Genomic DNA, 72,089 nt, shown 5'->3' on the forward strand with positions numbered 1-72,089 from the left:
GTTTTGGCATTAGTTGTTTCCCCAATCTTGGTTGTTTTCCCACCATTGATCATGTTGAGGTTGATCATAACTCCATTGGTTTGGCCAGTAGTAGCTTCCCAATTCTTGCACTTCTTCCCATTCTCCATGTAGATATGGACACATATCGGAATGATGTCCATTTTGAGTGCAAAAATCGCAAGGAATAGGTGTGGGTTGCGTACTTTGGTCATTTCTAATCATCATAACTAACTGAGCTAGCTCAGAAAGTTGGTCTTCAATGTAAGGAGTATTCATTTCTGAGCGACACTTTTTGTTTTTTTTTCTATTTTTTTTTGTTTTTTTTATAGAGATGTACTTGCTCACAAAAATCTAGGCATAAACAATTAGTAACACCGTGTTCCCGGCAACGGCGCCAATTTGTTAGGCGTGTCAGACCCAACAAATAAAGGGGTATGATATACTCCAAAATAATCCCACTATATTGCACTAGAAAGGTAGTACAAGGCAAGTAGGGTCGATCCACAGAGACACGGGACAATCAGTCTATACCTGTTTTGCGTAAGGTATTTGTTCACAAAAGATTAAGGGGGGGTTTGAATGCAATGATTAAACAAACAAATTTAAAACACGAGTAAACAACTAAACGAATGAATTAAGTTCAAATTTTTGTAAGGACTCCAACTTCATGTATGACAATCCAGCAATGTGAATCAAAGATGACAAGACATTTGTTTCATTCTATCTAAGTTGGTACTTGAAAGTGTTAACAAGCTCTAACACTTTCCATTCACCACATTAATCAATCAAAACAAGCTCTTTGATTAATCCTAACCTTGCTAACCTAATCTAAACAAGCTCTTAGAATTAGATTAAAAGATTGCATTAAGCTTATTGTGAATGTTCCCAACAACACCCAATACTCCTCACAAGCTCGGGAGCGTAAGAATGTGTGAAAAGATTTACACTAAATTCATTCATAAGAAATCAATTTAATGCTTGTTACTTAGTTCAATTCACAAAACAATTACGGAATTTTCAAAATGAATAACTTGAATGACCTAACCCTAATTCAAATGGCCAATAAGAATCATTATTAGAATCAAACATTCGATTGAAATAAAATCAGTTTCACTAGATAGAAATTAAACATAAACATCAGGTCATATGATTTGATTCACAACCAAAAAGTCAAAACATGAAATTGGAGAAGTTAAGGTTCTAGCCACACATGGCTAGAACAAGATTAACAAGTTTAAAAGATGAAATTAAGTGCTAAAGTGCTTACAAAGAAGAAATTAAAATGTTTCGCAATGATTAACGGACAAACCCTTGCTAAAACCCTTGAATTATCCTCTCCAAAAGTGCTCTGGTGTGTTCTGTGTGTGTAAAAATGACCCAATTCCCGTGATATGAAAAATAGGAAAAACTGCCAAAATACAGTTTTTGGGTCGAACACGACCCGTGTCAAAATAGGCTAAACTGACACGGGTCGTGTTCAGCAGTCAACACGGCCCGTGTTGATTTGCATTAAACTGACACGGCCCGTGTTCAGCATGGTCAACAGCTTCTTCTTGGTCAAACACGCCCCGTGCTCACTTTTCAGTGTAAATTCAACACGACCCATGTACCCCTCTGACTCCGAATCCAAACTTGATTTTTCCAACTTTTCCGTTCTTCGTCCGATCATCCCGAAATCTTCACCAATGCTTCCTGGCACCTCCCAAAGCGCATTCCAAGCTCCGGTTTACCTGAAAAAGACATGAAAGTGTGCAAATAAGGTTGTTCTAGAGACTAACATGAATATGATGAAATGCAAGAAAAAGGAAGAACAATTATGCTAAATAGATGCATGAAATGGGACTACTGTTGGGTTTTGAGCATTCTAACACTCCTAAGTGTACATGCAACCCTAAATACCTTGGATCTATGTTTTCTCTATTATACATACAATTATGAACATCCAAGGTATTATCCTAATCTAGCATACAAAATAATAAATATAACAAGATAGAATACATACCTCTTTGATGTAGAATGTCTTCATGAAGCTTGAGTGCCTAGTGCCCCAAGTGTGACACCTCAAATGGTTCACACAACACCAAATACACTTGGAATAACTTGAGAGAAACTTGAACACTCCTTGAAGTCGTCTAGCCCTCACACTCACACATTAGTGCACGATTTCTTGAGCCATGGGATTCTTTTATATGGTGGCTATTAGGGTTACACCATGTAACTCATAACTTTACCCATTCCTTATGCTCCATGGATTTTAACCTCCATGGAGTATCCATGGGTCACCCCATGGACTTAGTCCAACATAAGGAATCTTGGATCACAAGCCCACATATATAGGAATGAATGATTTACACAATCAACCCATATATTTAATTAGTCTCCTTTTGATCACTTAATTAATTCCAAATTAATTCTTGATCAATACTAATTAGATAACCTTATTAATATATTAGAACTTATAATATATTAACCAACCTTAAGTGTTATTTCTCTCATTATAGTCTATCCAAATGCATGATGCCATGCAACCCAAATGGACCATGCCGGGTCGGGTCAAGTCTTATCAATTATAGTTATGGACTTAGACATTAATCCAACAGTCTCCCACTTGGATAAGTCTAAAACTATTATTGCGTATGACTTCAGGAACCGATCAGCAATCGTAGCTCTCAAAAGCTTCTGTCGAACTCTGACCTTGTCGATGAACTCTGACCTTTGTCAATGACTTGTCCATTAGATAAGGGATCATATATTCCTCCATTCTAGATATCATATGGACTGAGACATGGATTATCAATCATTCTCTCTGTCTATTTGTTGTTTCCCGATTTCCGATTCATGATGACTGACTGATTGAACAAATCAAATCAGTCCTGGCTTGGCCAAGCACTCACATGTATCATCTTTAAATCATCTAGGGGCCCACAGATATCGCTTTTATCCCGAAGGTAAAAGGAATGGATAAACTTCAACTCATATGGCTTGTTCTACTACTTGTTGAATCATACACAAAGGCACATTTTATAACATCGAGTTACCAATGCGTTTTCGTGCAATCAATATATAACCAAATCATAGTAACAACTCATATCTCTAGGTTTGAAGAATATAAGATATTATCGTCTCATGATCACTCGTGATAAAATCCATGAAGTGATTCAAAGGAGTGTGGGTTGAATCCAATACTCAGAACTTATGAGCACTCATGAGTGTTGTAGCACCACTTTGTCCACCAACTTGGACCTCTACAAACCAACCCATGACAGTCATGATTCATATCTACTTCCAACATATGACCGACTGTGGATGGTTTGAATAACTTAATCATTCAGGAAGAGCGACTTAGTTATTCTGGAAGTCAAAACATGCAAAGTGAAACACAAGAATAAATGAATCAGATATGGTATCAAAACCTATGAATATAAATAAAACACTTTCTATTTATCACCATACTGATTACTCATTATTCATTGTTTCGGTTTTATCAACTTTATACTTGAATTAAAACACTAGGTGTCCCATGCTCCAAGCATGTACACTATGTTTTCTAAACAATAGCTTTGCCATACACCAAGTATGCACTCTATGTTTGTCTATGATCCTTACTTTTGTGAAATAAACCAATTGACCAAACTTTCAATGATTCTAATTTCACACTCCCAAATCGAAATTTGTTAGATTTTAAACTTAAATGCACTACCCTCTTGCAATGAATGTGTACAAAGTCACAAAGGCTTGTCAACAACCATTACATGGTATTCCAATGAAGACCTACTCCATGGACACAAAGCCTTATGTTCAAAGTATGCATTGCTTTGAACATGCTTCTTGCACTAAGTTTTTTCTAATCTTACACAGGTTGCTTCCATCTATGGAGACAACTCTATATTCCCATTTTGACTACCACTTCTGAACAAGAGTTGCCTCTTTTCAGACTATGTCAATATGGTCCTTCCAATATTAACAGTGTACTTCCAACTGTCCTTGAGCAACCAATCTTTGGTAAACCTTAGATTGTCCTCGACAATTGCTTAATCACTTTAGTCATATCCAATTCTAGACATTGTTCCCCTTAATGCCCCAAGGCATTTGGAAAATTCAGAAAGGGTAAATATTATAGCACATGTAATCGATCTTGTACCCAAAGTAAATGAGACATGATTCATGATGTTTCACATAAAGACATGGTTCTAGACCAGTCTTTTGCCATAATAATTTTTTGTTTGCCATATTCTCAAAATTTGACTATGAAAAGGGATGCCGTAATCATAATCAAATTTTGAGAATGCAATATATAGAATTTTCTTAAGTTGAACCAATCCAACATGAAATTCATATATATATTCTTGACTAAAGGTGATTAAAATCTCAATATAAGCCTTTAGAACTGAAATGAAGTATATCCTCTCCCTTAATTATAGCAAAAGAACTTTTTCAACCCCTGCAACTTCACGAATTGAAACTTTTGTTTTCTATAATTAACATTGCTAACTTGCAACACTAACAATAATTATCATGCTCCCACTAACATGATGATTATTAGCATAACACTTATGCTCCCACTAGCTTTGACACATAGTCAAAAATCAGCTGGACTTCTAGAAGTCAATACTTTACTGACTTTTTTACCAAAGTTCAGATTTCTGATACGAGATGTTTTGATAAAACTTTATCAAAATCATACACCTTTCCTTAGATAGCATGCATGTGTGTCTAAACAATTTCAGAACTATGAAAAGGGATGCCGTAATCATAGTCTCAATTGTTTAGACCTTTTGCCATCTGCTTCAAATCTACTTGGTGGAAGTGTTTCCTCACCATCATTTTCATGAATCGGAGAGAAACCTTATGACCCTTAGATTTTATGGTGTATGTGTTCTTATCCATGTGAATCGTCAAAACCATAGTCACAAGACAAGGATAATGACAAATCCAAACTCATATGGACTGAACTTATGCAATCTTAACTTCTTGCCACCTGGCAGTACAGGGCCTGCCATTGCTTCCAAGTTGTTATGCAACCAATTGAGAACTTTCAGAACTCCTATGCAAAGCCAACTTTAACTGGAATGGGCACAGAATTTCAACACAATAGGTTATAAACCTCAAGTCGTGTGCTAGTGAAGGACTTTAGGTTTTATTCTTGATTAAGTCTTGAAACTTTCAAGAGCTTTAAGACTCCCACTGTCCTCTTGACATATAAGACTCCCTTGTCAAATATTCAAGAGATAGTGCGGATTCTTTATCAAGACTAACACTTTACACAATTGGCCTAAGTTGGTCTCTGTTTTATCCAAAACATCGCAACTTACCAATTTCAAATGTACAAGAGTAGATAACCTTTTACTCTTACATTTGACTAGTGTTAACAAACCCTCTTTAAGATATGTCACTCAAGTTACAATCTTGGAGTATGACTCTAAGAATTGTTTTGGAACGAAGTATGACTCATCTTTTTGATTTAACCATTTCAACAATTCATGACTCCTCTTCTTAGTCATAAGAATGCACTAAGATGACTTTATAGGACCAATTGTGATATGGTATCTTAATCATTAAGATGATCATAAACATGATACTAAAGTAATCTCCCATCTTTTCAGATTTGAGAAACTTTTATCTTTCTGCCATACTTTGATTCTTCTTATTCGTTCTGTCTCACATTGAAACTTCTCCAATGCTACAGACTTATACTTAAACTTATAAGTATAACCATATTTACTGAACTTTAGTAAATCATGACGAATAGTCTTAACGAGCTTTATGGTGCACTTGACCAGTGCACAAGAATGTGTACTCGATCCCTTTAGTCCTTAACTTGACTCACACATCCATGTGAACAAGTCTTAATTTTCCAATGCTTGAAAGTTCTCATTCATCATACTATTCAACTTGCATGATTCCAAGTTTCTATCCAACTGAAGCCTTGGGAATGAGAATCTTTCCTTATTTGGTAAATTATGACACCACCACAAACGAAAGAATCAAGTCCATTTTTTTTCCAAATATTGCTATCAATGGAATCATATAAACAACCATTTTCCACAAATGCCACTTGTAAGGATATCTAAAATAAATATAAAATTAAAAACTTTTATTTTATTTCAAAACTTTGCGGAAAAAACTTATCCTTATAGTGCAAATGCATACGGAAAAACTTGTTGTTATCTATTCCTAAGCAATATATCATAACTCCTAAGTAACAGCTTCAAAATTCTGATGCGATCGAAATCCACCTATGCGATCAGAATCAGCATATACTTCCTTTAAGCTTTCTCTCTATTCTTTGATTCTTAAAACATCAACATGTGACCCAGTCACATCATGTAATGAGGATCTTAGAATAGAAACTTAACAGAGTTAGATAATGGGCTCTACCTGAAGTAGAGCCAGACTTATTTACTTTAACATCCTTAGGTAAACTTGACAGCTTTGCAATCAACGCCCCTTCCTTTGGCAAAATAAACATATGGACCCTTTGGTAATGGGATTATCTCAGACTTAGCCTTTCTCTTTACCATTTGGTCAACCGGGTTGACTATGGCCAATCCTTTTCCATTGGGAAGAGAATGCTTTTTCTGGATTTCCAGTGTCATCATTGTCACTGTCCATAAAGTTTTTGGGAAGTTGATCTTCTAATCAAATTTGCTTTACTATCGTTCCAAATCATTGTTGATTCAGCAGCCCCAAGCAAATAGATATGATCATTAAGGTTCATGTCATAGTCTGTTTCATAGTAGTCCCAAAGGAACTCACTATGTGACTTAGAAAGTGATTGAACATCCAACTTTCTCAAGACTTTGACACCCAACTCTCCCAGCTTGTCAATATGTGACTTCATCTCTAAGATGTGATCACACATAGACCTTGCTTGCCATTAGGGCTTGAGTGACCTTGAACTTGTGGGTTAGGGAGAATAATTGGAGGAGGTGGAGGAAGTAAAGTGTGACAACCATCAAATTTCGGTCAAGTCAAAGTCAAACAAAGTCAACAAGTTAAACCGGTCAACTCCATTAACCCTTGTATGTTAGGGTTTACGTTATGTAATCACTGTACAATTCGCTATTTTAATGAGAAAACATCATTTGGAAAGTTCATGTGTTTGATATTCCTTAGCCTTAACAGTGCTAAACAACGAACCAAAGCGATAAAACACTATTGCACAATCATCGGGATTGTGTAGGACACTAAATCATGGCTTAACGGGGTCTATGGACCTTGCGTTGCGAAGCCGGACACTCAAAAAGATCACAAACGAAACCTCTCGCAATCTCATTCAAACCCTACTCAAGATTACTTGACGCTAATAGGATCAAAACTCATACACTACGATATAAATTGACGTTAATAGCAACATAGTATAGTACAACGTTATAACTATAATCAAATTAAATTATGATACCATATTAAAATCAAATCAAAGTATAATGCTCTAATTAAATTTAAAAGAATCAAACTTGAATGCTATAATTAAACTTCAAATCAAAGTAGATTGTTATAATCAAATAATAACTCATCTTTTATAAAACTCTATTTTTATAAACTTTACATTAAATTTTATAAAACTCTATTTTTATAAACTTTACATTAAATTTTATAAAACTCTTATATTAATTATGTAAAAGATGCTTGTATTAGTGGGAAATTATGAAGACCACCAAAAGCAAAAAGATTATTCCCATGGTCTCCCACTCACACCTCCCATCCACTTTCCTTTCTTTTTTCTCCCAACACATTATTCTCTTCACCACTTAAACCTTCTCTATTCTTTCTCTCACTCTCAATCTTGAAATTCATCCAAGAAATACTCATATTCCAGCCAAGAACAATCTATTATACTCAAATCTTCATCCCTCTTGAAGCATTCATCAAGGTATGTTGTTAAAAGTTTCAAATTCATACAAGAAACAAATTAAATCCACCAAAATATCTAAAACTCATTTTATGAATAAACCTGATTTTTCTCAGAATCTCATCAATAAAATAAGAAGTTCTGGAAATTTTCAGAAAATAACTTATTTTTATTGAATTATTATAATTATTGCAATAAAGTAGGGCAATAATTCACATAAAATACTTGTTGCATTCAATAAATTCTGAGAAAATTCTGGGATGACCTATATATTGATTAAACATTATATATGAAGTTTCATGCATTTATATTACTGTTTACTATTATTTATGATTTTATTGATTAATTAATAATGAAATATATAAAAAATACTTCTCATAGTCACAAACATCTGAAACTTATACACTGGGCTCTATATCATGTTATAAAACTATGGTTAATTTTACTGAATTTTTGGGAATCATTTATTATTTTTCCCGAATTTTGTTGTTGTTTAATCATTAAAGTATTAAATAAATACTAAAACAGTTCAGAAAAATATAAAAATTTTACAGTAATTAATATTGTATGAAATAATGATTTCCTAATAATTTCATAATTTTTCAATACTGTGTACTATTTAAAACCATTTTCCTAAGTATTTAAGCATGTAAAAATGCATTTTAATGATTATTTCATATAAATAATTGTTAAAATCTGTAAATAATTATAATTGGGCAAGTTATTATTTTAATAAGAAATTATTAAAATCGGGCTTAAACTGAAAATATAAATTAATTATGCAAAGTAATTAATTCAATTTAAAATTCATTTAACAAATGAATACCTTAATATTATAATCAAAATGAATTATTGTTAATTCATCTAATATAAGAATATGTGTCTAATTATTTGTATTAGTACTCTATTCTCGTTTAGTAGTTCCTAAACCAAAACTATTAATTATATTAGGTTCTACGCCATTTTGACCCGAACCGTCTATCGTACGACACACGCATTTCGTTTTGGGACTAAAGTGAGTAATCTACCCCATACTTTATAATTTTCAATACTTTTGGGGTGTATCATGTGGTTCTAATATATTCCAACTTCATTTTATTGTTTTATCACAATTGAGACATTGTTGGGACATTTATACGTGAGTCATTAATTGTATAACTATTGTTTGTTTACGCTACATGTACTTGTAGTGCATTACCATTTTTAGTCTAATCTCCATGACTATGCCCGTATTCTTGAGGTACGTTATGGACAATAATAGCGCTATTGGGTTGACCACCCCGCCTTGGGACGCTAAGGTGATTGATCGCACGTGGTTGAGTGTGTATGATGATTAAATGCTCCATCCTATATATATATATATATATATATATATATATATATATATATATACATATGTATATATAGGGTGAGGACTTATTGTTCTTGTTATCATTTGTTAATCAATTTTTGATTTATAAACCGTTATCTCAAATACAATTGTTTGCCGACTTCAAAAGAAAACAAATTTCAAATTATAAATGTTTCAACTTCACAATTTTCTCTACTAAAATTAGATTACTCACCAACTCTCGTAGTTGACCTGTTTTTACCCATGATGCAGATTTGAAGAATGAAGTTGATGAAAAATAGGTTGTGCCTTAGAAATCCACAAGACTATTTAAATTTGATGTAATAAATGTTGTTCGTATTTGGATTTGTATTTATATGTTGTGGATCTTGTTTGCATACTTAGTACTTAATTGAATCTAATCATATTATAACATAGTTGTCATGAGACTTTGAACAATATATCACGCCTTGATCGATTCCGACAAGGATCGGGGTGTGACATAAAGTTCCAAGAGATTTGGGAAGATCATAGATGTCTGAACTAGACATCTTTTGGGAGATATTCAAGATAGTTGATCTAAAGTCCTTAATATAACACCCAATATGAAATATTAAGGCTAGGATCCAACAACCTATTTATAACTGGAAGAGGGATGCCGTAATCCGAGTTATAAAATAGTTGAAGGTAGGTAAATGACGATTTACCAATTTCCACCATGAAAAACGAAATAATGTAATTAGGTTTTTAATTGGATTTGAAACTCCTAGATCTTTTGAGATTCATTGAACTTTTCAATGACATGTTTCAATCTCGAGTGTGCCCTTCAGGTTTTGTGACTGGGATGCCGAGGATCACAAAACAAGGTGTGAAGTAACCATGCAAATATACTTGGTACCCTTAATATTTACCCCTCAATCGATGTGCCGGTTAACCACACGAGCTCCACCGATACTATGATAAATATTAAGTTACCCTTTGCCTACTTTGTTAAATCCAGGTTAGTGTGCCGGTTAACCACACACGCTCCACTAACGGTTTAAACAAAGTGCAAAGTGTAATTTCATGGATTAGCACCTTATTCACATTTTCCTAAGTAACTAAGATTGGGAATTTATAAGTGTTTAGTTACTTAGTATTTATCATTAATACTTTTAATGAAGGGAGAATTATAGTCCTTGTCCTACCCGTTCGGCTAACGACCCTCCACCAGTCAAGGAAGCGGTGGGTGAGAGTGGACACCCATTAAACTGTCATTTTATAGGCAGTAACCTTATACCCCCCTTATAGACCGGCTTCGTGAATGAGGCCTACTAACGGTAAGACTGACTTGCTCTTATACATATATTTATTATTAACTTATAATACTATAAAGTATAAGGGTTGAATTTTAACTTTTAAAATTCTAAGGGCTAACTTGGAATTAAAGTATTCATGGGGAAAACTTTACAAATTCCAAACCTTGAGGGCAAGTTTTGAAAATATTCAAAACTAATTAATTTCATAACTTATGTGTTTAAAGTAGTTTTAATTAAAAAAAAAAAAAACTCTTCAAGTTCCATAACTTGAGGACAAGTTATGGAAGACTTTAAACTAATAAAGAATGTAACTTTTCTTTATTTTTGTAACTTATGGAACTAATTAAGGTTACACATTTTATCATTTAATGAAGTGACTCTTAAACCTCCATAACTTGAGGACAAGTTATGGAGTCATAAAACCATTTAATGAGGACAAGACTCTTCATTTTTGTAACCATTGCCAACTTTTTATGAGTTTTATAAAACTTAAATGTGACTTTTCATATAACTTGAGGACAAGTTACAAAAACACACTTTAGAATCAACTCTTAGATTAAAATGGATTGAAAACAACTATTTCACACAACTTTTCTATTAATCTAAGAACCTCATAAGAACAAGATAATTCAAATCATCAATCTTCAAGAAATTAGCATGAACATACAAACTGATACAAATCTTGAAATTATGACAATTATCTTAGAAATTGGATTAGCATGAACATTACCACATCAAAAACAAGTTTATAAGTCCAAAAACATCTTAGAGTAATGTTCCTAGTCCAATTCCAGCCAAAACAATCGAATATATGCATCCAACTCGATTTTTCAGCTACTTTTGCAAGTATAACAAGAAAACAAACCTATGCTCTGATACCACTGTTGGATTTTGAGCATTCTAACACTCCTAAGTGTACATGCAACCCTAAATACCTTGGATCTATGTTTTCTCTATTATACATACAATTATGAACATCCAAGATATTATCCTAATCTAGCATACAAAATAATAAATATAACAAGATAGAATACATACCTCTTTGATGTAGAATGTCTTCATGAAGCTTGAGTGCCTAGTGCCCCAAGTGTGACACCTCAAATGGTTCACACAACACCAAATACACTTGGAATAACTTGAGAGAAACTTGAACACTCCTTGAAATCGTCTAGCCCTCACACTCACACATTAGTGCACGATTTCTTGAGCCATGGGATTCTTTTATATGGTGGCTATTAGGGTTACACCATGTAACTCATAACTTTACCCATTCCTTATGCTCCATGGATTTTAACCACCATGGAGTATCCATGGGTCACCCCATGGACTTAGTCCAACATAAGGAATCTTGGATCACAAGCCCACATATATAAGAATGAATGATTTACACAATCAACCCATATATTTAATTAGTCTCCTTTTGATCACTTAATTAATTCTTGATCAATACTAATTAAATAACCTTATTAATATATTAGAACTTATAATATATTAACCAACCTTAAGTGTTATTTCTCTCATTATAGTCTATCCAAATGCATGATGCCATGCAACCCAAATGGACCATGACGGGTCAGGTCAAGTCTTACCAATTATAGTTATGGACTTAGACATTAATCCAACAACTACAAGGTGTGCAAAAAGGTGCACAAATTGCACCTAACATTAACTCGACGAGTCATGTGAGGCCTTAGATGGATTCAGAGGATACGCTTGAACTCGCCGAGTCACACGAGTGCACTCGGCGAGTCTGGTCAATATTGGACTGTTGATTGGAGTTGACTTCAGTTGACCTTAGGGTTTGGTCAAACTGATTAAGAGAGGTCAGGAAAGGGTGGAATGGTCTTCTACCCATTTTCTAGGAATGAGAATGTAAGGAGTGTATTAATTAGAAATTTTATCCTTGTAATAGTCGGAGGCTAGATCGAGGAGTTCGGGCACCAGATTTTTACTAGCTATCTTACCAGGCGAGTCTTCTCACTATACCTACCTTGAGTGGTAACTTATGTGTGACCAGTGGGTCTTATGTGTATGTGCTGTGTATTGAGAGTTGTTGTTATATGTTTGTGATATGCTTGCTATGTATTATATTGAGATGCTGAGTTGAGGGACCAGAGGGTCCATTAGAGTCGTGGGGCCGGAGGGTCCCACTGAGACACATTGACCAGAGGGTCTTTTGAGCATAGCCTCGAGTGGCTGTTATGTGTGTGTGGTATTTTGGGGAACTCACTAAGCTTTATGCTTACCGTGTTATGTGTTATGTGTTTCAGGTAGTTCCGAAGATCGCGGCAAGGCACCGGCATGATTGTACACACTGGCGGGAGATTGTTTTTATGATTCTGGGATTGTGTTTTACTTGTTGACATTTGAGACATATGCGATTTGGTGAATTATGAAATGAGTTTTTAATTGTGTTAAAAATGAAAATTTTGTTTGGAAAATTACGTTGTTACAAGTTGGTATTAGAGCCTTGGTTTGAGGGATTCGGATGCACCCTCGGTTGTGTTTGGACTCAAACTGAGGACTTGAGAAGGAGTTTCAAAGGAGATAAATTTTTTCTAAATTGAGAAAGAATTCAAGAAAAGACGAACCGAAGCAGTGTGTACAATCAGCCAGAGCCCGAGCGGTGATTTCCCAAAATACCCTCATTTTGTGTCATGAGATATTTTATGCATGCTAGAGAATAGGCTAGGAGATTCATATATTAGGACTAGTGTGGCCTGATTTCTGATGCCTTGGCCTAGGGATTCCTGCTTTTAGTGTTTCGTTTGAGTATGAGTACCCAGCAGGAGCGAGCCAATGAGAGGATTCTTTGAGAGTAGCTTGTGAGACATAGAGTACTTGTCATTGGAATCCGAGGAGGATGACTTCGGGTGAACACTGATGCGGTGTGGAAGGTAGTATTGGGCCCGTACTACTGAAAGCACAGGATCAGTGAGCGGTCCAAGTAAGAATCCTTAGGATGCCAAGGAACAAGTAGGGGCGGGTGATCGAGTGTGAGTATGCTCGAGCGAGTCTCTGATGATTTTTGTGTTGTGTTTCAGAGACATCATGGTGGGTACGCGCCACAACCCTAGGAATAGTGGGAGTAGTGATGAGGAGATACGTAGGATGATCCACGAGGAGGTGGCTGCAGCTATCCGAGCAGAGATTCCTGAGATGTTTGGGTCTATCAAGACCACCTTGATATAGAAATTTGATGAGCGATACGCTGCTATCACTGAGGCTGCTGCTACCGCGGCCACTGCAGCTGTCGCCGCTGCTAGGCCTCAGGGAGGTGACTCGTTGCTGTTTTGAGCGTTCAGCAACACGAAGCCACCAGAGTTTGATGGGACGCAGGATCCGATTGCTGCGATGAGGTGAATCTCTGATACTGAGGGGTGTTTTTACATGTGTTCATGTCCCGACCACTTGAGAGTTCGGTTTGCTCTAAACAAGTTTCGCTTGGGAGCGAAGGACCGGTGGAAGTTTGTGACAGCTGGTTTTACCCCCGCATATCATGCTGCAGTGACATGGGAGAGGTTCGTACAGATGTTCCGAGACGAGTATGTTCCCCCGGTGGAGAGGGAACGTTTGGCACAGGAGTTTCTGTCTCTCAAGCAGAAGACAGAATCAGTGACTGAGATTTCGAGGATGTTCCACGAGAGGGCGATGTTTTGTCCTGAGCACGTGTCCAATGAGCAGGCACGTGTGAGTCAATATCTGAGCATACTGAGGAGGGATATACGAGAGTTCGTGGCAAACTCTTCGTATAAGACATTGGCCGAGCTTCAGGCCAATGCCAAGATGAGGGAGATTGAGCTTGAGTTGCAGACCAGGGAGGATGAGGAGGAGTCCCGGGGTAAGGACCGGAGACCAGTGCAGTCGCATCCGGCGACGAAGCGGGCCAAGCCCGCGGATACCAGAGTTGGGGGCCAGAAGGGCCGCACTTGTAGCAAGTGCGACAAGAGTCACGAGGGTTCTTTCCGTTTGGGGATTTTCTACAAATGTGGCAAAGAGGGGCACATGGAGAAGGATTGCCCCAAGAGATTCTCGGTTTGCTTCCATTGCAACCAGACCGGCCACCGGAAGGCCGAGTGCCCCCAGCTCATGCAGGGATCAGCCCAGGGATCTGCTCCTACTTCTACTCGTGCTACTGAGAGCCGGCCAGTGAAGGCCGAGACACCGAGGGTTCGTGGGAGAGCCTTTCAACTGACAGCGGAGGAGGTCCGCGCAGCACCTGATGTTGTGGCTGGTACGTGTTCTTATTATTACCTTTTTGAGATATTTCTTTTGCTTATATTGTGATTGTGTATATGTACTTTTCTTGTGAGTTTTGTGCCTGCCTTAGTGTTATTTGACTCGGGTGCGAGTCGATCCTTTGTATCTTTAGCATTTAGTCTTCACATCAGCATCCGACGAGAGGCGTTGAGTCGACCTCTGAGAGTCTCCATAGCCAATGAACATGCAGTATTTGCGACGGAGGTGATTTGTGGATGTGTGCTTGAGAGATTCGGAGTAGAGTTCCCGATAGATCTGGTACCGATCGCGATGAGGGATGTTTGTGTCATCGTGGGCATGGACTGGTTGAGTCAATTTGGAGCTATGATCGGCTGTGAGCGTTAGTTGGTGACCATTCGAGGCCCTAGTGGGGGAGTGCTTATAGTTTATGGCGAGGGTACCCGATCTGGGTCGGCATTTTGTTCGGCCGCCAGAGCGAGACAGAGTCTACAGCAGGGATGTATGGGATTTTTGGCGTACGTGATGGACACGTGGGCTACTGTAGAGAGATCGATTTCTATCTCCGAGGTTCCGATAGTGTGCGAGTTTCTAGACGTTTTTCCCGAGGAGTTGCCGGGAGTACCTCCCGTGAGGCAGGTAGAGTTTCGGATCGATTTTGTGCCAGGAGCGGCGCCTATTGCCAAGGCACCTTATCGCCTTGCGCCTCCGGGGATGCATGAGTTATCCTCACAGCTGCAGGAGCTGATGGGGAAGGGGTTTATCAGGCCGAGTAGCTCACCGTGGGGAGCCCCGATCCTTTTTGTCAAGAAAAAGGATGGTTCACACCGGATGTGCATTAATTACCGGGAGTTGAACAATTTGACGGTCAAGAACAATTACCCACTTCCGAGGATCAACGACTTATTTGATCAGTTGCATGGGGCATCTTGGTTTTCCAAGATCGATATGAGGTCTGGAAGATCGATATGAGGTCTGGGTATCATCAGATGAGAGTCTGCGAGGAGGATGTCCAGAAGACGGCCTTCAGGACACGTTATGGGCACTATGAGTTTGTGGTGATGCCTTTCGGGCTCACCAACGCACCGGTAGCGTTCATGGATCTCATGAACCGGGTGTGTAGGCCTATGTTGGATCGCTCGGTGATTGTGTTCATCGACGATATTTTAGTGTATTCGAGGTCCTGAGAGCAGCATGAGGAGCACATGAGAGAGATTTTGGGTGTATTGAGATTGGAGAGGCTCTATGCCAAGTTCTCCAAGTGTGATTTCTGGTTACGAGAGGTCCAGTTCCTGGGACAACTCGTTAACCAGAATGGTATTTTGGTCGATCCGGCCAAGATTGAGGCAGTCATGAATTGGGAAGTGCCGAGATCCCCCACCGAGATCAGGAGTTTCCTGGGACTGGCCGGATACTATCGAAGGTTTATCAGAGATTTCTCCAAGATTGTCGTCCCTCTCACCAGTTTGACCCGGAAGGGTGTTGCGTTTACTTGGGGTCCCGAGCAGCAGACCTCATTTGAGACCCTTCGCCAGAGATTGTACGAGGCTCCCGTGTTGACCCTCCCGGAGGGAATGAAGGATTTTGTGGTTTACTGTGATGCATCTATTACGGGCATGAGTGCGGTACTGATGCAGCGAGGGCACGTGATAGCGTACGCTTCGAGGCAATTGAAGCCTCATGAGACGAGATATCCCACCCACGATCTGGAGCTGGGGGCAGTGGTGTTTGCCCTAAAGATCTGGCGTCACTATCTGTACGGGGTTCGGTGTACCATATATACGGACCACAAGAGTTTGAAGTATCTGATGGATCAGCCCAACCTTAACATGCGACAAAGGAGATGGTTGGATGTGGTGAAGGACTACGACTGCGAGATCCTGTATCATCCAGGCAAGGCTAATGTGGTAGCCGACGCCCTGAGCCGTAGAGCTGATAGTACCCCGATCTGAGACGTGTGTATGAGGATGACAGTGATGACTCCAGTCTTAGACATCATTTGAGAGGCCCAGGTGGAGGCCGTGAGACCAGAGAACCGAAAGAGGGAGCGGGTGATTGGGCAGGTGTCCGAGTTTATGGCGGACAGCAGAGGACTTTTGACCTTCCGAGGAAGGATTTGGGTGCCCTATACGGGTGGGGCGCGGCGTACACTGATGGAGGAGGTGCATAGATCGAGATTTTCTATCCACCCCGGGGCCACTAAGATGTATTTGGACCTGAAGAGGGATTATTGGTGGCCCTGCATGAAGAGAGATGTTGTGTGGGTAGTCGAGAGGTGTTTGACTTGTCGTCGGGTTAAGGCTGAGCACCAGCGTCCTCATGGCAAGTTACAGCCACTGGAGGTTCCCCAGTGGAAATGGGAACAAATTTCTATGGATTTTATCACCAAGTTGTCGAGGACCACGCGGGGTGTCGACGCGATTTAGGTGATTGTGGACCGGTTGACGAAGAGCGCTCACTTTCTTGCTATTAGTGAGAGCTCTTCTGCTGAGAGGTTGGCAGAGATATATGTGAGAGAGGTGGTAGCTCGGCATGGGGTGCCGACATCTATAGTGTCCGATCGGGATGTGCGTTTTACTTCCAGGTTCTGGAAGAAGTTTCATGAGGATTTGGGAACACGATTGAGTTTCAGCATAGCCTACCACCCCCAGACAGACGGCCAGAGTGAGCGGACGATTCAGACGCTCGAGGACATGCTTCGAGCATGTGTTATGGACTTCGGTGGAAGTTGGGACACATACCTACCCTTGGCGGAGTTTTCTTACAACAACAGCCACCATTCCAGTATCGGCATGCCTCCGTTTGAGCTTCTTTATGGAAGGAGGTGTCGGACCCCCATCTGTTGGGGAGAGGTAGAGCAGCGAGTGATGGGTGGCACTGAGATAGTGCTTAAGACGACTGAGCAGATTCAGCAGGTCGGACAGAGATTACTGACGGCTCAGAGTCGCCAGAAGAGTTATGCGGACAGGCGACGATCCGAACTTGAGTTTCAGGTTGGAGATCTCGTTCTCCTGAAGGTATCCCCATGGAAAGGGGTAATACGGTTTAGGAAGAGGGGCAAGCTGGGGCCCCGATACATCGGTCCTTTCAGGGTGACCGCTAGAGTGGGTAAGGTAGCATACCGCTTGGAGCTACTTGCGGAGTTGAGTCAGATCCATAACACCTTCCATGTATCTCAGTTGAGGAAGTGTGTGGCCGATGAGACGGCAGTGGTACCACTGGAGGACATTCAGGTGGATGTGAGCATGAATTATATCGAGAGACCAATCACGATTATGGATCGAAAGGTGAAGGTTTTGAGAAATAAAGAAGTGCCCCTGGTTCAGGTTCAGTGGCAACATCGGAAAGGGTCCGAGATGACTTGGGAGCCGGAGTCCGAGATGCGAGAGCAGTATCCAGAACTATTTGAGGAGCATGACTTCGGGGGCGAAGTATAATCCTAGTGGGGGAGAATTGTAACATCCGGAAAGTCCAGGTATGATAAATTGAGTATTTTATTTGAGAAATGAGGAGTGGCTCGACGAGTTGGCGCCTCAACTCGTCGAGTAGGATCGCGACTTGGTGACGTGGAAAATGAATGGACTCGAGGAGTCGGAGAGCCAACTCGACGAGTCAGCACTGGGGGCAGAAACCCTAATCTTCCCGGGCTTGGGCCTATTTAAAGTCACTTATAGCCTCCTTGGCCCCTTCCCATCAGTGTCTTCGTCCCTTGAGAGAAACCCTAGAGTCATTTGTGAGCTAGAGAGGAAAGAGGCTAATTTGAGGTCATTTCTTCGAGAAGAGGATCAAGGGTGTTGCAAGAATCTGAGAGAAGAGTTGGGGGATCAGTTTCATCTTCATTTCAAGCTTCAGATCTGGTATAAGCTCTTGCCTTCCTTGTGTTTGGTTAGATTTTCCTTTGGTTGTTGAGTTAGGGCTTGTATCACCATTTTGATGGGGTTTTGGGCGCATCCAAACCCTTTCTCTTGTTGCTCTTTAGATCTGGACCTTGTGAGGTCCAGAGAAACAGAAAGTAGGAAGCCATGAGTGAGTAACCTTGGAGCTTTGAAGCTATGAAGCTTTAATGGAGTCATAATGGTATATAGAGCAATATACACCATGCATGAACCCCAAGTTCAGACCTTTACGTGACTTTTGGATGCTAGAAGGCCAGATCTATGGGTTAGAGTTCCGGATCTGACTTCAGAAGGCCATATGAGTGATGCAATGGAGACGACTCGCCGAGTCTATGAGATGACTCGATGAGTCGGATCGGATTTGCCTTGCGATTCGTGACCCAGTGATAACCCGTCGAGTTGGGAGGTTAACTCGACGAGTCATTTGAGGCCTTAGAGGGATTCAGAGGATACACTTGAACTCGCCGAGTCACACGAGTGCACTCGGCGAGTCTGGTCAATATTGGACTGTTGACTGGAGTTGACTTCAGTTGACCTTAGGGTTTGGTTAAACTGATTAAGAGAGGTCAGGAAAGGGTGGAATGGTCTTCTACCCATTTTATAGGAATGAGAATGTAAGGAGTGTATTAATTAGAAATTTTATCCTTGTAATAGTCGGAGGCTAGATCGAGGAGTTCGGGCACCAGATTTTTACTAGCTATCTTACCAGGTGAGTCTTCTCACTATACCTACCTTGAGTGGTAACTTATGTGTGACCAGTGGGTCTTATGTGTATGTGTTGTGTATTAAGAATTGCTGCTATATGTTTGTGATATGCTTGTTATGTATTATATTGAGATGCTGAGTTGAGGGACCAGAGGGTCCATCAGAGTCGTGGGGCCGGAGGGTCCCACTGAGACACATTGACCAGAGGGTCTTTTGAGCATAGCCTCGAGTGGTTGTTATGTATGTGTGGTATTTTGGGGAACTCACTAAGCTTTATGCTTACCGTGTTATGTGTTATGTGTTTCAGGTAGTTCCGAGGATCGCGGCAAGGCACCGGCATGATTGTACACACTCGCGGGAGATTGTTTTTATGATTCTGGGATTGTGTTTTACTTGTTGACATTTGAGACATATGCGATTTGGTGAATTATGAAATGAGTTTTTAATTGTGTTAAAAATGAAAAATTTGTTTGGAAAATTACGTTGTTACATAGCTTATAATCATTAAAGCGTATATACATAAGGAAAAATCAGTTTATTTAAATTTTAATATTAAAAAACTTTTTCGAGTTAAAAAAAAACAGTTTATTTTAAAAGTATGCGGATTTTAAAAAACAAACAGTTTTTTCTTCTTGCAACATGCATACGTTTAGTCCATTTATTCTTCTACAGATGTGGTCTGCAAACTATATATATTTTATTTCTTAAAAAACTAACACCTAAACGTTTAATAGATGTAACTATTCAATAGACAATTAAAGAATTTTTTATAATAAAATATAAACAATATATTGTATGTAATAAATGTTTTTTTTATAAATAAGACCACGTGTACATGGTTATCATTAATGTCTCATAACTACTTGTTTCTAAACACATTTAGTTTTACATCGAATCAGTGGCAGATCTAGAAAAATAAAGTAGGGTATGCGAAAATCATAGACTAATTTTTTACTAATGCCATATTACACATACGACAAATCATTTTTAATTACAAAATAACACTAGAAAACCATAGAACAAAAATAAAATTTACAAAAAGTACACTCAAAATTTATGAGCACATAAAAGCAGAATACATGAAATGATAAAATCAAGGTTATTATGCATCGAAATCTTATTTATTATCATTTTATACTCTACAAAATCAAGGTTATTATGCATCGAAATCTTATTTATTATCATTTTATACTCTACAAAATCTTTCTAATGCAGTGATTTGGTTTCCTATCAAATACAATTATATTAGAAAATACAATTATATTAGAAAGATATTATATATATATGAAAGACTTCTAGAAGTTAAAAAGGAATTGAATAAATCTTTTTAAATAATAATTTTAAACTTCAAAGCCACAAAGTCAAAATTAAACTGTGCCAACATAAAAAAGTTGATACCTACATAAAAGATTTAAAAGAAAAAAGTCCTACATTTTGTTCAAATTTTGGATAATAAAATACGCAACATTTAAAAGATATTTTAAAGTGATATGAAAGAATTTTTAAATACAAAGGTAATGGATAAGATTATATTTTATAGGCTCAAATCACTTTAAAATTTAACTAGGTCGTTTTCTTGAGGTGAAAACTTGGCAAATGGGTTATTTCTAAATATGATGTAATTAAAAGTCTATCATTTCGCAAAAGATTTGTGCATAGCTTTGCCACCATGTGGGTATGCAAGTATTAATTTTAAGGCATGCAACCATAACATTTAATACATAATTTATTTATTTTCTAAAAAATCAACATATGTATGAAAAAATTAAGGGCATGCATTTGCATACCCTTGTTATGAACTAGATCCGCCCATGCATCGAATACATAATTGTTGGAATTCCCATCAACTCCTCTACTAAAAAGACCATTTTCGATACACAATTTATTGTAACTAGGAATGAATAAATGGATAAAAAGCAATACTAAAACCATCACTTAGAATATCGTTTTTTATGTGATCCATAGCAACTCCTACATACTGCTTAAAGTCGGGACGATCTTAGCGATTAAGAGAGACGATGCATAGAAAACAAGCTTTACAAGATGACAATTTGGTGATAAGGAAGCTTGTAATATCAATGGAAGTGGTTAGACTTGCAATCAATTGCCCTCCATCCTACACTATTTCCATACATGTATCTTCGTACTTATTCTATTTCTACTTATTTTGTTACTACTTTCAAACATCAAAGTATCCATTTTAGCTAGATTCCAAGTGTATCTCCTTCGTGTTTTTTTTTTTTTTTTTTTTTTTTTTTTTTTTTTTTTTCAAATGATAAAATAAGTGTCATGTTAAACCCTGATGGAAAAGGGAAAAATTACCAAATCCAAATTTGGATGCAGAATAAGAGGGATCATAAATATAGGCCTTTAAATGTGGCTTTGAATTTCTCAAGGTCAAACCAATTTAGTAATGAGGAATGTGAAAGAGAAGGAATAAGTAAGATAAACATATGAATAACATCATAATGATAAAAGAACAAAAAAAAAATGAAAATAGTCATTTACAACGACATAACACCATATTTGATAAGGAACATTTATGCTAGAAAATAAAATCATAATGAGCAAGCAATGTAACAAAAAAAAAACTATGGTTTTTACTATGCCACAATATTATTTTAATAGCTATTTTTTAAATTGATATATTTTTCAAGGATTGTAATTGAAACTAATATGTGTTATATTTTTTATAATATTCAAAATGGTGTATATATATATATAACATAAATGATATATATTAATAATATATTTTACTATAGAGATTACAAATTAAAGTTGTGTAAAAATAGAATGGTCTCATAATAAGTTAAATGGAATGAAGTTTTAGATAAAAAATGTAATGGTATTTTGTTGAAATTTACAATAGAAAATTTTTCTACTACATCAAACTATAAATGGATGTAGGATGACTTTTAGATTAGTTGTTATTTATATGATATACTTGTGATTCCTTATAATGAATACAAATGTATATAATTACATGGGGGTTAAAAACATGATTATAAACTTTATTGATTGAAATATACAAATTAACTTTAAATTTAATTTTTAAATGGGAGATAGTGTAACAAGAAAAAGCACATGGTATAGAAAAAATGCGACGGTGAAGGGGTTAAGGGATGGCAAAGGTCTGGCATGTAAATGTTGAAGAGATGGAAAAGGTACGACTAGGAAGGAAAGGAAATTACTGCAAAGGTGAGAGCATCATGGTGAGTGTTGTCGTTGAGGGATGTGTCAAACCAATAGAGGGTGTCATCTATAGTTACAACACTTCGGTGCAAATTTGGAGAATGGTTTATCACAAAGAAATGTGAAACTAATTATGGGTTTATATAATCTCCAAATTCATTTTTGTTAGGAAAATAGTTTCAAAGATTCACAACAACCCGCTCGGTAGAAATATAACAAAGCAATTTGAACACAAAAATATATGTGCAAAACTTTAAACTAGAGAAAATATAAGGCCTCCGGAGAATAAAATTTCCAAATGACAAATAACACATTATTTACATATACTAGTCTCTCAAATAGCCCCAATCACGTCAACACTCTCCCAACATTTTGCCCAAACACTTCTACACAATAAACAAGATGAGCTAGAAAAAATCAAATTTAAAGTATATTTGAGTATGACATTTTGTTACAAAAACATTAGACTCCTTTTATAAGTATGAAGCTCACTCCACCTTTTTATACTATAGCAATGTGGGACAAATTATTTCTTTCCTAAACAAATTTCAACAATCTTCGCATCAAATAAAATGAAAGAAGACGATAACATCATCAGACCATTCTCTCAACCGGACAATTACAATTCTCAAATCATAAATTTATAAGTATAACCACTTGTAACAACCAGGTCCTAAGATTTCGGAGGTCCTGTGCAAAAATTAAATTAATGCCCCATATTTTTTTTGTAAAATATTAATAAAGAAATTTCTTAACCTAAAGACAAAAAGAATCCACTACTTTAACAAACATAATTTTGTTGTTAATAATATAAACGGGATTTTTAACATGCAATTATACTTTAATTAACATATTATTGTTATTTTTTTCTAAATTTTTTTGTAATATAATATTACAAAAAATTCTCAATCGGATGCCCCTTACGATTGAAGGCCCCATGCAACCGCATACCCGCACGACCCCAGGGCCACCACCGGTAACAACCCATTGTAAGAATCTCATCATATCACATGTCGAAAACACAATGAAATGTATGATACATCTTTTCTATTTGCCATCTAGAAGTTCAAAAACATCAACATAAATTTTCACCACATATCTTGCATTTATGTCAATTGTCAAATCAATGTCCATATATATAAACTCGCTAACAAAGAGAAGCAAACAACATAACTTTTTGCATGGTAAGACCAATGTTTTAAAAAGCGGTTTTTTAATTGAACCGGTTTGGTGACCGGTTGCCGGTTTAACCGGTTCGACCGTCGAGTAAACCGGTTTCTATAATTTTCATTTTTCTTGTATTTTTCCATACATACATACATACATAAATCAAGAATTTGATGTTCACAAGTTCAAATATTAAAAATACATATGAAAACAAGTTGTAGATCAATCAAAATATATTGAAATAACACATACATGCATACATAAATCAAGAATTTGATGTTCACAAGTTCAAATATTAAAAATACATATGAAAACAAGTTGTAGATCAATCAAAATACATTAAAATAACACATAAACATAAGCTTTACATCAATCCACATGCGTTACAAAAAAAAAAGTCGTAGATGAATATAAACACATCAAAAAACTTTATAACACTTATCATATGCTTTTATTCGGGAAAAAACTTAATAGATTTGAAAAAACCACCAAAGTTTAATATGCAAAATATTTCGATTCCATGTGTTTTTATTCAATTTAACCGGATCAACCGGTTTAATTTAATCGGTTCAACCGGATTTTTGTAAAAACCGGCCGGTTCGTTCCGGTTCAGAAATAGACATAAAATCGGTGATAGTTGAACCGTTCATTTCCTCGGTTCCCGGTCCAACCGATTCGACCGGACGGTTCAAACCGGTTTTTAAAACATTGGGTAAGACGGTTATATCATCAGCCACAAGGATGTCTATCAAATCATCAATGAGAACAAAGTGGTTGTTTTTTTAGTAGCAACAAGATTCCAAAATATATATAAAAAAGCTAGCAAAGAGCTAGTAAGAACAAAATTAAAGAATAATTAGATTTTTCAACCAAACAATCCAATTAATCCTAGTCTTAGAGTTTCTAAAAGAAAACCAACGAAAGGAATGCTCTAACAATAGCATCAAAAATAAATTGTTTCCTGTATTCAGACGATCGAAAAACAACCGCATTCTGAGACGTCCAAATAACCCATAACATTGTCATAAAAATCTCGATTTTTTCAGTCTGGCCATCACGCGAGCATCAATCCGATCTAAAAAATCCACCACCAAAAAGAAAGAACAAAGTGATTGTTAGCTACATTGTTATTTGTATTGGTGTTTTTTTGCCGAATTGACTCCATGCGGATGATTTTTCTAGATATGTCTAGGCTTTCCACGATCTTTTAATCACATTTTCATATTTAGACATTGTCATTGGTTGATTACTTAATCAAATCTATTAAATATTCAAAATAAGAGAGCCTTTTATATCAAGCTATATCATCACAATTTTGTTAAGAGGGTTAGAACTTAGTATGACACCGTTATTAATAAATAAAACATAGTAGTATTTTATCATATTTTGTTTTTATACCGTACTTGATACTATTTGTATTTTGTAGCAGTGCCTGTGTATGTGCATAAAAGAGATCTTGCAACAATGTGCAAAAAGAATTAATGAAATAAGAACTGTCTCGAAATACGGTAGACATGACAAAGTAACAACTAACAAGTAGCATATTACAAAATGTTTTATGATGAGATTAAAACAAATGTGAAATAGAGATTTAAGCATACGCCTTTGAATATAGTGTATTGTAATGTTTATTTATTTATTCTAACGCTTTTTTAGAATTATGACGTATCTATAAAACAACAAATTGGAGGAAACGGTCATACAAATCAATGTTTGTGACAAAAAAAGTAAAGGTTATTCATTTGTTGATGACCAAGTTTCCAATGCATTAATTCATAAACATAAGATTTTAATTGTGTTTTGAACTTTTGCAGATTTGAATTAAAATTGTCAGTTAGGATTTAAATATTTGGATGAAACTGATGATGTTAATAATATCAACTTAAAAGTCGAGTGAAGTCTCAAGGCTTTCTACATATTTGGGGTCATGTACATGACATGATGCTATCCTATGATCATCATGGCCCTGCTACAACATTTGTGGCTTCTTGATTTTGGAAGAAGGTGGCAAGCTGTTTCTCCATTTCTATTAAACTGCAACCACAATTGAACAAATACAATTATATATATTTTTTAATAAGAAGGATTCTATGAAGCATAAAGAAAAATACAATAGATGAAAAAAGAATCTCACATCTCATATTTCCGAAAAGCTTCATTTCTTTTGACTATGTATATGGGACTATCCTTGGGCAGCTTGGTCACACTACTACCTACCAAAATTTCCAATCATATATTATATATAGTAAGTACACTACACTAAATACATAATATAATAGAATGATAAAAAAAAAAATTAGGGTATAAATGCAAGTTACATACTTGGAACCACAACTGGAGATTTATTTTCCTCAATCTTGTGAGCTTTTGGACTTGGAGAAGTTGTTTTGATGGTTGCATGCAATCCCTGCAAAGTCAAAGTGTAAAGGATCTAATGAACTCTAAAAATGGATATCACCAATATCTACTCTATTAATGATGAATGACGTCCACTCCAGATGAACAAGTGATTCATTTATGCCAATATAGAAATCATATGTGTTGCATCAAGTGAAAAAAATTATAAAAGCAATATGAGAATGTAAAATTTACCTTCTTCTTCTCTATTCTCTTGAGAATTTTCATGTGGCATTTTTTAATGTAGTGCATTAGGTGATAACGGGAGTGTCTTGCAGACAAATCATCCCTGATCTCTGGGTTCTCAGTAAGCCAATCTATAATTTCTTTTGACTTAATTACCTCCTCTGTTTTTAATGTTTCTAACCATGAATAAATAGGCTTCCACTGATCACTACGCTGGAAACGAGCATGATTAGGATCTTTTTCCTACCACAACAGAAAACCACTATCACTACAATTACCATATTACATATTACATATGAAATATGCCATTTAACATCATATAAATTGCAACTGAAACACTATTGAAGTAGAAACGAAAAGCATTTGAAATTTACAGTCTTAGGATTGCTAATTTTCTGAAGAGGCACTAGCTAGATCCAAATTACAAAAACAAAACCGTATTTAATGCTAAATCTTACATTATTGAATTCATAACAAGTTAAAACATCCCCGATTTCGGGATAATGCCGGAAGTGTGCTTACACATGCTATTGATAACAGAATAGTGAATAAAAAGTGTGGAAGATGAAGAGACTACCTCGTTGGAGAGATTTCCATCGTTTAAAAACGAAGTAAACATCTGGCATACATCTGATAGAGGCATTGATTTGATGGGATCGGGTAAGGAGGAATTGTTGGATTGAAGCCAAGTTTCGACTTCGGAAGGGTTTAGAGACTTGTCTGCGGGAAGCGTGGAAAGCCATGTTCGAGCCAGTGTTTCGAAATCATCTGCTGCGTCGATGTCGTAGTCAAGGCTTTGATGATCGATGTCTTGGTTACCTTCTAGGGTTTCCGCCTGTGAATCCATTGAATTTGACATTTGCATTTGCTCAAGTCCCTTCAATGAACTTACTAAACGCCAATCCTAATACGACGGCGTACTCATCAAATTTGAGTTATGCTGATTACTAGTACTTTAGGAGGTAATCCAAAGTTCTTTTTATAAAAGTTTTTTTAAGTAGTAATAGTTAAAAGTTGTTTTAAAATAAATTTTATGGATGATATTTTTTGATTTTTTGAATGTCTTTTACCTTTTAAAATGCCAAAGTCATAAAAAGATATAATTTCATGAGCTATAACAAACTTTTTTTTTCTTCCTGGCAAAAAATTATTTTGAAAAGTTTTATTCTAATTCTCAAACATTTTTTGAACTTTTTAACTTTTTGTAAAAGCTAAAAGTCAAAAAGTTATTTCTTAGTAAATTAAAGCCTCGAAACATCTCCAAGCTTTTGAAACTACAACTAGGCTTATGGTGTTTTAAACATGGGAAATTATATAAAAATCGTTATATTTCATTTGTTTTGTAATTCAACAACTTATATTTTATTTTTATTTTTATTAAAACATTTTTATTCTTAAAAAAATCATCATACCTTGTTATTGTCGAAAAAATAAATCATCATACCCTGTTATTACTTGACATTTTTTCCTACTTAATCACTCAATTTTAACAGAATTTTCTAATTTGACAATCGTAATTCGTAATAACTTTTTGCATTTTTTTTTGTTAAAGTATCTTTATTAGGCCGGACGGTATGGGCGAGGGAAAGGGTGAGGGAAACTTTTCCTCTCAGCTGAACACCGCACTTTGACCGAGGGAAAGGTGGTGAGGAAATAAGGTGAGAGAGCTCATTCCATCACTCTCTCTCTTATTCCTATTGGCCAACTTTTTTTTTATCTTTTTTAATACTTATTAAGTTATATATCTACTAAAAATTATAAAAAAATATCAAAACTCATGGTTTTTAATTCCCTACAAAATAAGTATAATATTTGTAGGAAATATATTTTTTTTAAAAAAATAAAAAAATAATGAGGGAAGTTTTTCACTCATTCATTGGGTTTAGGTGAAGGAAAGAAAAATAAGGGAAATTGTGTTGTGGCCCACAAAAAATGAGGGGAGTTTTCCACCCACACCCTCCGGTCTTAGAAAAGATTGTTAGAATTAGAAATTTTTGTTAAATTCCGTAATATCATTTGATTTTTTTGTATTATTTTTAAGGAGTTGTCACACTTAAAACTATTTGTAATTTTACTTTTTGGGCCTATAATAATATGCTTTCGTTTTTTTTTTCAATTTGTAGGTCATTTTTTTAAAATTTAAAATAAATGTTATATTTTTTTATATAATTTAGTAATGATATATTTTTATTTTTTTATGTGTGGGACCTACTACAAAACATATACCAACACATCTTTCTTTTGGTTATTGGTGTATTCTACCTTTATTAAATATGAATTGTACAAAACATATACCAACACATCTTTCTTTTGGTTATTGGTGTATTCTATCTTTATTAAATATGAATTGTACATTGAAAAATCCTCAACTTTATAGTCTTATAAACAAACAAATTCAAACGAATGACAAACATGATATGATTTCATCGTTAAATAAACAAATAAGTTTAAAGCTAGGGTACTCATATTAACAAGTATACTTTTTCACCCTTAAAATAAACAAATAAGTTATATCTAGGGTACTCACATGAGCAAGTGTACTTTTTCCTAATCTTATTGAGTAATTAAATTTGGGTTTGTAATGTCAATAATTACCGAATAATCGATTGAGCGATAATTGTTGATGGTATGTAGCATTAAGTTTTTGGTGCTAGCAGGCACAAACATTTGAAAAAAGTTGTCAAATATAAAGATTTTATTTTGTCACACTATCACAACTAACAATTTCAGTTTCCAAAAAGAAAAATATTCATGGTTTTCTTCTTTTTCTTATTTTTACAAAAGAAAAAGGAAGAGAAAAAACAATAAAAACAGTATTTAACAAATTTTGTAATAAAAGTCTTTATAAAAAAAAACTAAAAAAGTTTTTTATTTTTATTTTTATTTTTGTTTTTATTTCATCATGGTTAAAATAGAAAAAACATGTTAGTTTGATGGCTTACTAAAAAAATATCTTCTTATCATGGTAACACCCTTCGGGGCAATAAAATGTCATTATGGTCATTGATGGATTTTTTTTTTCTTTTCATCATAGATAGAGTGGTTTTAATGGAGTACATAAAATATAAATGGTTCAGCCCCAAAACCAACAATATATGACAACTCGCCCTATTGAATATGATCTTAATAGCTTGACTGGTCAAAGCATTATTTTGATGAATATATTCAACGGATATGAACCTTTTAAGTTGAATTAGAATCTACAAATCTAGCTCGAACTTGGATCAAAAAGATACGTGGAGCTATTAGGTCAAATTTAATATTAAGTTCACATTGTTGAGCCTATGCTTTCAAATTGTTTGCAACCCTATACATACATGCTGAATTACACATCTAATGTGAAGGAAAAGAATATAACACCAGCAGTTGAAATAAAATTGGTAACAATAAATAAACAAGCAAATAAAGCTCTAGTCACAATACAAAAATGTCATCAATTTTCTACAATATACCAGAATCAAAATTGTTAAATATATAAAGTCAACTCTACCGATATTTCTTTGCTTTGGCCAACTTCTTCTTTTTCTTCTTTACAGCTTTCGGCACTTTACTCTTTCGAGCTTCTCTCTTCTCTTCTTTCACTTTCTTCTTATTCTCTTTCCTAGCTGCCTTTTTATCCTCAGCTGTCATTTTTTCATCATCAGAAAAAGATCCATCCTCAGAGGAATCATCATCATCATCTGTTTCACCCTCTGATTCATCATCATCTTGCAAGTCTAAACCTTCTGTTTTACCACCACCAGCAGGGGCATTTTGTCCAAGATTTGCTTCATTATGCTGTTGTTGTTCAATAGATCGTGCATGATTGAGCCCTGTAATGGTCTTATAATACATATCCCCAGTGTCTTGCCCACTCGTTAATCGTATCACATCTTCCTCGGCATTTGTCACATTATCCAAAGTCTTTGGGATGTATGACTAAAAAAATAATAGAAAAAAAAAAAAAAAAACTTTAATCAGAAAAGAAACCGACTTTAAAATGTAAATATGTTGCTATTATGTGTAAAAGTAAAGTGATGCACACCTGGACGAAAACAGCATCTGCAATTTCTTCCTCTGCAGATATCTCATCCCCTCTAGCTAAAACTTTTTGTTGAGCCTGAATTTATGGAAATTGATTAATGATATTACATATACTACTTTGTTATATAAACTGATAAAAATGTGAAACATTTTTGTATAAATATACCTCCTCCAAGTAACTATCCACAGAATCTTCATTAATCGAAGGATCAACAATAAAATCAAACAATTCACGAATAGTCATAACAGCTACTCCACCTTTCTTGAAAAAATCCTGCATCCCACAACATTTCATTGCTTTTATTTTATTAATCCCACTAAATTACTGATTTTAAAACACAACATGGAAAACTTACAGATACGTGAACACAATCCTCTCTCAGAAAATCAAGTGCATGAGGATGATCAAGATCAACTGATTGAGATACATCAATGATGTACATGTGACCCTACCACCAATATTCAATAATCAGATGGTATTTATTCATTCCTTAAAAATGCTCAACTAAAACAGAAAGAAGATTTACCTCGTGGTAAAGTATGTTATACTCACTAAGATCTCCATGTACTAGCTTGCACTTTTGATATAATACCCGCATTGAAGTTATCATCTACATATAGATACACAAAAAGGTTGTTATACACACTAAGAACAATCAAGTTTGCAAAAGCGGGTAATAAGTAGCTGTAAGAATGTAAAATTACATTATTATCCTTACCTCAAAATAACCTTCCCGTAGCTTATCAAGAGACAGTGCAGCATCTTTAAGCCGGGGTGCTGCCCATCCAGTATTGCCTGAACATATAACATACCAAGAAACTTCAGTAAATGTAAAAAAAAAAAAAACACAAGAATTTTTATTTATTAATATTTGATAGCATATCATGTAAATATTAAATAAAAACATAAATGGCACCATGTACCTATGAACTCCATAACCAGGACATGGAGCCTCAAAAGAATTGGGGTGGGGCAACGAATACCAGCTGCCTTCAGTCTACAGTTGAACAGTCATTAGAAAACATTATTGTAAAGTTTCTGTATTTTATAAAACCATTGTTGGAAAACTCATAATGGGGTATCAGTAATCAACTTATCATTAATCAAATATCACTGAGAAATGAAAAATATGTTACCTCATAAGGTTCCTCATCTCCTTTTCAGCCCATGTCTTAACCATTTTTCTTGGGTTGTGCTTGCAATATCCATATCTGAATCGATAATCACCTTGTACATATCGATCTCTATCCCTAAAGTAGTCAACAACAATAAGATCATTAGTATAATTACTATATATGATGTGACATAATCTAAAGAAGGTAGAAGAATTAGGACATAGGACATACTTGAAAACAAGAACAGAAGTTTTGTAAACTTTGATTGCAAGTTCCTGGCCATCAGATCTTGTAGCATGATAAACATTTGCCTGTTTGACAGAAAAATCGTAATAAGTAAATACATCTCAAAATTGCTAATGAATGATAAAGATGGGAATGGGATTTTTAATTGTTATTCATACCTCTTTCCCAGTTGAAATGCAGCCATTGATATCATGGAAAATACCTCGATTCAACATTTTGAATAAAACCATACGAGTTCTAGGATCAATTGCCTGAAAAATAATGATTCCATTTCAAAACAGATAATATGGTCATAACCAAGAAACAAAAACCTAAAGGCAAACAATAATTTTGAGCATTGAATGTAGACACTCACCTGTTCAACGGTTGCTCGATCAGCTTTTTCAGTAGTTTTAGTTTTACCAATGGCCATCCCTCTCACACTTTCACGGATGGCAGTGGTGACAGAGTTTGACATACCAGAATCCCATCTTCCTTCCCACTCCTGTAACAGAAATATAATTACATACACTTCCACATTGTTAACACCATATCAAGCAGTAATAACCAATTTCAAAAGTAAATATACACCTCTAATGGCGAAGCTCTGATATGATTAGTAAACTTCTGGTTCCGATTAGAGAGTGGTTGAAGAGGAGACGCGTTAGGCCGCGAGTGGATTCCACCATGAGCATTTGGACGTCTTGCATTGAGTACTAGAGCTCCATCAACTGCTCCTGAATCATCTTTGGCGTCCAGATAATCCAAGGCTTCTCCGATTTCAGAATCAGATGACCATGAATCCTCTTCTTCATCAACTTCGCCTTCTGATACTTCTTCATCGTCCGCTTTGCTGTTAGCTTCTTCCGTGGCAGGCTTTCCGACAACAATCGACATCGGTAACAGTGGCGAAATCCCAATTAACAAAACCTAACGAAATATTAACCAGTAAAAATTAATAACTAAAAACGAGCAAACCTAACAAAACATTAGCTACTATCAATTAGTAATTAACAAAAAAAAAAACTGTTCGAAGTCTCAAAAGAAAATATCAAATGTAAATTGATAACTAAAAAATCATCCTAGACATTGCGTAGAATTCGATTTTTGGATGGGATTGTACCTGAAGGACGCAGGAGGGAGGCAGCAGTTACTGGTGGTGCTGTGGCGTTAGCAGGGCACAGGCAGTGGACGTTCGCCTGGTGACGGCAAGCGAGAGGCGGCAGCAGGGAGCTGAGAAACAGAGACCAACAGTAAGATTTTGAGGAGGGTTCTGTGGACTTTGTGTGAGATGAGACTTGAGAGCCCCTTTGCTTTTTTCAACCGAGTTTTTAGTTAACTTTATATACAAAAATAATCTTAACTAACTTTTTATTGGGTTTCGTTAATGGGCCTTTATAAATGAAGCATGTACATCCGGGGCGAACTAGGTATCTGATTTGGGGCCGGAAACTGCTCATTTGGATGACGGGCTGATGTGTTCATACGTGACACGTAATAATTATCATATTTTAATATCTTTTATTATTTAAAATAAAAATAATTGATTTTTAAGATTTATAATATAAAAAATAAATATAATTTCTTAAAAATGATTAGTAAACACAAAATTTAATTAAAATTAAAATACTTCATTACTTAAAATAAAAATTACATTCAAGATTAAAAAAACCGAGAAAACAACCGATATTAAAAAAACACAACCTAGATTTAAAAAAAACGGCCTGGAAAAAATAATTAAGAATTACATAATATCCGAATTTGAAAAAAAAAACAAAATACATCACTCGGAATCGTTGTCCTCGTAATCGTGATCATCGTCATCGTCATCACCGTCATCGTGATCATTGGCATCGTCACCCTCGACGAACATATCTGAATCTTCATTTTATTCGTCAAACAAATCATCGTGTCAATACTCTGTGTAGGGCTGTATGTAAGCCTTATAAACGTGCTCCACCAAATCCGCACGAAGGACGTGATAAATGTCGCGATCATCCACTTTTTTCTATCTGTCATATACTCTTGCGTACCAACGGATACTCCTTCGATATTTGGCAAAAGTTCGTTTTCACTGTATCGACATATCGCTCTTCATTCGTCTTCAAAAATCATATTATGTCATATGATGCATGCGTGCATTATGTGTTGCAACCTTCTCAATTCAAATGATCGTGTCCCGACTGTTAGTACTTGCCAACGCCTCTTGAGTACACCAAATGTTCGCTCCACGTCCTTCCTAGCTGACTCTTGTGCCTGCTTAAACTTTTTTTTTCGTCGTTCGAATATGTGAACGATTTCACAAAAACATATAAGGTAGGATATATCTCATCAGTAAGATAGTACCCCACGCTTATATGCTACCTCGTTTGTTTGAAAAGGTGCATCGTGCGACTTTCCAAGGTAGATGTCGTTGAATACCAACGACTGGTCCAGAACATTGATGTCGTTGTTTGCACCATATGCACCAAAGAATGTATGCTCTATCCAAGATCATCTGACGTGGTTGATTCTAGAACAATCATCGTCTCTCTGTGGTCGTCTCGCATGTATTGACCATGTCATGCTTTAGGGCACAATGTCCAAGCCCAATGCATGCAATCGATACTACCTAGCATTCGCGGGAACCCATGCTTACTTTCATGCACTGTGTACAATTGGTGGACATCATTGATGGTTGGTTTGCACAAATATCGTCGCTCGTAAACCAAAGTAATAGCTTTCGCGAACTTCTACCCTCAAATATTCGTCCCATTTGTTTGCCCCCATGTCGTATGCTAATTGACTAATTGTGGTTGTGAATTTTTAAATCGGAGAGAAACCTTTTATGTGTCTTGCATCCTGCTTCCATTAGAAATACGGAAAACGGCCTTCCAAATCGCCAACAATATGTAAAAATAACTCCTTCCTCATCCAAAACCGTCATCAAAACTTTTCAGCGAACATGTCATCATCTGCAAAATAGTCTTTTATAAGACGATTGTGACCGACTTCACGATTTCTCCGCAACTGCGGCTTTCTTGTTTTAGGTCGTGAACGTGAACTTTTACATTGTCGGTTTTGAAAATACGCCACAGTTTTTTCCATGACGGAATCGACAAATATTGCTTCCTCTTGAGCCGTGAAATAGAAGGAAGAAGATGACGACATTGTGTTTAGTGGTTTTACTGAGAGAATATGTAGAAAAATGTGTAGAAATTAAGTTGGGTTGGTTTGGTATTTATAGGGTGATTTTGGGATTTTGAAAAATAAATAAAAATTGAGTTATATCTGTTGAAAAGGAATATATATATATATATATATATATATATATATATATATATATATATATAATTTAACCATTTCTGACCGTTTGAATAAGAAAAAGAACAAAATAAAAATTAAAGGGCCAATCATAGTAGGAGAGAGGATGTGGGGAAGGCTTCCGTCACTATGTTCCCGCACCCAGCTTCCCACACCCTCGGTATTGTGTTCCGAGGTACGGGTAAGCTTCCTGCTCCTCCATCCCGTGGTATATTCTTCAGCCTAATGCATTCGAAGGTTCATATTATGTGGCAATACAACATCCTGAGTATATATACAAAGACGAAATTCCAAGAAAACTCTCCAGCAATGGAATCCATTACGGAGGAGCAGAAATCAGAATATGTATATGGGGGGAGTAGAAATCAAGGACCTGAAGAAGATAGGTTCTGATCGAAGTATGTGTGTGGCTTAAGTCTGATTGGAGAAGGAGGAGTGCAAACTAGGTTATCTGATTTGGGGTCGAATCTGCTTCATGGGAGTGAGTACCGATTATGGACGGATCGGTGGTTACAATGTTTGCAAGCCCGTCAGTGCTTCATGTTATCGTTATGAGCGGTATATGGCATGCCTTGACATAAAGGAGCAGTTTATCATGTCCAAAAAGTATCATAACATCGTCAAAAATAGGTTTGTGGTATATTTGTTCAGATGCTTTAAGAGCAACTTCAACCATAAAACACTAAATTGGTGATTGTTTAACACTATACTGGAGTTTGTATTCCAACCAAACATTAAAATGGTATTTTTTTAGAGGTCTTGGCATTCATATTTGGTATGAAGCTTTCCCAGACATTAAAATTGTATTTTTTTTTTTAAAGTTAATTGGAATAAGAACACCATTTTATTGACCTTTATAATAATGTTTTAGTGGTTGGTTGGAGTTGGTTTAAATACATCAATCATTGGTCAAAAATCGTGATTATATGCAAAAGGAAGGGATTCAACGTTGTATCTCTTCTCAACTTCGAGCCAACTCAACTCCTTTGCTTCTAACAACACCAAAATTAGACATGAACAAAAAGACTTGGTTTCCGTCCGATTCCGAAAATAGACACCAATCGTGCCAGTTTAAAACAGCGAGACCGGTCCAAAAAAAGACCGGTTGATACCGATCTCAAAAAAAATTATACCGTTTGTAGACCAGGTCCAAAAAACACCGGTCATTCCAAGATCAACAAAAGTTCAGTCTCAAAAAAGACCAAAAGCAAAAGTTTATATGCAATTTATTTTTGTGTTATTTACATATTTGTTAATCATGGATTACCCAACTTCTCCCCTTCTTTTTATTAAATTTTAATATATAATTGTTAGTAAATCTTAATATAGCATTATGGTGTTAATCATGTCACAATTGACCCTCTAAGGACACCTTAGTGTATTTACATGACTAAGAAGAGGTATCGAGAATTGTTGAAATGGTTAAAATCAAAAGGATGAATCGTACTTCGTTCCAAAATCGGTTTTTAGAGTTATACTCTTAGTTACTTCAAGTTGCACCTTGAGTAACATGTTCTAAGAAGGTTTGTAACACCTCATGAAATGTGGAGTAGGAAAAGTTCCTCACTCTTGCACATTTCAAATTGGTAGTTGTGATGTTTTGGATAAAACAAAGACCAACTAAGACCAATTGTATAAAATGTTTTTTCTTGATAAGAATCCTCACTAACTCTTGAATATTTGTTTGTCAAGGAATGTTCCTTGACAAGAGAATCTTATATGTCAAGAGGTCAGTGGGAGTCTTAATGATCTTGAAAAGATTCAGGAACTAATCAATAATAAACCTTTTAGTTATCACTAGCACACGAACTAAGGTTGATAGCTTATTGTGTTGACATATTTTTGTTTCTGTGCCCATTCCAGTTGAGTTGACTATGCATGTGAGTTCTATAAGTTCTCATTTAATTGCGTAAGGCAAAGCACCTTGATCAGTGAGAGTACATTGATCAGTGTGGATGAACTGCTCAATAATCTGGAAGCACTGGTAGGTCCTTGTATTGTCGGATGGCAAGAAATTAAGAATAAGCAGGTTCACTCCATGTGAGTCTGAATTAGTCATAAACCTTGTCTTGTGATAGTGGTTCAAAATGACAAGTTTACATGGATAGGAACACATACATCATAAAATCTAAGTGATAAGAGATTTCTCTCTACTTCATGAAAATGATTGTGAGGAAACGCTTTCACTGGAAGACTTTAAAGAGTTAGAAGTTGTGTTTATTGTGTTCTCAAATTCGAGTATGATTACAACATCCCTCTTCATAGTTCGAATTGTGAGAAACGACAAAAAGTTTGAACATTTGGGACTTATCGCTATAAGTTCTGAAAAGGTTTAGACCCACACATAAGTTGTCTATTGAATGGTGTACAAGGTTGAGAAGCATAGATAAAGGCTTACCGAAGCGTCTCGTATCAGGAATCTGAACTTTGGTAAGAAAGTCAATAAGTATTGATTTCTAGAAGTCCAACTGATTTCTGAGTACATGTCAAAGCTAGTGGGAGCATAAGTGTTATGCTTGTAAGTATGTAATTATTATGCTAGTGGGAGCACAATTATTACGATGAGTGTTGCAAGTTAGCAATGTCATTTATAGGAAACAAAGTTTTAATTTGGAAAGTTGCAGAGTTTGAAAAGTTGTTTCGCTATAGTATGATTTAAGGGAAAGGAACTCATACTTCATTTCGAATCTGAAAGTTTAGATTGAAATTTTAATGGGACTTAGTCATGGATATATATAATGTTGAAATGTTTCGACATTGTAAATTCTATATATACAAATATTATAGCAAGAGACTGATCTAGTATCATGTCTTTATGTAAGACATTATGATTCGTGTCCGATATGTTTCGGGTATAGGATCGATTGCATATGCTATGATATTCACATATTTTTTTTCCAAATGCCTAGCGCATTAAGAGGGAAAAGGGACCAGAACTTTATATGACTAAAGTTGTTAAACAACTGTTAAGGACAATCTAAGGTTTACCGAAGATTGGTTGCTTGTGGACAGTTGGAAGTATAGTAATGGATCGACCATATTGATATAATTTTGAATAGATAGGATTCTATTAAGAATGGGTAGTCATATGGTAATTATGGAAATGTTTCTATAATGGAAGTTGGATATTGAAAATCTATGTGTAGGATTAGAAACTTTTATGTAATAAGAATGTTCAAATGAATGTACTTTGAATTTGACACTTCGCTTCCATGGAATTGTTTTGTAACAAATATCTAGTGGAATGTTTTGTAATATCATTGGCAGAGTCTTTGTGACTTTGGTGCCTTAACATTACAAAAGGGGATCATTGCATGATAGTTTAGAATCTAACACATTCTAATAGTGACAAGAATTTGGTATTCTTACACCTATAGATAATGATTAGGAATTGTGAAATGAGTATCATTGAAATGTGTTCAATTGATCTATTTCACAAAGTAAGGACCATAGATAAACATAGTGTGCATGCTTGGAGCATGGGATGACTATTGTTTTAATTCAAGTAATTAGTTGATTAGTCGAAACATTATACAATGAATAAGGTCTAATTAGTATGGTGATTAAATAATAAGTGTTTTGTTTATATTCAAAAGTCTTGAGACCATATTGGATTAGATTATTCTTGTGTTTCACTTCGCATGTTTTACTTCCCGAATAACTAGGTTATTCAAACATCCACAGTCAATCATACTTTGGAAGTAAGTAATGAGGTAAGACTGTCATGGATCCGACTATAGAGTGTCTAAGTGCTCAGACATAACACAAGTTTGCTACAGTGTTCATGAGTACTCTTGAAATAGGAATTTGAGTATTGGATTAAATCCATGCTCATATGAATCACTTCATGGATTTTATCACGAGTGATTGTGATACGATAATATCTTATATTCTCGAAACGGAGACATATAGTTGTTGTTTGCGAGCCGATTGCACATTGATAATACGTAAACGCACCAGTAACTTGATGTTATAAAACGTATTGTTGTGTGTGATTTGATAAGTAAATAGTACAAACATATGAGTCGAAGTTTATCCGTTCCTTTTACCCTAAGGGGATAAAAGCGATATATGTGCCCCCCTCGATGATTTAGTGATGAAACCTGAAGTGCTTGGCCAAGCCTGGACTAATTTGATCTGTTCAATTAGTCAGTCGTCATAAATCAGAAATCGGGAAACAAACCTTGGACATAGAGAATGATTATAATCCATGTCTCATGTCAATACGATATCTTGTAGAGCGGAGGAATATTTGGTCCCTTATCTAAAGGACGCGTTACTGATAAGATCAGAGTTCGACAGCGGATTTTGAAAGCTACGATTGCTATAGTTATTAGAATTATCCAAGTGGGAGACCGTTGGATTAGTTGTCTAAGCCCATAACTATATTTGGTATGTACTTGATTTGATTATTAGCATGGTCCATTTGGGTTGCCTTCACTCATGCAACTTGACATGATGACAAGTAGAGAGAGAGTAGGATTTATTATATGAATAATAAATTAGTACTCAAAATGATTTTATTAATATGTTACAAGATTAATATATTATTTGGAAATCATAATATTAATTAGTGATTAATCAGAAATTAATTTGATATTAATTTTATGGTTAAAGGAACTGATTTAATAATTGAGGGACTGGTTGTGCAAATCATTGATAGTTACATAATTGGGCTGATGGACTCCATAGAGTGGAGTGGACGGAATTCTATAGGGAGGCCCTATAGATTTCGTCCAAGGGATCTAAAGAAGGGGTCCATGGGCTGCTTGGTGCCTAAGTAAGGTATTAGGGTTTACACCTGAGAACCCTAGCAGCCACAACTATATATAGAACCCTCTACATAGGAATTTCGGCCCTATGCTTATGAAGAATACCCTGGCCGAATTTTCCTTACCACTCCAAGTCTTCCTTTGCATTGAGTGTTTGTGACTCCATTAGAGGTGCAACACTTGGGGCACTAAACTTTCAAAGGTCAAAGATCTTCAAGGTGTTCTTGTTATTGCTACATAACAAGTAAGGTAATCATCAAACCCTAATTTATATGTCAATTTCGAAATTGTATATGCTAGTCTCAAGGTTATTGTCACACCCCCAAACCAGAAATGGCGGAAACATTCGGGGGTGGGTGACTTCACGTAGTATCATAACAGTTGGATATTCGTAAAGAAAGTAAACACAACCATCATAAATATAATTTAAAAGTTACATTGTTGCATGTGATACATGTTTCAAAAGAATATTACAAATATGATGATTTAAAATGTTTTTATAACTGAAGCCTTAGCGTTCCTTCTCCAAAAGCTGATGTTTTACCTGTATTACTGATTCCCTGAGAAATACAAGTAGTTTTGAAAAAGTGTCAACAATTAAGTTGATGAGTTCATAAGCGTTTTTGTACTAAAATTGTATGCCTTTTGGTAAAAATAACCGAGCGTGTTTCTAGAAAATCCAATATTTTCCATGTATATGTGTGGTCGTTTGAAAAAGTTCCAAAGACTGGGATGCATAAGTGTCTTCCGTACTAAAAATGGTGTAAGTGGATTTATACATATATAATGTAATTACTGAATGCATTTAATAGTCTCGTAAATCAAAGATATTTCGATACTCCACTCCGTGTGAGTTTTATAACCATGCTATTGACCCAGACTGCCTGTAACAACGTTCTTCAGGCGTTGCAGTGTTATAACGTTTGTCGCCCCAGACCTGCCGGTCTAACTGTAGCTAACAGTTTAGGTGCGGGATTGTCAATCCCGTATAGATCTATACACAAGTATCACGCTCTCCCTACAGGAGATTATGGTTTATAATACAGGACTTGAAATGCGTACTTGAGAGTACGGTGAAGCCGATTGTCTCACAAAACTTAGTATCAATAGATTTACGGAATGTAAAGTCCACATTTCTTGTAAATGTAAGTATTTCCTTCTTACAATGTTTACGTAAAGATGTCATGAATAACTTGTAAACTATACTCATTATAGTTTTTCAAAAGTGCGTTCCATTTGTTGATAAAAACTCGGTGTAATACCAACATTGCATGTAAAGTGCAACGTTGGTAGTAATATTGTTTAACATTTATAAACAAAATGTAGGTAAAGTATTTGAAACCATATGTAACGATGCGTATTTTAACATAAGTTTTTCTCGTGTTTTACTTGTATTTCCCCCCTAAAAAAATGAAAAAGACGTGAAAAAGTAGGGGTATGAACTCACCTGGAAAGTGTGGTGATTTGATGAAAACGAGACTTTCTCGGGCAGCCCTTCGACCGGAGTGTGGTATATTCCTCGGGAATCTCGGAGCTTCGGACCTTCGTCGGAACTTGGATACGGAACCGGGGCGTCGGGATAGTTTCGGGAGGCTCGAGAGGGAGAGAATATGGGAGAAAAGGTGTGAATTGGCAAAAGAAGCCGGAACCCTAGCATCCTATTTATAGGGGTGGAGACAGCCTCGTACGCTGGGCGTACTCCGAAGTACGCGGGGCGTACCTCGTCCGCAGCTCGTACGCTATGCGTACCCTCGTACGCGGTGCGTACGTCAGCGATGACGTATTTGGTCGCCGGTCTTCGGATGGGACGGGAATAGAGGGCATAGGGGTGATGTGGTCGATCGGTCGCCGGTCTTCATCTACGTACGTTGGGCGTACCTTCGTACGCGGGGCGTAATCCTTCGGATAAGCTTCGAAGTGTGTGCCCAAATCTTTGAAAATCTGTAACTTTCGCATACGAGCTCCGTTTTTGACGTTCTTTATATCCACGCGTAGGTGAGAATATACTCTACAACTCTCGTTTAGACTTCATTGACAAATTTTGACTTTATTTTTAATTATTTAATTTTTAATAGGTCGGGACAGGATAAATCCGTTAAAAATTCATAACTTTTTCATCCGATGTCCGTTTTCGTCTGTCTTTTTAACGTTGTATTACTATCGTCGAGATCTTCAATTCTCGTTTAGGTTGCGTCGGCTAAAAATCGTTCGATCTCTATTTTGAGTTTTTAGCTGTCTACTGCTATATCCGAAACTTAGAAAAATCATAACTTCCTTATACGAAGTCAGATTTGGACGTTCTTTTTATACACGTTTACGGTTTAACATAGTCTACGACTTTCGTTTAGATACCTAAGGCTAAAAAGTATTTTATTGAAATTTCACTTTTCACACTTGACAGTGCTTTACCGGTTTTGTCGCGAATCTTTGATTAGTCATAACTTCTTCGTTATAACTCGGATTTGAGTGTTCTTTATATTTCTGAAAACCTTGATAGGATATCTAACATTATGTATCCCAATTGAGATTTTGAACAATTCGCTTTTGACGCTATTTTTATTGATTCCAAAATAGTTTAATATTTGCCTTTTTGAACATTACATTAACTAGAAATATCGGGTTGTCTCAGTTATTGCTTTGGAGTTTGTATTTGCATGTTCAATAGAGAAAAACCTAGATCGAAAGCATTAGGGTTGCATGTACACCATAGGAATGTTATAGTGCTCAAAAACCCATCATGATCAAGAATTTAAATATGTGCGACATCGCGTCGAATTGGTCTCTTTACTGCGCCATGGTGTGTTAAATGAACTCACGATCACCTTAGAACCGAGCCACGATGACTCCCCTCAATTAAATCCTACTTTGGCTACCACGTTGTGACACCCATATATTGCGTCACGAGGTAAATTACATTTCCCTTTACTTACAATGAAGAGTATTCTATGGATCTTTGTCACCACTCACCGTACAGTGGTGAGCTATGTACCGCATCGCGGTACCTGGAGATCAACAAAGTGCATTGTTGATTCCATTCCAGCTTTGGGGACACTTTTTGTCCCAAATTTTAATGCGCATAACTTCTTCGCTTCTTACCTATTTTTTATGATCTTTATATCCACGCGAATGTGGGAATATACTCTATAGCCCTATTAAATCATTTATCACTAAATTAACACGGGTCTTGATCTATTAAGCCACAAAGTAGGCCCAAAAAACATAAAATACCCATTTTACCATTTTGGCCAAAATGCATATTCTCATGCATTTCTTCTCTTGACTTACTCATTTAATTTCATCTTAGTGACTCAAACTCATATTGGCCATTTTCATGAATTCACAACTTCATGAATCTTCTAATCTCTCATAATTTACCATTTTGCCATTTTGGTCATTATTTGACTAAAAGTCAAAATTCTCTAAATTTTGGGTTCTTACATGGATAATGTTGGAACGTCCTAGAATCTTTAGGACATCGTAGAATAGTATGACATATTATAGAGTTTATAAAGGTCATGTAGATATAGTTAGTAGAGTCAGGAAGATATGAGACCTAAAAACTTCCTTAGAGGATGTGTAATGTCCCTATAAATAGGAGGAGTGTTCATTTGCCTAAATCGTCGAGAGTTATTTTGTAAGATAAAGAATATGAAGTAATATACATACTTGTTTCCTTTGTCAAAGTCTTTAGCCTTGGTTTCTTACTTGCTACTTCGTTAATACATCATAAGGAGCGAAGTTAGTCTAACTTAGATGGAAGTACGCTAAGTGGCACACAATATTAACTAATCGAAAGAGTCAGCCCGTGACACACCTCTTAAAAATAAAGAAAAAAGTAATAATCGATTTACGAAGAATAACACATCATTGTTATGAAAACCAACAAAAACAACAAATCAAATTTTAATGCAAAAAAATTACATTTTTATTTATGTTGTCCAAAAACAAAGTCTATTATAGAAAATTGTATAATGTTTATAAACATGATGAAACACATTTGATATATATATATATATATATATATATATATATATATATATATATATATATATATATATATATATATATATAGTTTAGTCTGAAACCAAACCGAATATTGAATTTGAAATTTAGCTTGGTCAGAATATAGTGTCAGTTTACTTTGGTTTGATATTTGGTATTTCGATTTAAAACAGTGTTAACCCCTACTTATACTAATACCAAAGAAATGAAAAATCACAAATTTAATATTTTTGGAATATTTGCATAAAATCTTTAAATATTATTAAAAGAGAAACTTTGTGACATCACTTTCAACAATCAGGGTCATTGATTGTGTTTTATTCCTATCTTTTCCACATTTAGATCGTTATGCTAACATCATATCATTTGGTCAACCCTTTTTTTTGGTCCACCAATTTTATGAATCTATTAATGACAATTATTTTTAACATTAGTAAATCTATTAATGACAATTAAATCTCACCAAAAATAAAATTACTTTTAAAATTAGGAAATCTATTAATGACAATTAAATGTCACCAAAAATAAAATTACTTTTAAAATTAGGAAATCTATTAATGACATCATCATTTGGTCAACCCCACCCCTCATTACCCGTTTCTTTTGTTCTGGTTTGAAAATCACTAACACATGCATTATTTTCTTTTCAATTTATTGCAGGGAAGAATATATGAAGATCAATGGTGCTGGAAGATAAATAAGAAAGATTCTCCCATTAATTTCAATGATGCATACGTCTTCTTTCACAACGATTCAATCGATTCTCCATTCTACGGCCTCGAATCCAGATACAATTTCTCTTCCCATGTCTCTATGCGCAAACAATCCATAATCTTATCTCTTTGATTTCTCATTGTGTAACCTCGAATCCCTTCATCTTATGATCACAACCGCAAACACTCATCTATTTCGACTCCTTCCCTTTCTTCATATTTCTTGCGTTTCACCTTGGGGCTCTCCTTCTTCCAGTCAATTATTTGTTTCTCCGCACAACGGTTTATAATTGATTTGTTATGTTTCGATTTCTGGTGTTTATTTCTCAATTTTGATGAAAAAAACCTAATTCACACTTGCTTTCAGGAATTAAGGGAATCGCCGCTCCTTTTCCGCCTCCCTCTTTCTATCTGTTGCAGAAACTAGAAAGACGCCATACACACACAATTAATGCGTTCGTCTTTTTGATTTTGTTCATAGGTTTGTTTTCTACACCACCCCAACCTCTTGATTTGCTTTTTATACGATTTTTGTTATTGTTTTCTTCTTTTCCCTCATTTTTTTTCACAATTTTCTGTTTTTTATGGATAGTTGGATTTGATTACGGACTGCACATCTACATGAAGTGGTTACTTTTTTTCATTTTTGAAGAGTAGACTCTTCCTATATTCAAGAACTGTTGAGTTTTATGTCAACTTATTGGTACACAAGACGAGGTTTTCATTGCAGCTATTTTTTTATTCTTTTATTTGTTCTTTTAGTGTATGATACAAAATTAGATGAGTTAGGCCAATGTTATGAACTACCATTGTTGGGTTTTATACCAATTGTAGCCTTGTACTCCGAATTTTTTTCATACAACGAAATTATATTGTTTTTCCTTTTGTTTATTCCCAAAAAGAACTTAAATGAAAATGAAAAATGACAAATAATTCAACTAAAAGGACAACTTATGACATTTCAGATTCTTGAGGACATTTGATAGTTTTCATATAGATCGCATTTGTGTTCTCCAGGCTAAAGTTTTTTGCCAACTCAATAAAAAAAAGTATTTTTTCCCCTTGATTAAAATTGACTTATATTTGGAGATATGTATAAATTGATACCAATAACCTTAATAAATGTTATGATAAACACACGACAGAGAAACACGAGGGTGTTGTCGTAACTTGAGTTAGAAACATATTTACTTACAAGATTCTTGAAAAAGCATTTATGTTATTTGCTAATATCCAATGATCGTCAACACCAGTCTTTGGTAACTTCATCACCTTAGAAAGTTGAACAATAACATCAGAGGGGAAAGGAGTGTAAACATCATGTATGTCTGGAACTAAGAAAATCAATGGCTGCAATAAAAAATGCAAAAGAGCTTGAAGGAATAATTCTTTTTGAAAGGTTAATATATATATATATATATATATATATATATATATATATATATATATATATATATAACCTGTTGCAACGAGTCAAATGTAATTTCCACAAGTGTTTGAGGACCCTCCTATACCAATCATATTATTATTATTATTATTATTATTATTATTATTATTACAAATCAATAATAAAATATTAACTCGAAGAAAGTATAAAATGTTGTAATTTTTTAGAAAAAAACATGAACTTACTGGAAGATCATTAACAAATCAACTAATAGCACTAAAAGCTTCAATTGTAGCACCAATTTGTATTGCATTCATTGATACATCAACAAGAAAGAAAAAAGACAACTGACATTGGTTCCGAACCTAAAAAGAGTATAAATTAAAAAGATATTGTCTTGAAGGTATTCATATGTGACAATAAAGGTCGTCCAACTAATAAAACAAAAAACGTTGTTTACAAATAGGTCATTCATCGATTATAGATATTCAAACATTTCATTATTTTTTTCAATGTTACCAATAAAACTAATTCTAATTCTGTTACTTTCTTTTTAATTATTGTGACAACTTTTTATACTTTTATATGTATTTTTTATATGTTCCCCGCGTTTTACGCGGGTCATAATCTAGTTTGTATACTATAAAACTATTGAATTGATTATTTTGAGGCAGCTTCCGAATCCGTGGCTATATTGTTGATAGCTATTACTATTTTTATGATTTTCTTTAAAATATAGTATATTTATGGATTTAGGAATTATATTTTGAAATATAAATATGTTTATTGAGAAAACAGATAAATTTAACAGCTGTAATAATATTTACCTAAAACACTGATTTTGCATTATCTTGACACTTAATTTTCTTTCTTTCACAGGACTCATGTGTCCTCTTAAAGTCATCTTAATACAAAAGGAAGTAAACAAAAAATAAAAAAAGAATGAAAAATCTCGTAGTCATAGTCATAGAGAAGAATCCAGAGGTTCATCGCTTTCTATTTCGTCGATCTCAACCGTCCGATCATCAGTAAGCTGTTCTTCCTCATCCACGCCGTCAATCGCATGATTCCATTCCTCCATGGGTGCGCACTCAATCTTATGGTGCACCCTCCAATCATGCGCCTGACACCCACGTGAGCAGTAGTTCACCATCCCACAACCCGAACATCTTCTGAACTCATTCCTTCGGGTCTCCGGTCGCCCACACCACCCATCGGAGCACAATCTCAGACCCGGACCCGGAACGCCGCAGCCTCTCAACCCAAACCACTCAATCAAAAACCGGTTCGCAGGGTGGAGTTTGTTCTCCGGTAAGCCTGAACCGTATCGGCATGGTGATCCATTTGATTCTATTAAATCCGGTCGATGAGACGGCGTAGTGTTGAATGCGCGTAGGACGGACGCAAGTTCACACGCGTTGGATTGGACGAGGAGACGGCGTCCTTCTTCGACGTCTTTCCGTACACCGTAACCGTCTTGAAGGCAGTGTCCGAGCTCCCTAAGAGCGTCGACGTGACCGAGATAAGCGGCTCTTGCACAGAGAGCAACTGCAGCTCGGAGGTCCTTATCGTTTTTCTTGCCTCCACTGCCGTTGAACTGAATCAGAGCCAGTGAGTATAGGGCCGGCGCGTGAGACTTAATCGCCGCTTTCGCCATCAACGACGCTCCACTTCCTCGATTTTGTAGACAATAAAATCGGATCTAGGAAAAAAACACAAAACAACTCTAAATATATACCAAACGAAACTAATCCATCGATTTCTACAACCACAATCCCGTTATTCAAGCAAATACTAATTACTAATTACCATTCCAAGAGTATAATACGCCTCTTTGTTGCCGGCGTTGACGCACAATTTCAAAAACCGGTGAGCCTCATCAGACCAGTTTTTAGCTCTGACGGCAACCGCTCCGCTTCCTGCGTTCGACAAAACCAGAGGATGCAGGCCTAATTTCTTCAACCTCTTACATCTATAAGAATAAAAATCGGAAAACTATATATTAGATAAACAAATTTCAGTTCACAATCATTTCTAACAAAACACCATAAATTTGGTATGCATATTTTAGACCAAAACGTACGTAAGAAGAACAGCGACGAAATCAGCCGGAGAAGATGCCGTAGAATTGAGCTTGCACAGAATTACAATAACAATCTCATCAGGTAACGATTCAAACAGATCGGATCTTGTTCTTGTTGTTCCATAAACAACAGCTCCTCCTCCTCCTCCTCCTCTTTGTCGTAGCTGCTTCTTCATCTTTATAATTGGTTGCAGAAAACAAATTCAAAACCGCACAAGCATGTTGTCGAAAGTGATAATAGGAATATTTGAAACGCTTTTATAGTTGATGAAGAGAATGGAGGAGAAAAGATGAATGAATGAAAAACTTAGTAATAAGGACAAAGAACCCACGTAACAAGATACTACAATATAAACTTACTACAATAATTATAAACTTAAAATCTATAAATTTTATAGGATATAAAACGGCCGGGTCGGTTTTTCCCATCAGGGTTTTTATTTTTCTTAGTTTAGAAAATGATCCATTTAACTCGCCGACAAATATATTTTTGTCTTTTATTCGGTTTTATACCCATCAATACTTATGGGTCGGAATGAGTTATATAGGTCCTGCTTCAAAATCCTATTAACGGTTTTATTTTTGTAATTATGTTTTCTTTTTTAGCTTTTGTTAGCTTTAATATGTGAGAAATCTCCAGAAACGTCCTTAAATTTTAGTCTAATTTATGATAAAATCCCAAACTAAATTTCCTACAGAAAAGCACAAAATACCGACTAAAACTTCGAAAAAACCATTTTTGGCCGGTTTCACAGATTTAGCCGGTATTCTGTCATTTTTCGTTAATTTCCTCAAAATTTTGGGATTTTTTCGGAAATTACCTGATAACCAAAATATTGGGACATTTTTTAAAATTACCATGGAATTAATGGATATTATTATTAACAAATCATTTATAAACATAACAAATATTTTTATTTTAAAAAAGGGAATACACTTGTTGCTAATTTCTATGAATAAATTGGTGGTCTAAGTACTCCTCTATTGCTTATTGACCACATCAAACTCTTTACGATGCTCCGATGTATCGTTGTGGGTATGATGGTGAGACGTACTCAGTGAGTGTTCCTCTAATGTTGGTGTTCCTCTGATGTTGTTTAACCTAACTACCACCCAACATCCACTCCTCACATGGTAACAACCATAGGCTAACACACATCTATTAAATGTGAGAAAGTTAGGTAGTGTTTGTTTTTTGTCTGCAGATCTGTGTGGCCTCTTCTGTCTGCGCCGCGCAGACCACACGCAGAGTTTAGCCTTCGCGGATTGTTTGTTTTTTTGAAGACTGCAGACCTAAAAATGTCTGCGCATCCTCTTCTTGGCGCAGATGTGGATCAGAGTCTTCTAGCATCTTCAAACATCTTCTAGCCTAAAAAAACATATATATCTTTATTTTTTTAAGTTTTTTTTTAATTTATATTTTTTCGATAAACAATTTGAAAAAAAAAATTACAAAACTAAAAAAAAAAACGTTCGACGATACAAACATGATATTTTTGACTAATTTATAAATAAAGATTTATTACAATAACAGTCGTTGAAGTTTTTTATATAAATATGAAAAAAAAATCATAATATATTCTTATATTTTTTTGCCAAATTTTGTAAAACATTATTTAATACAGTATCGTTAATTGCTCGAGAAAATATTTATGGTACATTTTTAATGGATTTAATTGAAAAAATCGAAGTTTATTTCCATCAATTTATGTATCAAATTCTTTGATCACTAATTATAATGTTTAGTTATAACTTTGCAACCAAAGTTGTTGGTTTTTATCAAATATATATGTTAATTCATACCATTTTTATTTTTATTTTTTATACAATAATACATAAAAGTTGATCTAGATTTGTTAATTATTTATAACAAAGTCATAAAAATATTAAAAAATCACTTTGAAGTTTAAAAAAATCAGTTTATTTAGATTTCAGTTTATTTTAGTAGCCCACAGATGTTAAAAAAACAAACAGTCTTCTTTTTTCAGACTGCAAACGTTTGGTCCACCTCTTCTACTGCAGAGGTCTACAGATGTGGTCCGCAAACTGCAGACATTTTGCCTCAGAAAAAACAAACAGCACCTTAATCGTGAATGATAGTTTATATGGAAACAAGTAAAGGGTGATTATCTAGTTAAATTGTCATTCAAAGTTTACTTTTCACTATGTGTGTAATTTGATGGTTGTTATCGACTAGTGTATTGAGGTTAAGTGGTTGTAACGTCTGGTTCCTGGTATGTATTTTAACTTATTAATTATGCAATTTAATAGATCAACTCGACGAGTTGGTAGCCGCAACTCGTCGTGTTGAAAAGTTTTGGACCGCGTGTTTTAAGTGACCAACTCGACGAGTTGGGAGGCCTCAACTCGACGAGTTTGGGTGTGTCCCGATTCTGTTGAAAAAGGAAGAACTCGACGATTTAAGGAAAAACTCGACGAGTTGATTCGAAATATCGTTTATTTAGTATTTCTAAAATGAAATTTTTGGGACCGTATTTTGAGTATGTTACAGTGGTATTTAGATTAAAGAACATAATGATAGATCTATATGTTCAAGAATCATTGTGTAATGATAATCTCTAATAACATGTGATCCTATAACGTCACATCTAGTAGTAAGTAGACACTTATTGATTGTGTATTAATAAATATTATCAACTCTTATTTAACTGAAGAAACATACACAATACATCTCACTATGACACCCACAACGATACATAGGAGAAACATAAGGAGTTGGAAGTGGTCAGCAGATAATAAAGAAGTACCTAGTCGACCATTGTATATCTAGAAATTAGAAACAAATGTATTTCCTTTGTTTATAAAAAAAATATTTGTTATGTTTATAAATGATTTGTTAATAATAATATCCATTAATTTCATTTTAATTTTCAGAAAAGTCCCAATATTTTGGTTATCGAGTTATTTTCAAAAAAGTCATAATATTTTGAGCAAACAAACGAAAAAGGACAGAATACCGGCAAAATCTACGAAACTGGTCAAAAAGGGTTTTTTCGAAGTTTTAGCCGGTATTTTGTGTTTTTCTATAAACAAAATTTAGTTTTGGACTTTTTCATAAATTGGACTAAAATTTTAGGACTTTTCTGGAGATTTTCCTTAATATATTTAGCTGTTTCAAAAAAGAAAAAAAAAAGTGAAGCTAGGATGAGACAATATTTTCTCTCTTTTGTTAGATTTTTTTAAATTATTTATCAGTCAGATATAACTAAACTAGGTTATAACCCGTGGAAACCAATGTTATAGATAAATCTGTCGGGTTGTTGACAACTTTTGAATAATTTAGTCGTTTAAAATACAATGTTATAGATAAATTTGTCTTTGAATAAAAATATATTATTTGGTTAGTCCTCTAAATAGTTGGATTGAATGATAAAAATAATGATTTTATTTTCTATCCAAGACATAAAGTTGAAATGTTTTAAAATATAATGATATATAAACAAAAAAGACTTCAAAGTTATTGTGATCAAATTAAGTTTAATATCTATTATTTTAAAAGTAATTCACAAATAAGGATTAAGACTATGTTTTCCGCGCCACAGTTATCTGATAAACTATTTTATTTTTCGAGCTTTTTTATATTGTCATGTTTGGTAAGCCAAAAAGTGGCTTATAAGCTAGCTTTTTAAAAAACTATTTAGACTATCTTTTTAAGAGCCATTTTAAAATTTTCCAAATATACCCTAATTAATTATAGAAATACATTCATTTAAAAGACCAAATTACAAAAATGGTCCCTATGGTTTGCCAAAAGTCACAAAGTCAGTCTCTGTTAATTTTTTTTGATGCAAATGGTCCTTGTGGTTTGCAAAACTTGCAAAGATGGCCATTTTTACTAACACCGTTAGTAATGAGCCGTTAGGGACTGAATCTGTAAGGGCATTTTCGTCATTTCAAGTTTTAAGGGACTGAATTCGTGACATTTGATAAACCACAGGGACCATTTTCGAAGTTTGTTTGAAAAAGTGAAATAATTAGCTTAAAGAAGAATCAGGGACCATTTTCGAAGTTTGTTTGCAAAAAGTGAAATAATTAGCTTAAAGAAGAAGAGGGCAAGGCTCGAACTCAAGACCTCCACCCCCTTATATCATAAGGGCCCTTACCAATTGAGCTTGAAGCTCATTTAGTTATATCTTCCGAAAACTATTTTATATAATAATGAAAACGTTAATACCTAAATAATAAATAAATTACAAAAAACAATTTTTTTTATATAATTTTTTTAATAAAGCAAAATGTATTTTAGCCATATTATAAAAAAATAGTTTTTTTACAAACAATTTGTATGTATTTTTATGTATTTATTTTACGTAAAATATATTTTTTTATGTCTCTAAAAAATACGTTTTCGTATAAAAAATATGGTTTCGTAAAAAAAAAATTCATGTCTTTGAAATAATAATAATTAACACTACTCATTTCATCTTAATCGAAAGTTCAAAATCGTATTGATAAAATGAAGAAGAAAAAAAATAATGATATATCTTTTTGAAATAACGATAACTAATACTACTATTGACATAAAAAAAACCGTATAAATTTTTTAGATACATAACAAAATCGTTGTTATGTTGTTTTTAATACATATAACCGAAAAAACGGTTTTAGAACTAGCGACCCAAAAGAATTTATACATTTTTTTATGTCATGAGTAGTGTTAATTATTATTATTTCAAAGACATGATTTTTTTTTTTACGAAACCATATTTTTTATACAAAAACGTATTTTTTAGAGACATAAAAAATATATTTTACGTAAAATAAATACATAAAAATACATACAAATTGTTTGTAAAGAACTATTTTTTTAATAATACGGCTAAAATACATTTTGCTTTATTTAAAAAAAATTATATAAAAAAAATTGTTTTTTGTAATTTATTTATTATTTAGGTATTAACGTTTTCGTTATTATATAAAATAGTTTTCAGAAGATATAACTAAATGAGCTTCCAGCTCAATTGGTAAGGGCCCTTGTGATATAAGGGGGTGGAGGTCTCGAGTTCGAGTCTTGCCCCCTTCTTCTTAAGCTAATTATTTCACTTTTTCAAACAAACTTCGAAAATGGTCCCTGTGGTTTATCAAATGTATCAAATGTCACGAATTCAGTCCGTGTTAGTAAAAAGGGCCATCTTTGCAAGTTTTGCAAACCACAAGGACCATTTGCATCAAAAAAAATTAGCAGGGACTGACTTTGTGACTTTTGGCAAACCACAGTGACCATTTTTGTAATTTTGTGCATTTAAAATGTCTTTTTGCCATTTTATATATTTCAGCTAGTTTTACCATTATCAGCTAGTTTTTTATTTAACAACTATTTTTTCAACTATCAGTTAGCTTTTCAGCTAGTACGCCAAACATAGCCTAAACATCCAAATAAAACCCAAAAGAAACCAAATCAAAATTCATTTAATCATCGAGATGTGGTTATCGTGAACACAATCATCTTTCCAAGAACCCAATGACGTGCAAGTGAATATGTTTCATTTGCAATCCTTTCCATTTGACAACCATCTCAAAGAATACAATATCTAAAGCAATAATAATAATAATAATAATAATAATAATAATAATAATAGTAAAATAAAAAAAATAATGTTGTAAAATATCTAGCAAAATCAAGAATATATCAAAAACATGTCTTGTAAAAAAATCTAGCCAAATCAATAACATATCACAAAAATATCCAGCCAGAACATGCTTGATTGGGAGTTCCTTTCGGTTATTGATCTCAATTTCAATTCTTGCCTAAAATTTACAGCAACTTCTAGAAATTATATCTCCATCTCCAGACATTGAAATAAAAATCCCTCTGTATAATACCTTCGAATATGTCTTAGGAATCTTCAATCCAAAAATCACGATGATCCAACGGTTCAATCTCCGAAGATCACACGAACAGTAAGGTTGTATCTTCAAAAATACGAAAACAAAATTCTCTTTCCTTTTTGAATCACCCTTCCAAGGTTAGGAGTGCCTCCCAAACATTCATAAGACCATCTGGTATGGTCATCACGAGATGTTTCGTGGTCTACGTGACAACTAACCACGAATGTGAACATCATCCCAAGGTGTTAGTAGTGGAACACTTTCGTGGTCATTTGTGGTGGGAAACACGGACCACCACACTCAATCAACTTGTTTCTTTCTCTATTTCATTCTATTTCTCTACCTTTCTCCACCATTCTCTACATTTTAACTTTTATATATATATATATATATATATATATATATATATATATATATATATATTATTTTAATAATAAAAAAATAAGAAAGATATAGTGGTGAGTATCCCAATCTTTTAGTGGTTGAATGTGATGATAAGTTGACACCTACCACTATAATGGTTAGTGGTAAGTATTGTAGACAACCTAAGGGTAAATCCTAGTTTTTAACCTTGATAGATGTGTAAATTCATCATATTGGCATTTTAGCCCCTATAGAATGCATAAAATACCTTCACATACGTGTGTGTGTGTGTAAATATATATATATATATATATATATATATATATATATATATATATATATATATATATATATATATATAACGCCCGTAGATCAGGGCTAGTCAATTAAGAGACGATAAGCATCAAAAATGACTTTTTGATGGAAGATTATTTAGAGGGATTAATCTTAACTAAGTTTTAGTATATGTTACAAGGATTCCGTACATATAAAGAACATCGAAATCCGAGTTATAACGAAGAAGTTATGACCTGTCGAAGTTTCGCGACAAAACCGGCACGGTGTAGAATGTCGTAAAAAGTGAGTTTTTGATAAACTACTTTTTAGCCTTAGTGATCTAAACGAAACTCGTAGTGTTCGTTAAACCGAGAGTAGGTATAAAAAGAACGCCCAAATCTGACTTCGTATGAGGAAGTTATGATTTTTCGAAGTTTCAACTTAACAGTAGACAGCTAAAAACTCGAATTTTAGATCGAGTGATTTTTATCCGACACGACCTAAACAAGAATCGAAGGTCTCGTAAATAGTAGCACAACGGTAAAAAGACAGACGAAAACGGACGTCGGATGAAGAAGTTATGAATTTTTAACGAATTTTCCAGTCCCCGTCTGTTAAAAATAATAATATAAAAATAAATTCAAATTTTTCCGACGAAGTCTAAACGAAAGTTGTAGAGCATAATTTTCTCTACGCGTGCATATAAAGAACGTCAAAAACGGAGCCCGTATGAGAAAGTTATGGATTTTACAAGATTATACACATTTTTCGAGAAATTTCGCATGAATAGTGCTGCCACGTCACCCTCGCTCTGAGTTGGCCACGTGTCCGAAGCTGCTGCGTGGCGCGTCCGAGAAGCGACGCGTGTCGCACAGGTGTCCGAATCGATGATGTGTCCGATGCGCTGGAAGCTTGCATGCGCACCCCGTGTTGCTTCTGATCCATCCGAGCCTCGCATGAGCCACGAGCCCCCCACCTCGGACCCGGACTTCGGTCCAATCAGAGCCCTCCAGCGAGGCCCTCGCATGCACAACCCACGTGCGAGCAGGTGCTGCCTCCTTCGGATCTGCTGCGGCGTGGCTTCTCTCCTGACCGTCCGATCAGCAGCTCGCACACTATAAATAGGAGGGTGCGAACCCTCCCGGCTAGAATTTAGAAATTGGCAATTTTGGCCCCTTTTTCAATATTTTGGCTATTTTCACATCCCCCGAAGCCCCGGTATCGATTATAACCCCCGGAATACGACCCGAAGTGCCCGAGAATCCCGAAAAATTTATCTTTTCGGTTTCGAAGCCCGACCCTCGCAGAGCCCGTTTCTCAATAAACTCCCGGTTTTATTAGAAACGATCGTTTTAGGAAACGAATTGTTGCCCGATTTTCATTAAATCAGGTGAGTGTATAGTCACTTTAATCTTACACATAGAAATGAAGTATTTTATATAAAATACGTGATATGTGTATATATGTTGTTTGTTTATTTGAAATGGATGTTGAATGAATGTTTTATACATGTTTAAAATGATTTAAAATGTATATATATTTTATCTTCAAATATGTTGGGTAAAACATGGGTAGATAAAGTATGAGGGATAGAAGTACATTATAGATGTACGTTGGTAGCTATGAATTTAGTACAGTATAGATGTACGTTGGTAGCTACGGATTTAGTATGTTAACAGCTATGCACTTAGTGCCTGTTGTATAAACCTTGGCGACGATATGACTTCGTGCCTATTGTATAAACCCTGATGACTATGAGACGTAGTGCCTATTGTATAAACCCTGGCGACTATGAGACGTAGTGCCTATTGTATAAACCTTGGCGACGATGTGACTTCGTGCCTATTAGATAAACCCTGGCGACTATGAGACGTAGTGCCTATTGTATAAACCTTGGCGACTATGAGACGTAGTGCCTATTGTATAAACCCTGGCGACTATGAGACGTAGTGCCTATTGTATAAACCCTGGCGACTATGAGACGTAGTGCCTATTGTATAAACCCTGGCGACTATGAGACGTAGTGCCTATTGTATAAACTCTGGCGACTATGAGACGTAGTGCCTATTGTATAAACCCCGGCGACTATGTGACGTAGTGCCTGTTCTATGAACCTTGGTAGCAATGAACTTTGGATAAATTCCTTAGGTCAATCCTGAGGAATGATTGGATGAAGGATAGTCGATTCTTGATCGACGTTTGTTAGTGCTTGTAGTATAAACCTTGGGCAACGATGGACTTCGTGTCTATTCGTTAGGATGAATCCTTAGGAATGAGTGAGATTTGATGCTTAGGGTAAATCCTTAAGAAATAAATAAGATAATGGGGATTGGGTAATTGGGGTTGATTGTTTGCTGTTTAAGCATAATAAATTATTTATTGTGGGTTGAAAACCCTATATGTTCACCAGGCTCCCAAGCCTGACCCACTCAACTTTTTATATTACAGGTAGTGGACCCCGAGCATAGTCGGATGATGATGATGAGTGATTTTTGGATTATAGGCCAGTAGTTATAAATAACTGTTGTAAGGCTTATAATGTCTTGTTTATGCTTTTGATCTGTATCGGAACATGACATCCCGAGGTTTTGATATAAAAGGAAATTATATATTTCTTAAAGAAAGGTTTTGACAAACTTTTATCATGTTTTGTTTTGGGGACCAATTCCGCAACATCTTTTAAAAAGATTTCTCTGATTTTATTTTAAAAAACATAAATTAAATCGGTCTTTTCTGGCCGAGAAATTTGGGGATGTCACAGTTGGTATCAGAGAATTAGTTTAAGCGAACTAAGAAATTGTAGGATTTCTAGACTTAAACTTAGAATGCTAAGCGATGATTGTGAGTTGAGTGTGTCTATTATATTTTAGGTAGTACACCTAAATTGACACAAGCACTAGTTAATTTTAAGAAGGATGCCTAAAATGCTTTTATGTGCTAAATGTTTTGTGTTATAGCTATAATGATGCTATTATATGTTCGGATCTATGGTCTGTTGCAGACCAGATCTGGAAACCTTATGTGTGTAGGATTCTAAGCGTATGATTACGAGATTAGAACTAACATGTAAACGTTTCGAAGTGATAAGGAGATTTATACGTCTATCGTAAATAAAACTTTCCTATCTTAAATTCTCGCCCGGTACACCGAACGTTTGTTTGGGTGTACAAAACATTATGGTGAAGAATCGTAGAGAATTAAGTAGATGGAGGAAATGAAAAGCTTATGATAGTGAATGATACCTATCAGAAGATATCGTAAGAGTGGTATCTTGTCTTTAGAATATGTCTAATAAAATAACGGAATGTTTAGAGGGGTACGGTACGTCTGAAGTACACCTTCGATTGGCAGGATGATGATATGATTGGTGTAATTCTTGAAGTTATCGCATCGTCTGGAATTTCCATCACCAACCAAGTTGAAGTAGAATTGATGAATGAAGATACGCATAGAAGAAGTCCTAGTAGAGTCTAGGAAAATTTTATGATTAATTGGACACATTCGTATGTGTTAAATTGTTTTGTGATTTTAGGACTTGGGGACTGCGAGACAGTACTTAGGACGAGTATGAGTAGGTGTGAATAGTAGTAGAGATCTATACTACTGGAAGCACATGACTCACGCTTGGATCAGGGAAAGTCACAAGGTTACCAAGAAGCTAGTGATTGATTCCGTTTTTATTCAAGTATGTTGTTACCATTGTTTCGGTAATAACTAATGAGGTAATTGGTATTCTGACCCTAGTGGTAATATCAAATTGAGTCCGACTACGATGAGTTTGTTACATGGTTCAGAGGACCAAGTTCGATGTAGCATTTGACTAAAGTCAGAAGATTGAAATCAATGCGGTCATTGGTAACGCGCTCGTTGTTAAAAAAGTTAGTAGCTAGAAATGCTACATGCTAAAATGTGATTATAGCACATTAGAATATGAAGGAAGGTATATTTCATTCTGGAATTTGACTCTAAGATACCTGAGTCTAAACGTTGCATCATACGATGAGAGGTCATTAGAACATGACCCATCGATCTGTTACAATATATAAAGGAAAGTACTTATCCTAAGAAGAAGAATGAGTCCTCAATAAGGATTTATTTTGTAACTTGAAGGTTACAAATGAAAGTCCAACATAGTATGAAGAACAGGTGCAAGATTTAGCATCACGGTTATTACTTAGGATGGAAATAAAACGTATGGAATCATTATACAAGCCTTATTTTCGTTGATGATTCCGGGACGTAATCATCCTAAGGGGGAGATAATTGTAACGCCCGTAGATCAGGGCTAGTCAATTAAGAGACGATAAGCATCAAAATGACTTTTTGATGGAAGATTATTTATAAGGATTAATCTTAACTAAGTTGTAGTATATGTTACAAGGATTCCGTACATATAAAGAACGTCGAAATCTGAGTTATAACGAAGAAGTTATGACCTGTCGAAGTTTCGCGACAAAACCGGCACGGTGCCGAATGTCGTAAAAAGTGAGTTTTTGATAAACTACTTTTTAGCGTTAGTGATCTAAACGAAACTCGTAGTGTTCGTTAAACCGAGAGTAGGTATAAAAAGAACGCCCAAATCTGACTTCGTATGAGGAAGTTATGATTTTTCGAAGTTTCAACTTAACAGTAGACAGCTAAAAACTCGAATTTTAGATCGAGTGATTTTTATCCGACACGACCTAAAAAAGAATCGAAGGTCTCGTAAATAGTAGCACAACGGTAAAAAGACAGACGAAAACGGACGTCGGATGAAGAAGTTATGAATTTTTAACGAATTTTCCAGTCTCCGTCTGTTAAAAATAATAATATAAAAATAAATTCAAATTTTTCCAACGAAGTCTAAACGAAAGTTGTAGAGCATAATTTTCTCTACGCGTGCATATAAAGAACGTCAAAAACGGAGCCCGTATGAGAAAGTTATGGATTTTACAAGATTATACACATTTTTCGAGAAATTTCGCATGAATAGTGCTGCCACGTCACCCTCGCTCTGAGTTGGCCACGTGTCCGAAGCTGCTGCGTGGCGCGTCCGAGAAGCGACGCGTGTCGCACAGGTGTCCGAATCGATGATGTGTCCGATGCGCTGGAAGCTTGCATGCGCACCCCGTGTTGCTTCTGATCCATCCGAGCCTCGCATGAGCCACGAGCCCCCCACCTCGGACCCGGACTTCGGTCCAATCAGAGCCCTCTAGCGAGGCCCTCGCATGCACAACCCACGTGCGAGCAGGTGCTGCCTCCTTCGGATCTGCTGCGGCGTGGCTTCTCTCCTGACCGTCCGATCAGCAGCTCGCACACTATAAATAGGAGGGTGCGAACCCTCCCGGCTAGAATTTAGAAATTGGCATTTTTGGCCCCTTTTTCAATATTTTGGCTATTTTCACATCCCCCGAAGCCCCGGTATCGATTATAACCCCCGGAATACGACCCGAAGTGCCCGAGAATCCCGAAAAATTTATCTTTTCGGTTTCGAAGCCCGACTCTCGCAGAGCCCGTTTCTCAATAAACTCCCGGTTTTATTAGAAACGATCGTTTTAGGAAACGAATTGTTGCCCGATTTTCATTAAATCAGGTGAGTGTATAGTCACTTTAATCTTACACATAGACATGAAGTATTTTATATAAAATACGTGATATGTGTATATATGTTGTTTGTTTATTTGAAATGGATGTTGAATGAATGTTTTATACATGTTTAAAATGATTTAAAATGTATATATATTTTATCTTCAAATATGTTGGGTAAAACATGGGTAGATAAAGTATGAGGGATAGAAGTACATTATAGATGTACGTTGGTAGCTATGAATTTAGTACAGTATAGATGTACGTTGGTAGCTACGGATTTAGTATGTTAACAGCTATGCACTTAGTGCCTGTTGTATAAACCTTGGCGACGATATGACTTCGTGCCTATTGTATAAACCCTGATGACTATGAGACGTAGTGCCTATTGTATAAACCCTGGCGACTATGAGACGTAGTGCCTATTGTATAAACCTTGGCGACAATGTGACTTCGTGCCTATTAGATAAACCCTGGCGACTATGAGACGTAGTGCCTATTGTATAAACCTTGGCGACTATGAGACGTAGTGCCTATTGTATAAACCCTGGCGACTATGAGACGTAGTGCCTATTGTATAAACCCTGGCGACTATGAGACGTAGTGCCTATTGTATAAACCCTGGCGACTATGAGACGTAGTGCCTATTGTATAAACTCTGGCGACTATGAGACGTAGTGCCTATTGTATAAACCCCGGCGACTATGTGACGTAGTGCCTGTTCTATGAACCTTGGTAGCAATGAACTTTGGATAAATTCCTTAGGTCAATCCTGAGGAATGATTGGATGAGGGATAGTCGATTCTTGATCGACGTTTGTTAGTGCTTGTAGTATAAACCTTGGGCAACGATGGACTTCGTGTCTATTCGTTAGGATGAATCCTTAGGAATGAGTGAGATTTGATGCTTAGGGTAAATCCTTAAGAAATAAATAAGATAATGGGGATTGGGTAATTGGGGTTGATTGTTTGCTGTTTAAGCATAATAAATTATTTATTGTGGGTTGAAAACCCTATATGTTCACCAGGCTCCCAAGCCTGACCCACTCAACTTTTTATATTACAGGTAGTGGACCCCGAGCATAGTCGGATGATGATGATGAGTGATTTTTGGATTATAGGCCAGTAGTTATAAATAACTGTTGTAAGGCTTATAATGTCTTGTTTATGCTTTTGATCTGTATCGGAACATGACATCCCGAGGTTTTGATATAAAAGGAAACTATATATTTCTTAAAGAAAGGTTTTGACAAACTTTTATCATGTTTTGTTTTGGGGACCAATTCCGCAACATCTTTTAAAAAGATTTCTCTGATTTTATTTTAAAAAGCATAAATTAAATCGGTCTTTTCTGGCCGAGAAATTTGGGGATGTCACAGTTGGTATCAGAGAATTAGTTTAAGCGAACTAAGAAATTGTAGGATTTCTAGACTTAAACTTAGAATGCTAAGCGATGATTGTGAGTTGAGTGTGTCTATTATATTATAGGTAGTACACCTAAATTGACACAAGCACTAGTTAATTTTAAGAAGGATGCCTAAAATGCTTTTATGTGCTAAATGTTTTGTGTTATAGCTATAATGATGCTATTATATGTTCGGATCTATGGTCTGTTGCAGACCAGATCTGGAAACCTTATGTGTGTAGGATTCTAAGCGTATGATTACGAGATTAGAACTAACATGTAAACGTTTCGAAGTGATAAGGAGATTTATACGTCTATCGTAAATAAAACTTTCCTATCTTAAATTCTCGCCCAGTACACCGAACGTTTGTTTGGGTGTACAAAACATTATGGTGAAGACTCGTAGAGAATTAAGTAGATGGAGGAAATGAAAAGCTTATGATAGTGAATGATACCTATCAGAAGATATCGTAAGAGTGGTATCTTGTCTTTAGAATATGTCTAATAAAATAACGGAATGTTTAGAGGGGTACGGTACGTCTGAAGTACACCTTCGATTGGCAGGATGATGATATGATTGGTGTAATTCTTGAAGTTATCGCATCGTCTGGAATTTCCATCACCAACCAAGTTGAAGTAGAATTGATGAATGAAGATACGCATAGAAGAAGTCCTAGTAGAGTCTAGGAAAATTTTATGATTAATTGGACACATTCGTATGTGTTAAATTGTTTTGTGATTTTAGGACTTGGGGACTGCGAGACAGTACTTAGGACGAGTATGAGTAGGTGTGAATAGTAGTAGAGATCTATACTACTGGAAGCACATGACTCACGCTTGGATCAGGGAAAGTCACAAGGTTACCAAGAAGCTAGTGATTGATTCCGTTTTTATTCAAGTATGTTGTTACCATTGTTTCGGTAATAACTAATGAGGTAATTGGTATTCTGACCCTAGTGGTAATATCAAATTGAGTCCGACTACGATGAGTTTGTTACATGGTTCAGAGGACCAAGTTCGATGTAGCATTTGACTAAAGTCAGAAGATTGAAATCAATACGGTCATTGGTAACGCGCTCGTTGTTAAAAAAGTTAGTAGCTAGAAATGCTACATGCTAAAATGTGATTATAGCACATTAGAATATGAAGGAAGGTATATTTCATTCTGGAATTTGACTCTAAGATACCTGAGTCTAAACGTTGCATCATACGATGAGAGGTCATTAGAACATGACCCATCGATCTGTTACAATAGATAAAGGAAAGTACTTATCCTAAGAAGAAGAATGAGTCCTCAATAAGGATTTATTTTGTAACTTGAAGGTTACAAATGAAAGTCCAACATAGTATGAAGAACAGGTGCAAGATTTAGCATCACGGTTATTACTTAGGATGGGAATAAAACGTATGGAATCATTATACAAGCCTTATTTTCGTTGATGATTCCGGGACGTAATCATCCTAAGGGGGAGATAATTGTAACGCCCGTAGATCAGGGCTAGTCAATTAAGAGACGATAAGCATCAAAATGACTTTTTGATGGAAGATTATTTATAAGGATTAATCTTAACTAAGTTGTAGTATATGTTACAAGGATTCTGTACATATAAAGAACGTCGAAATCTGAGTTATAACGAAGAAGTTATGACCTGTCGAAGTTTCGCGACAAAACCGGCACGGTGCCGAATGTCGTAAAAAGTGAGTTTTTGATGAACTACTTTTTAGCGTTAGTGATCTAAACGAAACTCGTAGTGTTCGTTAAACCGAGAGTAGGTATAAAAAGAACGCCCAAATCTGACTTCGTATGAGGAAGTTATGATTTTTCGAAGTTTCAACTTAACAGTAGACAGCTAAAAACTCGAATTTTAGATCGAGTGATTTTTATCCGACACGACCTAAAAAAGAATCGAAGGTCTCGTAAATAGTAGCACAACGGTAAAAAGACAGACGAAAACGGACGTCGGATGAAGAAGTTATGAATTTTTAACGAATTTTCCAGTCCCCGTCTGTTAAAAATAATAATATAAAAATAAATTCAAATTTTTCCGACGAAGTCTAAACGAAAGTTGTAGAGCATAATTTTCTCTACGCGTGCATATAAAGAACGTAAAAAACGGAGCCCGTATGAGAAAGTTATGGATTTTACAAGATTATACACATTTTTCGAGAAATTTCGCATGAATAGTGCTGCCACGTCACCCTCGCTCTGAGTTGGCCACGTGTCCGAAGCTGCTGCGTGGCGCGTCCGAGAAGCGACGCGTGTCGCACAGGTGTCCGAATCGATGATGTGTCCGATGCGCTGGAAGCTTGCATGCGCACCCCGTGTTGCTTCTGATCCATCCGAGCCTCGCATGAGCCACGAGCCCCCCACCTCGGACCCGGACTTCGGTCCAATCAGAGCCCTCCAGCGAGGCCCTCCAGCGAGGCCCTCGCATGCGCAACCCACGTGCGAGCAGGAGCAGCCTCCTTCGAATCTGCTGCCGCGTGGCTTCTCTCCTGACCGTCCGATCAGCAGCTCGCACACTATAAATAGGAGGGTGCGAACCCTCCCGGCTAGAATTTAGAAATTGGCAATTTTGGCCCCTTTTTCAATATTTTGGCTATTTTCACATCCCCCGAAGCCCCGATATCGATTATAACCCCCGGAATACTCCCCGAAGTGCCCGAGAATCCTGAAAAATTTATCTTTTCGGTTTCGAAGCCCGACCCTCGCAGAGCCCGTTTCTCAATAAAACTCCCGGTTTTATTAGAAACGATCGTTTTAGGAAACGAATTGTTGCCCGATTTTCATTAAATCAGGTGAGTGTATAGTCACTTTCATCTTACACATAGACATGAAGTATTTTATATAAAATACGTGATATGTGTATATATGTTGTTTGTTTATTTGAGATGGATGTTGAATGAATGTTTTATACATGTTTAAAATGATTTAAAATGTATATATATTTTATCTTCAAATATGTTGGGTAAAACATGGGTAGATAAAGTATGAGGGATAGAAGTACATTATAGATGTACGTTGGTAGCTATAAATTTAGTACAGTATAGATGTACGTTGGTAGCTACGGATTTAGTATGTTGACAGCTATGGACTTAGTGCATGTTGTATAAACCTTGGCGACGATGTGACTTCGTGCCTATTGTATAAACCCTGACGACTATGAGACGTAGTGCCTATTGTATAAACCCTGGCGACTATGAGACGTAGTGCCTATTGTATAAACCTTGGTGACGATGTGACTTCGTGCCTATTAGATAAACCCTGGCGACTATGAGACGTAGTGCCTATTGTATAAACCTTGGCGACTATGAGACGTAGTGCCTATTGTATAAACCCTGGCGACTATGAGACGTAGTGCCTATTGTATAAACCCTGGCGACTATGAGACGTAGTGCCTATTGTATAAACCCTGGCGACTATGAGACGTAGTGCCTATTGTATAAACCTTGGCGACTATGAGACGTAGTGCCTATTGTATAAACCCCGACGACTATGTGACGTAGTGTCTGTTGTATGAACCTTGGTAGCAATGAACTTTGGATAAATTCCTTAGGTCAATCCTGAGGAATGATTGGATGAAGGATAGTCGATTCTTGATCGACGTTTGTTAGTGCTTGTAGTATAAACCTTGGGCAGCGATGGACTTCGTGCCTATTCCTTAGGATGAATCCTTAAGAATGAGTTAGATTTGATTCTTAGGGTAAATCCTTAAGAAATAAATAAGATAATGGGGATTGGGTAATTGGGTTGATTGTTTGATGTTTAAGCATAATAAATTATTTATTGTGGGTTGAAAACCCTATATGCTCACCAGGCTCCCAAGCCTGACCCACTCAGCTTTTTATATTACAGGTAGTGGACCCCGAGCATAGTCGGATGATGATGATGAGTGATTTTTGGATTATAGGCTAGTAGTTATAAATAACTGTTTTAAGGCTTATAATGTCTTGTTTATGCTTTTGATCTGTAGCGGAACATGACATCCCGAGGTTTTGATATAAAAGGAAATTATATATTTCTTAAAGAAAGGTTTTGACAAACTTTTATCATGTTTTGTTTTGGGGACCAATTCCGCAACATCTTTTAAAAAGATTTCTCTGATTTTATTTTAAAAAGCATAAATTAAATCGGTCTTTTCTGGCCGAGAAATTTGAGGATGTCACAATATATATATCTTCCTAATAAAAACCTCTCTAAGGTGCCACATGACTTTTTTCTACGTGTCTTCTTTGCCACGCGACATCTACTCGTAAGTCCTTCACTTTTATTCCCACCTATTCCTTCAAACTAAGTTACGTACAAATCCTGAGATATCGCCTGCTATCTCTTCTTATCTTGACCTAGCCTTCTTTCAAACTAACCACCGCTTAAAATCAGCATTGTTTCAATTGATACATAAATGCCAAGATTTGATGAAGGAAATAGGGAGAAGTTTCCAACTATGAAGCCCCTAAATCTGGAAGTAATTCAGCGAAAATTGTTCAATTGGTATATGATCCCAAGATTTGAAGAGGTAAATAGATTTCATTACTCCCCATTGAGCAACGCCTCCATCTCATGGTCTATCTCTATCGATTTGCCTACAATCAAACGCTTCCTCCCATCAAAATCGATTGCAAGAATCACCATCTCTCGAAATCAACAATGACAATCTACAAATTTTTATTCAAAATGAAAGAAATCATGAACAAGAACATTTTCCCGATCAGCAAATAATTAATATCTACAAATCGTGGGCTTCAATCGATTTATCTGGTAGCCGTTATCTCTATCAATGCTTTTCCTCTATATAAGCGTGAGCGGTGCCCTAAATCGAAGCAATAATCTTTATCAAATCTTTTAAACGGTATAAAATCAAATTTGATTTTTTATTTGGTTTTCGATCTTTAGCCCTAAATCAATTTGTTGGTTGAACTAGATTGTATTTGTTGTGCTTATGCATTGAATGGATCATTTTTAGCCATAGGAGTCTGGTGTTGTTAGGTACGTTTGATGGTTTCTTTGATTTTTTGGGAAATAGGCTTATGAAGGCTGCTTAAGAAACAAAAAAAAGGTGGATGGAGTTACGTTTTTCATGTAGGAGCTGATTGTATATGATTGTCTTTTATTATTATTATTATTTTGTTCTTTTTTTTTAATTTCTCCATAATCAGGTATGTCCGATGGTTTCATTGAATTTTCTTATCTTCCTTTCTGGTTTTTGTACATCAGAACTTAAGGCTTGCTCATTTTTTCTTGCTAATATTTGAATTCAGTTACATTCCTAAACAAAAACGAAAATAGTTTTCTTACAGATTCAAGGTATGTTGAAGGTGGAAATTTAAAACAGAATCAAGTTTTATGAAGAAACAAAGAAACTAAAGGATCGAGTTCTCCCTTTCCAGGTGAATCATGTCTTTGACAATTTTGTTTGTTTTTCATCCATACATGTATTTGTATCTGATGGTAAATTTACAATCTGATATGAAGTATACAATGATATCGATTTGAATATAAAGATCTGCAGCGCTAAATCCTTTCACTTGGATATTTTAATCAATAATTTTTTATGTTTCATTTTCTACTTTCAATTTATGATTTTTTTTTCAATTTGAAAATTTTCTTTCTTTTTTGCCAGGACATGATTTCAGTAGTTATCAGATTGGAGATGACTGTTGAACAGGAATATCAACTTTTCCACAATCGTTTTTGTGCATGTTATTTTAATTTCTTAGATTAAAGGAGATTTTCTCTCAGAATATTTTGGGTTTTAGAAACTTTCATGTCTATTCAATTGATAGTCGAGTTTGTGTGTATACAGGTAGACAGATGGAAGGAGAAAAAAGAGAGTGACACCTTCCAAGACCCTCTATAAAGGGTATTTTAGGAAGTTACATCTTTCCTTATGCCCCTGGTAACTCAGATGACCAGAAATCTGAAATTGAAGTACTGGAATGCTATTGAACTTATATAAAAATATGAGAACAATAGTTGTTTTCCTTCTAATACTCTAACCGGGTAGATTTCACTGTTTCTGTTGGCAACTTTTACAAATTACATTTCTGACCTTGTATGTAGTGTAACAGGTACATGCAGGACATTTGTTTGTTTAGGAAATTTTTTTTTTGGTATCAACTATCACGTTTACCTCTCTTGCATGACATTGTGTAGAAGCACTTAGGGATAACAAAGGCAGGTACCCTCCCTAATTCTTTAGAACCGGAACCGCCGGTTCTTGGAAACTTGAAACCGGAACCAGAACCGCCGGAACCGGTTTCGGTACCGGGTACCCGATTCGTAATTTTCTTTATTATAATTTCATTATAAACCACAAAGTAATCATATATTATTAACTAAAAACTATTAGTGAGTGTTTATTAATAAACATTATAAATTAGTTATCAATACAATTATGATGTTATATACGTTCAAAACCAAATGTCGTAAAAATATGTTGAAAACCAAATGAAATTATTAATGAATATTTACATATTGTTGCTCTATGTTCTTTTATAACTTCATACACATCCAATGTGTAACTTTCATCGCCACATGTTTTAATGATGCTAATAACCGAAGTCTATAACTATTATTTACTTACAAGTTGGTTAGTGGATAAAAGAATTAGCATAAAGACCATTCTAAACACATGGATATTAAGATATGATAATTACTATCTTATTATAGACCATTTAACTTAATGTTTATAGTGGAGTTTCTATGAATCAAAAGGTCTTCACTCTTCAATGTACAAAAGTTTAGCTAGAAATAAACTAATAACACGTTTAAATTTATCTTAGACTACTTGACACTTCATATATATATATATATATATATATATATATATATATATATATATATATATATATATATATATATATATATATATATATATATATGAAAACCGGAAGCGGAACTGCTTAAGGCAGTTTCGGTTTCGGAACCGGCGGTTCTAAGGGGGTTCCGATTCCAAAAGCGGGTACTCGGTTTCGTTGTTCATCCCTAGAAGCACTTGCTAATCAAAACAATTAAAGGGTTAATTGGATTGGAAATCCATTTGTAGATGTGTGATTCATTTAAAATCAATAAAGGGAAGTTATAGTTTTGGAATTTTAACATTTACATTCCCTTGTCTAATTAAGCCTAAAAATTTGACCACTATTGTTTATTTAATTCAATGTTGGAAAAGTTATTATTATTATTATTATTATTATTATTATTATTATCTTGCATTTAGTTTGCATCAATGTTTTTGCATTTACCTTATGATTTATTTATATTTTTTTATTTTTCATCCGTGGTGTCCACGGGTTATAACCTAATATATATATATATATATATATATATATATATATATATATATATATATATATATATATATATATAATTTCATTTATAATAATAAAAAATCGCTATTTATTTATTTATTTATTTATTTTGGTTTTTTGAAATTTTATAATTACTTTCAAAACTTGTTGTATTATCTTTTTGTAATTATTATATTTTATTATATTTAATAAAATAAAATAATAATTTAACATAAGTGCATTAAAACAAACTTATAAATATTTTTTAAAACATAAAAAAACATTAGATAGTAAATGAAAAGCATAACCTAAAATACGAAGTCAAAGAATTGAAAATTATTTACCGTTCCATTGTGTTATATTGGAAGGCTGAGTTAAATGCAATGTTTATTTTTCTAATAATGTAATATTGTCAATTTAAATTTATCTTTTTTATAAAAAATTTAAATCAATCAATTAATTAGTTAATATTACTAATTAAGAAATTTAGATGTTATAATAATTAAGTTAAATAGATTATATGATGTTAAGGAAAATATTATTACAATATATTTTTAGTCAAAAATTTTAGATTGTGGTTGGAATGAGAATTACATTTTAATGTTAAAATATGACAATTTTAATACTTTTAAAGTTTTATGATGGAGTTGGCCTAATAACAAGTCCTCGTATTATCGTTTACTGAAATGGTAGTTGATATCGTCTTTGGCATGGAGATTAATGGGTCCCTTTTTAATTGATTTTTAACCTAATTTTGACTTTAGTGAAATATGTTAACTCCAATAATAATAAACAATGTAGTTTTTATCATTTAGTCTAGTTTTACTTCAAAATAACAAATTTCATAACAGACATGAGAGGCGTTGAGGGGACAACATAGTCAACTGTATATGGTCCAATTTTTTTTATTATGTATTCTATATATTTTTATTTAAAAATAAAACTTATAATAACAATAATGATATTTTTTTCTAGCTTGTCTTGGCTTTACTGATATTTAATTCCTCAAGACCGACCATGATTATAGATATTATATAAAAGATTTTAAAACCTTTACCTATGTGTATTTAAACAATAAGACTTTACATGTATGCCTACATAATACTATTTTTAGCATTTGTTTGCTTTGCTACATGTATGCCTAATTTGCAATATTTTAAAAACCGGTTTCAATCGTCCGGTCGAATCGGTTGGACCGGAAACCAGGGGAGAGAGCGGTTCAACTATCACCGGTTTTACATTGATTTCTAAACCGGATTGAACCGTCCGGTTTTTAGAAAAACCCAGTTGAACCGGTTAAATCGAATAAAAACACATGAAAAAGAACCATTTACATAATAAATTTTGGTGATTTTTTTTTCAAATCTATTAAGTTTTCTCTAAATAAAAACATATGATAAATGTTATAAAGTCTTTTGATGTGTCTGTATTCATCTAAAACTATATTTCGTTTCGGTATTATACTTTATTTTCTTTTTGACGTATATGGATTGATGTAAAACACTAAAACTTATGATTATGTGGTATTTTAATGTATTTGGATTCATTTACAACTTATTTTTATGTGTATTTTTAATGTTTGAAATTATAAACGTCAAATTCATAATTTATATATTTATGTATGAGTAGGAAAATAGAAAAAAACATGAAAAATATAGAAATCGGTTCACCCGACGGTCGAACCGGTTGAACCGGGAACCGCTCACCATATCGGTTCAACTAAAAAATCGGTTTTTAAAACATCGTTAATTTGTTCTTGTTGTGTTAGTATGCAAATTACTATGTGGAGTAGAATGTTCAACTCCCAAAAACTTGATCCAAAATCATCTAAATTTTAGGATAGTGCCTTTTATCGGATTTTTACATCTTTTTTCCCCTATAATATTTGCACGTTTTGTTTTGATAAAATAATATGTAGGCTTTTACTTTTATGGAAGCAAACTTTTAATAGTTTATATCAACCGTGAAAAAAAACAAGACTATTTTAATGGTTTTTGTTAGGAACAAGATATGATATAGCGGTGTTAGACTATGGGGAGTGGTCACCTCCAACCCACCGAAAAAGTATTGTCACCTCTGTGTCACGTCACGTCAGTTTCACCACATAGAAAAATACTAAAAACACATAAAAACACATAGAAAATGAAAACTAAAATACTAAAAAAACATAAAAATAACATAGAAAATTAAACCTAAATTACTAAAAAACATAGAATCTAGTTGCGATATTTGTTGAGATTTTATTATTGAATTTTTAAAAACACCCTTAAATTTTTCAGGTCGAGATTTGGTAGCGGCACCGTGTTTATAATTTGAAGATCGGTGAGTGTCCATTGTCGCCGACGAGCTTCCTCCGTTGATTCAATTTTTTTTTCTAAAAAATTTAGAGTTTTGTCGATTTTCTCCGCTAGTACGTCATTGTTGGTTGATTTTCCGCTAGAAGACTCCCCCTTTCTCGCTTTGTCCTTCCCGGTGGTCGACAAAGTTTGACGTCCGGTGGACCCTCCCCCTCGGTGGCGTCGAACTCCTCATTGAGGTCGAGGTTAACACCAATGTCCGACTTGGATGTTCTCGGCCTTTTGTTGGAGCCGGTGGTAGATCCTGAATGCGTCGTTTCCGGATAAAGGACCCATTTTGGACCATTGCGACAAACTTCTCACGCTTTTTGGTAGGCAAATAGTTTACCATTGTTGGTAATTTTGTATTGCTACAACGCGGTTGATAAAATGTTGAAATCGTTGCTACCACTTCTATGCATATTTTTAAGTTTGTCAAATGCGCCGTTAAATTTGGTGCAAGCCGCTCGAAGGTCACACCATTTTGCATTCACCAAGTCGTATGTCCGACTCGTTTGTATTCCTAATAACGCGTGGAAGTGGTTTAAAACACGATTCCAAAAGCTTTAACTTGTTTGCGCATTGCCAACATCCCCGTCTTGTGATATGAAAATCCAAGCTTTAGCTAAAGTTTCCTCCTCCCCCTCGGTCCATTGCGTACTTTTCTTTTTCCTTGGATCTTTTGATTTTTTTGCCTTCTACGACTTGGTTGTGTTTCTTCAACCCGTTCGTCGTCGTCGTCATTGTCGAGGTTTATGGGTTGAGATTGAGATAATGGAACTTGAGATGGTTGTGAAGTTTGTTGACGTTGAGAAGTTTGGGGTTGAAATTGCGGAGAATGTTATTATTGAAAGTCTTGAAATTAGGGTTGAGTGAATTGTGGTGGTTGTTGTTGTTGGTAGTAGTGTGGGTGGTATGAAAGATTGGTGAATAGATGTTGTTGTTGAATTGGAGATGATATCAATTGCATGTAGCTAAGATTCGCTAACGGATCATTTGGAGTGTTTGGGGGTGTTCAGGGTGGGTGAGGTATTTTGGTTTGGATCCATAACAATATATGAGGAATGAATATTTTTTAGTGAATATGTGTGTTTGTGTTGAAAAAGTGTGTGTGTGTGTTTGAAATGAAAAAAGTGATAT

General features: G+C 35.2%; 3 protein-coding genes across 3 annotated transcripts; all 3 read right to left on the reverse strand.

Moving 5' to 3' along the window:
* Positions 1-25,506: 25,506 nt before the first annotated feature.
* Positions 25,507-27,178, reverse strand: LOC145129815 (ribonucleoside-diphosphate reductase subunit beta). Its single transcript, XM_079064655.1, has 5 exons — positions 26,819-27,178; positions 26,251-26,484; positions 25,981-26,065; positions 25,793-25,871; positions 25,507-25,692 (listed from the first exon to the last, which is right to left on the reverse strand). The coding sequence occupies exons 1-5, from the start codon at positions 27,104-27,106 to the stop codon at positions 25,617-25,619; spliced, it is 762 nt and encodes a 253-aa protein (XP_078920781.1). The 5' UTR covers positions 27,107-27,178; the 3' UTR covers positions 25,507-25,616.
* A 2,429-nt stretch (positions 27,179-29,607) lies between these two features.
* LOC145129745 (uncharacterized) lies at positions 29,608-32,920 on the reverse strand. The gene is made up of 13 exons (XM_079064561.1): positions 32,729-32,920; positions 32,197-32,535; positions 31,982-32,110; positions 31,785-31,877; positions 31,612-31,691; positions 31,402-31,515; positions 31,189-31,262; positions 30,984-31,060; positions 30,792-30,875; positions 30,621-30,713; positions 30,431-30,538; positions 30,266-30,340; positions 29,608-30,159 (listed from the first exon to the last, which is right to left on the reverse strand). Exons 2-13 carry the CDS (start codon positions 32,500-32,502, stop codon positions 29,728-29,730), a joined length of 1,665 nt encoding a protein of 554 aa, XP_078920687.1. The 5' UTR covers positions 32,503-32,535; positions 32,729-32,920; the 3' UTR covers positions 29,608-29,727.
* A 13,665-nt stretch (positions 32,921-46,585) lies between these two features.
* Positions 46,586-48,209, reverse strand: LOC145129892 (HCP-like superfamily protein with MYND-type zinc finger). Its single transcript, XM_079064757.1, has 3 exons — positions 47,866-48,209; positions 47,592-47,754; positions 46,586-47,484 (listed from the first exon to the last, which is right to left on the reverse strand). The coding sequence occupies exons 1-3, from the start codon at positions 48,039-48,041 to the stop codon at positions 46,747-46,749; spliced, it is 1,077 nt and encodes a 358-aa protein (XP_078920883.1). The 5' UTR covers positions 48,042-48,209; the 3' UTR covers positions 46,586-46,746.
* Between the last annotated feature and the right edge of the window lie 23,880 nt (positions 48,210-72,089).

The sequence above is a fragment of the Lactuca virosa genome, chromosome 1 (assembly GCF_052849685.1).
Source record: "Lactuca virosa cultivar CGN04683 chromosome 1, Lactuca_virosa_CGN04683_v6, whole genome shotgun sequence".
NCBI lineage: Eukaryota > Viridiplantae > Streptophyta > Magnoliopsida > Asterales > Asteraceae > Lactuca > Lactuca virosa.

Excerpts from the sequence above, each read along its gene's own strand:
- LOC145129815 (XM_079064655.1), bottom strand. The coding sequence starts at position 27,106 with ATGCAAATGTCAAATTCAATGGATTCACAGGCGGAAACCCTAGAAGGT. Across the intron at positions 26,066-26,250 it reads AGAGAATAGAGAAGAAGAAG|GGATTGCATGCAACCATCAA; the intron begins GTAAATTTTACA and ends TTGACTTTGCAG. Across the intron at positions 25,693-25,792 it reads GCTTTTCGGAAATATGAGAT|TTTAATAGAAATGGAGAAAC; the intron begins GTGAGATTCTTT and ends TTGTGGTTGCAG.
- LOC145129745 (XM_079064561.1), bottom strand. The coding sequence starts at position 32,502 with ATGTCGATTGTTGTCGGAAAGCCTGCCACGGAAGAAGCTAACAGCAAA. Across the intron at positions 31,878-31,981 it reads ATCGAGCAACCGTTGAACAG|GCAATTGATCCTAGAACTCG; the intron begins GTGAGTGTCTAC and ends ATTATTTTTCAG. Across the intron at positions 30,341-30,430 it reads TGGATAGTTACTTGGAGGAG|GCTCAACAAAAAGTTTTAGC; the intron begins GTATATTTATAC and ends CCATAAATTCAG.
- LOC145129892 (XM_079064757.1), bottom strand. The coding sequence starts at position 48,041 with ATGAAGAAGCAGCTACGACAAAGAGGAGGAGGAGGAGGAGGAGCTGTT. Across the intron at positions 47,755-47,865 it reads TTCGTCGCTGTTCTTCTTAC|ATGTAAGAGGTTGAAGAAAT; the intron begins GTACGTTTTGGT and ends TTATTCTTATAG. Across the intron at positions 47,485-47,591 it reads CGTATTATACTCTTGGAATG|ATCCGATTTTATTGTCTACA; the intron begins GTAATTAGTAAT and ends TTTTTTTCCTAG.